At 38.2% G+C, this 71,453-nt stretch overlaps 5 protein-coding genes and 2 long non-coding RNA genes across 8 annotated transcripts; 2 read left to right on the forward strand and 5 right to left on the reverse strand.

The window, feature by feature from the left end:
• Positions 1-3,899: 3,899 nt before the first annotated feature.
• LOC106395599 lies at positions 3,900-7,142 on the forward strand. The gene is made up of 7 exons (XR_001279311.3): positions 3,900-4,962; positions 5,184-5,392; positions 5,478-5,591; positions 5,680-5,768; positions 5,847-5,932; positions 6,006-6,108; positions 6,238-7,142. It is a non-coding gene; the product is annotated as an uncharacterized LOC106395599 (long non-coding RNA).
• Positions 7,143-10,934: 3,792 nt separating this feature from the next.
• On the reverse strand, positions 10,935-13,341 carry LOC106396379 (probable acyl-activating enzyme 12, peroxisomal). Its single transcript, XM_013836750.3, has 3 exons — positions 13,014-13,341; positions 11,953-12,806; positions 10,935-11,762 (listed from the first exon to the last, which is right to left on the reverse strand). The coding sequence occupies exons 1-3, from the start codon at positions 13,209-13,211 to the stop codon at positions 11,060-11,062; spliced, it is 1,755 nt and encodes a 584-aa protein (XP_013692204.2). The 5' UTR covers positions 13,212-13,341; the 3' UTR covers positions 10,935-11,059.
• Positions 13,342-25,652: 12,311 nt separating this feature from the next.
• LOC106377813 (adenylate isopentenyltransferase 8, chloroplastic-like) lies at positions 25,653-27,716 on the reverse strand. Its single transcript, XM_013818052.3, has 2 exons — positions 26,683-27,716; positions 25,653-26,312 (listed from the first exon to the last, which is right to left on the reverse strand). The coding sequence occupies exons 1-2, from the start codon at positions 27,189-27,191 to the stop codon at positions 25,844-25,846; spliced, it is 978 nt and encodes a 325-aa protein (XP_013673506.2). The 5' UTR covers positions 27,192-27,716; the 3' UTR covers positions 25,653-25,843.
• Positions 27,717-29,519: 1,803 nt separating this feature from the next.
• LOC106396347 (presequence protease 1, chloroplastic/mitochondrial) lies at positions 29,520-34,702 on the reverse strand. 2 transcript variants are annotated; one of them, XM_013836716.3, is made up of 18 exons: positions 34,317-34,702; positions 33,963-34,137; positions 33,670-33,844; positions 33,445-33,577; positions 33,232-33,302; positions 33,061-33,144; positions 32,878-32,968; positions 32,110-32,795; positions 31,822-32,040; positions 31,625-31,752; positions 31,291-31,480; positions 31,077-31,160; positions 30,886-30,983; positions 30,547-30,811; positions 30,311-30,473; positions 30,051-30,231; positions 29,896-29,967; positions 29,520-29,814 (listed from the first exon to the last, which is right to left on the reverse strand). In XM_013836716.3, exons 1-18 carry the CDS (start codon positions 34,591-34,593, stop codon positions 29,673-29,675), a joined length of 3,234 nt encoding a protein of 1,077 aa, XP_013692170.1. In that variant the 5' UTR covers positions 34,594-34,702; the 3' UTR covers positions 29,520-29,672. The 2 variants fall into 2 exon arrangements, with proteins under 2 accessions (XP_013692170.1, XP_048609141.1); XM_048753184.1 differs by having other exon boundaries at positions 33,412-33,577; positions 34,317-34,687.
• Positions 34,703-42,560: 7,858 nt separating this feature from the next.
• Positions 42,561-44,046, forward strand: LOC106390263 (F-box/kelch-repeat protein SKIP30). The gene is made up of 2 exons (XM_013830682.3): positions 42,561-42,753; positions 42,826-44,046. Exon 2 carries the CDS (start codon positions 42,852-42,854, stop codon positions 43,890-43,892), a length of 1,041 nt encoding a protein of 346 aa, XP_013686136.2. The 5' UTR covers positions 42,561-42,753; positions 42,826-42,851; the 3' UTR covers positions 43,893-44,046.
• A 356-nt stretch (positions 44,047-44,402) lies between these two features.
• Positions 44,403-46,865, reverse strand: LOC106390312 (ceramide synthase LOH2). Its single transcript, XM_013830744.3, has 6 exons — positions 46,466-46,865; positions 45,901-46,112; positions 45,639-45,794; positions 45,175-45,360; positions 44,898-45,076; positions 44,403-44,718 (listed from the first exon to the last, which is right to left on the reverse strand). The coding sequence occupies exons 1-6, from the start codon at positions 46,598-46,600 to the stop codon at positions 44,699-44,701; spliced, it is 888 nt and encodes a 295-aa protein (XP_013686198.1). The 5' UTR covers positions 46,601-46,865; the 3' UTR covers positions 44,403-44,698.
• Positions 46,866-53,413: 6,548 nt separating this feature from the next.
• On the reverse strand, positions 53,414-56,545 carry LOC106394792. Its single transcript, XR_001279010.3, has 2 exons — positions 54,140-56,545; positions 53,414-53,989 (listed from the first exon to the last, which is right to left on the reverse strand). It is a non-coding gene; the product is annotated as an uncharacterized LOC106394792 (long non-coding RNA).
• Positions 56,546-71,453: the final 14,908 nt, after the last annotated feature.

A 71,453-nucleotide genomic window follows, 5' to 3' on the forward strand; every position in this document is an offset into this window, starting at 1 on the left:
GAAAACAAACAATCCATCATTGTTGTCTTCTTCTTTTCCCAGCATATTCCAGCTCCACTCCTTTTCTTCATCAAAAATTACATCTTGACTCACTATTATTTTCATACTTGTAGGATCAAGAAGGCGATATGCCTTAGAACCCGGCTCCGTACCCAAGTGCACCAATGTTCTCGATCGGTCTCAAGCTTATTCCTCCCTGCAGCTTTCGTTCTTCTATAACAGACGGAACCAAAGACCTTAATATGCCTAAGGTTCAGTTTTCTAGACCGTAATGCCTCATAAGGTGTCTTTTCTACCAAGGATCGAGTTGCTATCTTGTTAATCCAGTAGGTGGAATGTCTTACTGCTTCTCCCCACAAGAGATTAGGTACGATCATGTGTTTTAGTATACTTCTCGTCATCTCTAGTAGGGTACGGTTGTGACGCTCGACGACCCCGTTCTGCTGCGGTGAGTAACGAGTCGTTAAGTGCCGGTTGATTCCGTTCTTGACACAAAACAGCTTAAATTCGTGAGACATAAACTCTCCTCCCCTGTCTGTTCTCAAAGTTTTCACTAAAGTTCTCGTTTCTTGTCCTGCAAGGTTTTTGAAGGTTTTAAATTTTTCAAAGGCTTCACTCTTTTCCTTTAGTAGCACTGTCCACATGTACCAAGAATAATCATCAATCAGAACGAACAAATACCTCTTTTTCCCTGGTGTAGGAGGCATGACGGGAATACAAAGATCCCCGTGAACTAGTTCAAGAGGATACTTGGCCCGATACGAGGTTGAATAAGGGAATGATTGTCTTGTTTGTTTCCCAGCATACAAGATACACAAGCCTCCTTCCCGATCATGAGACTAGGTATGCCGTCGACTATTTCTTTATTAATCACCAGCTTCATTGTCTCGGTGTTAACATGTCCTAAGCGAGCGTGCCACTTCGACGATTCAGTGGATGTCTTTACTTGTAGACACTGAATAGTATCAGCTTGAAGAACAACTTTATAGAGCCTATTTCTTGATCTTGAGGTCTGAATCATTAGTTGGCCACTCTGATCGAGCAATCTCAGCACGTTATCCTTCATGCTGATCTCACAACCGACTTGAGTGGCCTGCCCTAGACTCATAATATTGCTTTTCAAAACTGGGATATAATAGACATCGTTTAGTATCTTCTTCTCGCCTCCTTCCATTCTGAACCAAATAGATCCTTTTCCTTTTATATCATTGCGTGAGTCGTATCCAAATCGAACCTTCCCTGTGATTCCTTCATCAAGATCTCTAAAGAAAATGTGATTGCCACTCATGTGATTACTTTCCCCGTTGTCAAGATACCACAAGTTGGTCATGTCTTGCTCTGTTTTAAACACCTTCGGATTAACCTTCTTCTCGTTAAGGTACATGACTTCATGTACCATAATATTATCAGCGTCCTCTGTATCTTCGTCTTTCTTCTCAACCGTCTCTTGGAGTTTTAACAGTCTATCAAGACAATCAACTGCGTAATGTCCAAGTTTATCGCATCTGAAACAGGTAATGTGAGCCGTTCCTCTCTCTTGACCTTGCCTATACGCTTCTCTTTGGCTCTGAAACGAGATGTATCAACCTCGTCCTCGTCCTCTCCAATCGGAACGACCACCTCGTCCTCTTCCTCTATCGCCTCCAGAAAAATTCTCTTGATTCTTCCCAGAATTGACATACATTAGCTTCGTAGGATCGTCGTTGCTATGCTCATCGTCATCTTCACATATTCTCTCCTCATACGCTTTTAACCTCCCAACGATACCATCGAAACTTGTGGTATTTAAGTCTAATACATGTTCAAGCGAAGCAACAATAAGGATGTATTTTCTCGTTGGCAGACTTTTCAAAAATTTCTTGACAATTTTTGGCTCTTCGATAATCTTCCCAAGAGAAGCAGATTTGGACGAAAGTTTGGATAACTTGCCGACGAAGGTATCGATGGTGTCTGATTCCTTCATCTTAAGTCTATCGAATTCTGCCATTAATGTTTGTAATCGTGCTTCTCTTACCCGCTCAGCCCCGACGTGTCGTGCTTGGATTGCTTCCCAAACCACCTTTGATGTATCGAGTTCGCCTACCTGAAGCGTTAGGGCCTCAGGGATGGATTGAAAGAGCAAGGCGATTGCCATATTGTTCTTCTCCTCGGGCTTACTTCCGGGATCAATGGTTTCCCATACTTTATTGACCTTGAGAGCGATCTTCATACGCATTACCCAGACAGTGTAGTTAGAAGAGCTTAGCATCGGGAATTTTATCGTGGATGGTCCAGTTTCTTTGGTGGGTGTATCGATTTCTTCTTTCACATCAGCCATCGTTAATTCGCTGATAATTGGTTGGCTCTGATACCAAATATAGAACTCAAGAATAAGAAACACTCTTTCTTATTAATCACTTCAATGCTTTAAAAAAATTAACTCAAACCTAAAGCTCAATCAAAACATTCATATCATTATGTCATTACTCGACAATGCTTATATAGAGACATTATATTTCCTATTCCTAATTGTAACACACACACATATATCTAATGATCCTTATCTGTTAAGATCATAATCCAACTAGGAATAGGTTGCTTGACTTTCAAGCTTTCTTCAAGCTTATCTCAACGCATATCACATAGTGTTTGATCCTCTGGAACACAAAAGTGTGGGATCTTCCTTATTCTATATAAACAGCAAAACAAATTGTATATACTTCACTTACCGAGACATAATTTCAAGGGAGAAAGATATTGATACCGGTTAAAGAGAAATACATAAACCATACTAAATACTTGCAGATCTTTTAATGTTATGACTGGATTTAAGAGACTCTTTGTAAGGGTTTTGGTCTATCGACCAATAGGATTGTGGAAGAGAAAAGGCTATCACTCTTTGTGTGAGGGTTATAATGATTGAGAAGAGAAAGTGATGAATTTCACATAATCGAACATCTTTTTTATTGGTCTGGATTCGTAACCGCCTAAGAAAGGCGAGGGTGTTAAAGAAAGCATTGATTTTATTGATTGAAGGAAACCGACCACTGTTACGCCGCCGCGTCTCCAAAGGAAGTCGATAGGACATAGATCGACACTATGGCGAAAACGTTGTGTGAAATAATGAAGCTGAGTTTGGCGATTTGTTCATTAAACCATCTTGAGCTTCTGAATATTTTCTGACCCAACAAAATATCTCGACTACAAACGTAACAAAACTTGATAAGAGAATGACATGTGTCACTTTATCAATGCACCCAATTGATGAGATGGCATCATAAGATGGGATAAATCTCTATTTTAGATAGATAGATAGATAGATAGATAGATAGATATAAGATGTCAAAAAAAAAAGATAGATAGATATAATATTGCATTTAAAAATTATTATTATTCTTATTTACAAGCCAATTTTATATATTAAAAAATTCTAATCGATCTTAATTTCATAAATATTTATATCAGATTTTAATAATTGTATACTACATTAAACAACTTCATTATAAAAAATGATAGATAATATTATGTTCTATAAAATAAAGTTTCATATTATTCCTATTTGCTCACACAAATCTTTACAAAAAAAAATATCTAATAAATTTAAACTAACTGGCCAATATTTTTACATATTTAATTGTATGATAATATTTTAATAATTGCTATATTTAAATCTTAAAAACAATATTTGATGTTTGAATTGTATATATTTTATTTTTACTTCAAAAACGTTTATAAATAAAAATGAATTTATTTACTTGCACAAAAAAAATTTACTTGATAAAAGTCAAATACTAAAATTTAACTAATGTTACAATATTTGAGAACATTATTGATCAAGTTACGATTGATGTTTTTACCATTATTTTTACGGGTTACTCTGTGAGATATACAAAATGATTATCAAATAAAAAATAAATTAAACAAAAATATATTATCATTTTTATTATGAAATATTAAAATAAGCATTAATTAATTTGAGACACCTATGATAATAATTGTATTTTATGTTAATTTTAATCTTTAAGGATAAATCTAAACCGGCTATACTATTTTAATTTTCATATAGTTATATTCATATGAATGTATATTATTTCATAAAATATAGATTTATCAATTAGCACAAAACATATTTACAATAATTTTATACAAGTGAAAATCGCAAAAAAAAATATTTTTCATTTATGATTTTGTGTTGTAATACAGGTCAACACCTATGATAAATTAAAATATATATTTTTAGTACGAATTAGATTGTTTTCATAAGATTAAAAATATATCTTACCTAAAATCATGAACAAAAGTTTAATAATAAAATTTGTAAAATACAAAAATTAGAAACATAATTAATATAAATGGTTATTAAATAAAAACTATCAACAAAAATAATTTCGCAATTTGAAAGCGCAGAGGAAAATCTATCAAAGAATTTTAAATGGAAAGAACATGTTGACAAGAGTTGAACAAAAAAAAAAAAAAAAAAGAACATGTTGACAAGATAATAAAACACAGAAGGATAAACATGTCATGCATGGCTAGAAGGAAAAAAAAATCTTAATTAATCAGCCACCAGCACTATAAAGGCTATCTTCTTTCTCCAAATTCACCTCGTTGATACCAAATCCTTTTCCTTGTTCGTTTCAGCTTCCTTCCTCTTCTACATGTTCCTTGTCATCTACAATAATTCCTATTAAAATAGAAAAAAATGCAGCGATCAAGAAACATCAAGATCTGTGGGAACGACAGAATTATCTCTTGTCGTCTTTCAATTTCCAATCTGAAAGTTTTATTCGTTTTTGAATCCTCGTTATTATATAATTCGATCACGTGTTCTTACGATAAGCTGGTCTTATAAGCTTTTGCTGCTCCTCCTTCTCCGACCTCTGCAGATTTTCCAATTTCCTCTTTAATCTCTCCTCTGTTTCTTTTCTTTTCTGCAATATTCAATGGATAATAACATTTCTGTTCCGCATGATCTTCCTGAAGGTAATTGCAACTGTTACTTGGCGTCTTTTAAGATTATGCATTACGATTTCAATAATGTCTGTATTCGACAAATCTATGTTGAACTAGATCAGATCTATTTGCTAGTGTTGTACGCGGTGAATATGTCTACGGTTTTACAATGGTTGATTTCATTGATGAATCGAATTTTTAATTTGATATATGTGTGATGAATTGGTCATTGTAACATGTGTGTTAATCAGGCACAATCTCTGCGCTTCTCCAGAAGCAGAACAATGTGGTGCAGCCTTCTATCATCATCGTAATTGGTAATTGTATATCAGGTCTAGCTGCTGCTAGGGACCTCTTTGGAGCATCTTTTAAGGTGACTGTTCTTGAATCACGTGATAGGATTGGTGGTCATCCACACTGATTACTCCTTTGCCTGTCACGTTGACATGGGAGCTTCATGGTGAGTTTTTGTTTTGGAGAAAGTAGTGATTATCAGCAGCCTCTATTGTTGTGCGACTTCTAATCCTTTCTGAAACGTTAATTAGGTTACATGGAGTCTCCAACGACAACCCATTAGCTCCAATTATACGCCGTCTAGGCCTCAGTTTATACCATACTAGTGGTGATGACTCCTTCTTGTATGATCATGATCTCCAAAGGTAATTGTTTCCTGCCTTTTAAGTTTCTCTATTAGTTGGTAGCACAAGTTAAAGCCTAGATGATCATGATGGCTTTCTTTTGTTTCAGTTATGTAACTTTATGACATGCATGGGAACAAAATTTCACCGCACTTGGTTACTCAAGTTGGAGATGCATTCAAGAGAATTCTAGATGAAGTATCTATTAAATATCCTAATTACCTTCCTTTGTCTCAAAGGGAGTTTGACACATGCTTACTTCCTTGTTGATTACAGACTGAAAAAATAAGGGATGAAACCGCCAGTGATATGTCAGTTCTTCAAGGAATATCCATCGTCTTGGAAAGAAATCCAGAACTAAGGTACCAATATGATTCTAACATTTTAAACTTCATATATCTATTATAACCTCTGTTATTTTCTTTTACTATCTAGGCAAGAAGGAATGGCGTACCAAGTTTTGCAGTGGTATATATGTCGGATGGAGGCGTGGTTTTCTGTAGATGCGAACCTGATATCACTCAAATGTTGGGATCAGGTAAATCATGAGTCTTGTAGAATCAGACAAGAATTGGCCTCCTCTTTCTTTATTGCACTAGTGATGGTTTGGTAGCATACCAATGAAACCAACCAGGGAAGCTCATCAAAGCTGTTAATTGTTGTGCAGGATGAAGTAAGAACAACATTTACATGTTTTTTCGCTGGTAAATTTCATTAAACCAAAGAAGATACATGGATGAAATAATTGAAAAAAAATTAAGCCGGCAAACAAATTTTCCCGGAGGGTACAAGTGAAACATAAATTAAATACAAACAACAAACCAAAGGTTGAAACCAAAACTTGGGCAAAAAACACCTAAATCCTTGAAGAAAGGAGTAAAATCCCAGGGAAACCAAGCATAGTTGCATTTTACTTGTTATGATATTGTTTTCGTTAATAAATTTGACTTCTCTTAAGTAAAATGTTAAAACCTTATATACAGTTATTGTTAGACAAACTAAGTTATTTTAAAAATGTTGATGTTTATTACTTTCACCGGATTTTTTGAGGGGTTGCAATTTCAGTTTATTAGAAGTAAGGTTTGTGTTTTTCACATCAAAAGCTCCATAACTTATTAAAGTTATCCAAGAAGTTGATCTCAGGAACCATCCAGTTGGAAATCCGAGTATTTACATGGAGCAAGGAAGAATTACGAGACCGAGCTCCTTTTTGCAATGCTATCAATTTGAATATTCAAAGAAAGACAAATAAAGGATATGAAGTAAGAATTAAAAGAACTGGTAAGGAGATGATAATCATCAGTTTCGGCTAATAAAGATGGACAGTCGGCTTCCTCTTCTTATAAGATTTTGACTAGTTTCATACAATCTTTTTCAAAGGTCACTGATAGTTGGTCTAGTTGAACTGAAGATTTCATGCCCCACGTTAGAGTATGCAAATGAATCAAAAGTCGTTGTACCATTCCACCCCCCCCCCCCCCCAAAAAAAAAAAAAATTAAGCGTCGTCTTTGTGCCTCGAAACATCTATTTGGAGTATCTTCCTCTTTTGGAGTCTCGTTCATCTCATGTGCCAATATCAAGCTTTCAGCCTCAAATGATGCAATTAGGACATTCTCCAATGGGGAGAAACATTTTCGTTAAAGTTTTTTTTTCATTTAGTCCCTTCCAGAAGTACAACAGTATCCATGACGCATTCAGAAAGATTGAAGGCGAAACAACTTCTAATAACTTCATATTCAGATTCATTTCTTCTAATAACGAAGCTTTAATTGGAGGCCTCCAAGCTCCAAGTTAGTTACCAGCCAGTTAAACAGATAATACAAAGCTCAGGAGGAATGCACGGAAAGCCTACCTTAAAGTAGTCCACAACCTCACAGTCCAATTCGTTAAAGTCATGCTCACTCCGAAACATCGTGGAGAAAAAAACCTTCGTTGATGCCTTAGATGACCTAACATCAAATTCAGATCCCTCAGTCCAAAGGATCATAACAGTCGAATGGATTAAAAATCCCAGAATCAAAATCCTTGATATACCAGGGGAACATCAAACTCTAGGTAACGTCATAGTTTCTAATGAACATCAAACTTCATGTAACATCATCCTCCTCATCACTGGGAAGCTCGCAGGCTCAAATCAAAGACTTCGCGTTATTGTATATTAATTGGAAGAAAAATTGTACAACACAGACTCGCAGAACCTTACCCCTCGCCTGCATACACAGCAAAGAAGTTCTCAAAATTATGGGCGAAATGCATGATGGCCAATTCGGATTTCACTAAGGAGAAAAAACAATGATACTTCTGCCCAACTATTGTTAAAGATTGCTAGATGTACTCCCTTTAGTGCAAAAATGCCATCTCCGCGCTCCAATAGGTTCATTCTCTATAAAATGTGTAATAACCAAACCTTGAGAATATTGCGGGTTTCCCCTTATCTAAACCAAATCATGTTTTGATTTTGATAGTTTCGAAATCAAAATACTGCAGGAATAAAAGATTCAGCATCAACCACTTTGGACTGTTCGATCAAAGATCAAGAATTTAAAAGTAATGGCGAGGAGCGGTCTCGAGAAAAGAGCTAATTTCGAGCAGCTGGATTATGAGTATTACCAATCTAATGGACGAGATAGAAGCGTCTAAAAGTCCCGCTTCAGAAGCACCCGCCCATTAAACATGACCCACATGTCATTTAATGAGTCTGGGCCAACCGTTAGAACAAGATTTAGCACATAAATCTGGCCCGGTAATGTCTCAATGGAAACACGTTAAACTGACAATGTTCATATATATTTCATCAGCGAATCCCAACTATTGCAACCCAAAGGGCTATCTTGTAGCTCGAGGTAGAGAGCTCCAAGTCTAACGAATAATTACTAAGACCCTGTCCCCTCGCCGTCAAACGGTTATACAACTTACCAATATTTTCGAAGTAAGGCACACATACGCCTTAAATACACAGAGTAGTTGGAGAAATCCGAGAGTATAGAAGACGAGCCAAAACCATCGTTTTAATGGAGCTTTTTGACTTACTCACTTGAGACCTAGAATACTTTATTCCAGCTGTATTTTCTTATGATTTATCATTGTCAATAATATTAGTATAGTTTGAGCAAACTATCTTAGAAATCGAATCAAATAGATCATTTCCCAATATTTTCTTAAACCTTACTTTATCACATTAAAATCTTGATTACGTGTTTTAGTTCCCACATTGTGCATGAATGAAGAAATGATAATGTGACAACTCATCCCGCTCACTTGAAATCCGGCTCACAGCCCTGCAGGGCACCGACCCCAACCCCTCCATTATGAGTTCTCTCTGACTTCATAATTAGGTTGTTGGTGAGTCGATAACTCATCCTGGAGGAGTGTTGTTAAAGGGTGAGGTCCTAGGTTCGAGACTCACCAACAACCTAATTATGGAGTCAGAAAGAACTCATAATGGAGGGGTTGGGGTCGGTGCCCTGCAGGGCTGTGAGCCGGATGGGTTGTCACATAAAAAGTTGACTTTTTATGTGACAACCCGTCCTGCGGACCCCAGATTTCACAGCGCTGCAGCGCACCGACCCTAACCCCTCACCGTGGGAGGAACTGCCTCCACATCCACCGGTAGGTTATTGATGCGCTTGGCGTTACTCGAACCCAAGACCTCATCCTTTAACAACTCTCCACAAGACAAGTTGTCACCAATTGATCTGCAAAATAACTCCAAAATAACTTAAGTAAATAAAAAGTCTGAAATCTCCATTTATTACTTCTCAAGAGTCAACTCCAAAGTCGTAAATCCAATAAATAGCCATAAGTCTAACTAACATAATAAATCCCGAAAATATCGATAAAAGCATAAAATCCGCAAGTCTGAAAAAGAAAGTAATAAAACTCCCAAAGCACCAGTCCGATAGCAATCACTCATGCTCGACAGTTTCACCTGAAAGGGGAAGGAAATGAGGGGGTGAGTAATAGTGGAGTTACTGCGTGAGGTATGGGATGCTAAACACGCAAACCACTGACTTGAGTAAATAGAACTCCCACTATGGAAGTTTAGCTCTAACATGAACAAACAAGACGCCTAAAGCATCACAGAAACACAACACAAACAATGCGATGATAGCATATAGCTAGTCCATACACCCCGCATCTCCTCATACGGATATATATATACATACACTGCGTCGCTAGTACAGTCTGTCTCTGTACCCCCGCCCTCCAAAGCTGCGTCGAATGCAAACGTCTCTGCACCCACGCCCCACACAATCTGTGTTGCTAGCCCAGACGTCTCTAAGCCCCCGCCCACCAAAGCTGCGTCGATAGTCCAGACATCTCTGGACCCCCGGCCTCTCACATAGTCCATACTCATAACTATGTATACATACATATATATATCGCATCTCTTAAAATCACACAATCAAATCAACGGTTGAATCCTCTAGACCTCTAGTTCTAGTTTACAATGAATGAACTAACTAACAATCAAGACTCAAACAGACTCAATTCAAACAGACGAATCATGATTCAAAATCTAAACTACGATAGAGATAATTCTACACTGGTACAGGATTTACGGAATAGACCCTAACCTTAGCCAATATTGGAAATGGATCACTAAACGCCCGGGAGGGAGTGGATTTGTCTCGACTAACAACACACTAAAAGGTGTCTTCCTATTATTAATGGTGTTGAATGCACGTGTTCCAATAATTTTTTCATACGCCATCCTTCTAAGTGATGCACGAACAACTCCAAGTCTAGGTTGGCACAAGATTAAACTACACACATGCAAGGACACATTATAGGTTTGTGGTATATACGTTACTTGTGGCACAAGTAACAAAGGAGGCAACACTTAGCTAATACGGTTTGGATAACGGTTGATGACGGTGGCTGGTACGATCTCCGGCTATCACGACTCTCTGGTGACATGACTGGCTCCTCCAATGGCTTGCGGCTAACAACAGTATGGATCCGATCGGTGCAGCGGTGGTGAGACGGTGGCTCCGTCTTTGTGCGCCTCCTCCTCACGACATATATACATCTCTCGAGTTCGATGCGAGACAACAACACGTGAGGTGTTTGACCAGTGATGGCGAGGCTCTCTCTCTATGACATGGCATGATGGCTCCAAGACGACGGGAAGAGCCGGTGGTGGCATCACGGTGCATCAGATTTTGGAGGTGAACAATGGGTGCGTCTCGTCTCGACTTCTGTGATAGACATGGAGAAGAAGTGAAACATGTGATGAGCGAGAGAGATGGGAAGGAGATCATAAGGCGTGAAGGTATGCGGCTAGGTTTAATGGAGATGGAGGTGTATACGGTTTATATAACGCTTTGGTTCTCCGACAAGTTTGGTTTAGCCCAATTAAATAATCAAAATAACTTCAATACTGGTTTATAGTAAACCGGGTCGTTAAAGATAAATTATAACTAATGAATATAGGGAAAACTAGAAACGATTTAGAGTTGTCAACCACAGATGTAGATGCATATACTTAAAGCCGAGAAGTGAGGCTATTAACACGACGTTTCTCTTTGCGCTGCTGAACAATCTTGGAACTAACAGTATTCTCATCACTAACAACCAAACCGTTAGCGATGTTTCTTAGAACTGGCTTAAGGAACTTCCCGTTGCCGTTCTTTGGTAGTTCTTCCAAGAACACGACCTTCCTCGGACACATATACCGAGGCATATTCTCACGGCAATACTCAATCAGATCTCTTTCACTTGTCACCAAACTATCTTCACGAACTCCTTGATTAGTCTCACCCTTTTCGAGAACAACAAAGGCACACGGGGTTTCTCCCCACACAGGATGAGGCATGGCCACGACCGCGGCCTCCTTCACTTTATGGTGTTTGTAAAGAACATTCTCAACTTCGACACTGCTGATGTTTTCCCCTCCGGAGATGATGATGTCTTTGGACCGATCTTTAATCTCTATGTGGCCATCAGGATGAATAACGCCTATGTCTCCCGTGTTGAGCCATCCGTATTTAAACGCTTCAAGTGTGGCTTTGGGATTCTTCAGATACCCTTTCATTACACTGCTTCCTTTAATGAAAATCTCTCCCATCGTCTTCCCATCTCGTGGGACACTCTCCTGTGTTTGCGTGTTCTTCACGTCAGTTTCAGCTAGAGTTAATATTCCCACCCCTTGCCTTGCCTTTAGTTTCAACTGCTGATTCTCTGGTAATCTGTTTAAATTGAGTAATAGAATTGTTAAATTGATCTTTAATTACTAATATTCAACATTGTTATAAGTAAAGAAAAAATATTATCAGTTGTATTCATGGTGAAAATTCACTTTTACGTTTTGGTAAATGTCAGCGAAATGAATAATTTGACACTGTAAATAAGAAATTAGAAACTAGTACCAGTGATTACCTGTTCCACTCGTCTTGCCACTCGCAAAACAGAGCCGGTCCGGTGGCCTCCGTAAGCCCATAGGCATGTATCACATGAAACCCCAGCCGCTGAACTTTCTTAACAAGGGCAGATGGAGGCGACGAACCCCCGGTTAGCATCTCAACAGGTCCAGACCTATTCGATAGGTCAAGCGGCTTTCCTTGCAGAAGAATGTTGAACACCGTGGGAACACAACACATATGCGTCACACCATGCATTTGTATGTTCTTAAAAATCTCAGACGCAGTGACGTGCCTGATACACACATTGGTTCCCCCACGTGCTGCAACTGACCACGTGAGAGTCCATCCATTGCAATGAAACATGGGCAGAGTCCAAAGGTAGACTGGGCAGGTCCCCATTTCCCAACCCATAATCGCGCCCAAAGAGCTCAAATACGCTCCTCGGTGGCTAATCACCACACCTTTTGGATCGGCCGTAGTACCCGATGTGTAGTTCAAGGAGATCGGATCGTGCTCGTTTTGAACACGAAACATATGAGCGACCATGGATGACGTAGGTTCTCCCCTACGGATGAGAGACTCATAGTTTAGCTCATTGGATGAAATAGTTTTAGGTAAATCCGTTTCATCAATAAATATGACCAGCATATTAAGTTTTGAGTCGTCAAATGATAGCAAATGGAGGATTTCTCGAGATAAGGTTTCAAAACTACGGTCTATGCAAAAGATCTTAGGCTGGGCGTGGCGGAGGATTGTGGTTATGGATTTTGCATCGAGACGGGTGTTGAGAGGATTAAGGACAGCTCCAGCCATGGGAACGGCGAAGTGCATCTCATACATGGCTGGTATGTTTGGGGCCAGGACGGATACCTAAACACACATTTATCACTTGTCTCAGAATATAAGAAAAAAAAAAAAAGAAGAGATTAAATAATGATGTCCAGTTGGTAACTAATCCATCAGTTTCGCAGTATGTTTAAAGTTTTGCACAACATATTTTAAAACTTTTATGGCACATAATATATACACTTGAAAAAAAATGCTAGTGAGGCGAGAGTAGGAGGGAGGGTGACATACTACATCGTTCTTCCGGATGTTAAGAGAGAGGAGAGAGGCGGTCAGACGACAGCAACGGTCATAGGTCTGAGGCCAAGTGAAGCGAGTTTGTCCGTAGATTATGGAAGTTCGATTTGGATAACATTCCGCAGCTCTCTTCAAGAATGTTATGGGCGTTAGAGGAAAGTTGTTTGCATCACATAGCGCCAGATTATCCATCGTCTTCTTCTTTGTTTGTGCGTTTGTTTAAGGGAAGAGGGATATGCAAATATACATATAGAAAAAAAGAGATTCCTAACAAGTGGTGCTAATCAGTATGAAAGTTGCAATCAGGTAGAAATACATGTGGCTAATATTAAAAATGCGCAATTCTGGCAATGATCTGATGCTTTTAAAAAAACAGGTCCATTATCTTCATTTATGTGGCCACGTTTCGGTAGATTTAGTAATAAGTGATATCCGCTTGTCACGTTTTCCCCGTGATACCTGCTGACATCGACATGGTTGCCAAACATTGACTTTTCGATTTGCAATCCATCTTCATTTTCTCAAGTCAAATATATCTTTTCTTTACCAATAACGTTCACATGTTAATAATTAGATGTTGGTTCTTTTTTTTTCAAACTGATATCACTCGGATTATCCTAAACAGTGAATTAGTTTCTTAAATAAAAAAATTAATTGTAGTATTTAGAGATTGAATCTACAACGAGTTAGGACACACAAATCTAATCAGTTTATGATTAAGCTAGGTAAATACTGTAAATAATAAATTACAAAGCAAACAAGGCAGTTGTTTAGTTGATTAGTTTATGGTTGTTGCATCTGTGTGTCTTAAATCTCTGTGGACCAGTAAAAACCCAGCACTCGTGGATACGAAGTCGTAGGTGCACGGAAGATAAACTCGCTATCAAAGTTGACATAGACCGAAGGTACGGTATGCTTTTTAGGTTTACGAAATTTACTTTTTCTAGATAAGTATGTATATATTCATAAAAGAAAAAGGAAATCGGGTTTTGAGGCTGCTATAAATATGAGTCTAAGAGTTTGTAAGATTATTCATTCACACAATAATAAGAAACCCTAAACGGGTATTTGCCTCAATACGTTTTGTTCTCTACTTTGTTCTTGCTTAATTCGTGGCTGTTCACAACAACTGGTATCAGAGCCAGGTTACGAAAACACTAAAGAATGACCAGAGGAAGTTCTCTGAAGTTCGATGTTCCGAGATTCGATGGGAAGGGGAACTTCGGTCTATGGCAACGGCGAGTTAAGGATTTGCTTACGCAGAAAGGGATGAAGAAGACTTTGTTGGAATCGAAACCGGAAGCGTTGGATCAGGATGATTGGGAAGAGATGCAGGATAAGGCTATCTCAACGATTCGACTTTGCTTGTCGGATGACATAACACATCAGGTGATGGACCTCACAACTTGTAAGGAGATGTGGGATAAGTTGGAAAAGATGTATATGTCGAAATCGTTATCTAGCAAATTATACCTCAAGCATAGGTTGTTTGGTTTGAAGATGTATGAGAACGGAGATCTGGTCGCACACGTCAACAACTTCAATCAATTCATCGGGGATCTGGTGCGTGTGGATGTGAAGATTGAGGACGAAGATCAAGCCATGATCTTGTTGTGTTCTCTGCTTCCTCAATATGAGACGTTGCTGACAGCTCTAACAGTCAACAAAACGACTATAAAGCTAGAGACAGTTTTTGCCGCATTGCTCTCTCATCATGAGAGAACGCAGAACACTGGGGTGGGTAACAACTCTCAAAGTGACGGATTGTATGTCGGTCACGATAGGAAGGCAGCGGGGAAATCAACATGATGGTACTAGCAGGAAAATATTAATGTCAAAGTTCGGGAAGAAGGTAGTCTGCTATAGGTGTGGCAAGCTTGGACACTATAGGAGAGTCTATCCCAAAAAAGGACAGAATTCGAAGGAGACAACGAACTCTGCAAACATAGTTCAGAAGAATGATAACTCAGAAGGATCAGCTGATTCGGATATGCTTGCTGTTACGTCAGGTGATCACTCGGATTCCTGGATATTTGATATAGGCTCTTCATTCCACATGACTCCTAACAAGGAGTTATTTGAAACGTACAAGGCTGGAAACATGGGCTCTGTTCGACTTGCGGATGACAAAGTGTGTGGTGTTGTGGGCATTGGAAAAGTCAATTTCGGATGTATGATGGGACTATCAGGACATTGACTGATGTTAGACATATAAGAAGAATCTAATATCTCTTGGGTTGCTACATAGAAACGGCTTCAAGTTCAAATCTGATGATGGTGAACTGTTGAAGGTTTTCAAAGGTTCTATGATGGTGATGAAGGGATAGATGACAGCTGGAACCGTATATCGGTTGATAGGGAACGTGGTTGTAGGTGGGTGCTGCAGCTGCAGTTTCTGAGTCAGAGTGTACAACTTTGTGGCATATGCGTTTGGGTCACATTGGGGAACACAGTTTGACAGAACTCCTGAGAAGGGGTCTTCTGGACGGGTTAAAGGACTGCAAGATGGAGTTTTGCATGTTCTGTGTGATAGGAACACAGTCCAAGGTATCTTTTAAGATGGGTCAACACACAACAAAAGGTCTTATTGACTATGTCCATTCTGATGTGTGGGGGCCAACTCAGGTGCAATCATTGGGAGGATCAAAATACTTCGTTTTATTCATCGATGACTTCTCTAAGAAGGTTTGGGTGTACTCCATGAAGCAGAAATCTGAGGTGTTCGAAAACTTCAAGATTTGGAAAGCTGAAGTTGAAAATCAAACGAAGAGAAAGGTGAAGTACTTGAGATCGGATAATGGCACAGAGTATACTGATGGGAAGTTCCAGAAGTTCTGTGAGGAGCATGGTATTCAGAGGCACTTTACAGTGCGTAAAACACCTCAGCAAAACGGTGTCAGTGAAAGAATAAACCGTTCGATTATAGAGAAAGCAAGGTGTTTGAGGTTGAATGCAGGGTTATCAAACAGTTCTGGGCGGAAGCAGTAAACATGGCAGTCTATCTCATCAATATATCGCCAAGGAGTTCCTTAGGAGGGAAGGTCGCAAAAGAGGTATGGACTGGGGTAGATATTGATTTATCAAACTTGAGGATATTTGGATGTCCAGCTTACATGCTAGTTTCGGGAGACGAAAGATCAAAGCTGGATTCGAAATCCAAGAAGTAAATCTTTCTAGGCTTTGAGAAAGGTGTTAAAGGGTTCAAGTTATGGGATCCTGAGGCTAGGAAGAGGATGTTTAGTCGAGATGTGGTCTTTGACGAGCAATATATGGTGCAGTAGGCGATATCAAACCGAGTGCCTGTGACCATTAAGACTATCACGGATTCTGAAGTTACTCAGGAGGAGTCTGGTGGGGATAAACCAAATGAAGTTAGTGATGAGCGGCCTGTGGAAGTAGTGCAGAAAGAGGCTCAACGTGGAACAGAGGAGAGTTTGGCTTCTAGGAGACCTAAACATGCAACAAAGGCTCCAGTGAGATTCGGGTTTTAAGACATGGTCAATTATGCTCTTATGGTTGAGATGGATGATCCTACCAGCTATCGAGAAGCTATTAATAGCGATGAGAGGGAGGAATGGATTGAATCTATGACGGAAGAGGTGGAAAGTCTGGATAAAAAAAGACTTGGGATCTTGTGGAGTTACCTGAAGGGAAGAGAGCAATTGGTTGCAAGTGGATCTATAAAAAGAAGGAAGGGATGTCTGTGAAAGAAACTAAGAAGTTCAAGTCTATAGTGGTGGCAAAAGGATACTCGCAAAAGAAAAGTATAGACTACGACGAGATATTCTTGCATGTAGTACAAAACACTTCCATACGAGCTGTGTTGGGTTTGGTAGCTGTTTGAGATTTGCATCTTGAGCAGATGGATGTGAAAACGGCTTTCCTTCATGGAGAGTTGGAGGAAAAAATATATATGGAGCAACCTGAAGGTTTGGTTTAGCCTGGAGAAGAGCATCTGGTGTGTAGATTAAAGAAGTCTCTCTACGGTTTGAAGCAGGCTCCAAGGCAGTGGTACAAACGATTTGATTCATATATGTTGAAGATTGGCTATCAAAGGTGCGAGTATGATTGCTGTGTTTATGTCAAGTCCCTTGACGACCATTCTCCCATATTCCTGCTGTTATATGTTGATGATATGCTCATTGCTGCAAACGATATGGAGGACATAAATCGTTTGAAGGGGTTACTGGGAGAAGAGTTTGAGATGAAGGATCTTGGTGCTGCAAAGAAGATTCTTGGAATGGAGATTCGCAGGGATAGAAGCTCTAAGAGATTATGGCTTTCTCAAAAGAGTTACATCGAGAAGGTGTTAGAACGTTTTGACATGTCGAAGTCAAAATCAGTCTCTACACCATTGGCGAAGCACTTCATACTTTCAGCAGAGCAAAGTCCAAAGTCTGCTGAAAGCTCAAGAATATGGCAGAGGTTCCTTATGCTAGCGCAGTTGGCTGTTTGATGTATGCAATGGTGTGTACAAGGCCGGATCTAGCACAAGCAGTTAGTCAAGTCAGTAAGTACATGTCGAATCCTGGAAGAAGACATTGGGATTCTGCGAAGTGGATCCTAAGGTACTTGCAAAGGACAAGTGACTATGGGCTTATGTTTGGAGGAGAAGTGCTGGATTCAGTTAATGGGTTCGTGGATTCAGATTATGGTGGAGACCTTGATAATAGTAGGTCAACTACAGGGTATGTATTTACCCTTGCAGGAGCACCTATATGCTGGAGGTCGGTACAACAACCTATTGTAGCGATGTCGACCACTGAAGCTAAATACATGGTACTTGGGGAAGCAGCTAAGGAAGCAGTATGTGTACAAGGTCTTGTATCCAAATTGGGTGTTGATCAAGAAGGTGTTCAGCTACACTGTGACAGTCAAAGTGCATTATGTTTGGCTAAAAATCAAGTGTATCATGGGAGGACGAAGCACATTCGTATAAGGTTTCACAAGATAAGGAAGTTGGCAGCTTCTGGAGAAGTCTTGTTGGAAAAGGTGTACGTCAGAGAATCCTGCTGACATGTTGACCAAGCCTGTTACAACGGAGAAGTTCAAGCATTGTTTGGATCTGCTCCATGTTTGCCAATGCTGAGAAGCAAAGGAGGTTCCTCTCAGAAGATAAACGGGATAAAGAGTTTTTTAGAGATTTTTCGTCAAGGTAGTGTTTGTTGCATCTATGTGTCTTAAATCTCTGTGCACCAGTAAAAGCCCAACACTCGTGAGTCGGACGAAGTCGTAGGTGCAAGGAAGATAAACTTGCTATCAAGGTTGACATCTGGGGGGTACGGTATGCCTTTTATGTTTAGGAAATTTACTTTTTCTAGATAAGTATGTATTCCTAAAGGAAAAAAGAAATATGGTTTTGAGGCTTCTATAAATATGGGTCTAAGGGTTTGTAAATTATTCATTCACACAATAATAAGAAACCTTAAACGGTATTTGCCTCAATACTTTTTGTTCTCTACTTTCTTCTTGCTTAATTTGTGGTTGTTCACAACAGAGGTTTTGTAAACACTTATTAGAAAGCATTAGATCTAGGGTTTCTATTCATGTAATTGGGATTATAGAGGTATAAAATACTTAGGTGTCAATCCTAGAACTCGACTTCTTAAGTAAAGATATCCATCTTTCGCATGCGAGTCTTATATTTTGACTAATTCCAATATCTCAGTTGTCGCTTGTTGATAAGGATCGAACGTCAATCGATGTTATGGTAAGAACGTCGATCAATGTTCTCTTAAACAGGCGTTAGCGAGTTGATCATTAGGTTCACTAGTATTGTCTAAATCAGCTTCTGCTTATTTCTAGCATTACTAGCTCAAAGGAATTAGTTATGGTGCATAACCTACCGTCGTAGTTGTCCACAGCCCTATGTTCAATGTTCTAGATAGCTACTCTAAAACACATGTATTAATCTCAATTCTTTAAAGGATATTTATCACTTTAGAAATTCTATATTTTTGGTTAATCCCTCTTAACCTATTTGAACCCTAAATCAAACAGGTGAATTACTCAGACATAGCAAAACAATTCATAAACATAAACTGAATAAAATGCATAAATACATTAAGGTTAGAAATAGTGGAGTTCCAATACAAATCTCTGAAGGATTATTGGATCTTCTCTCAAAATCTATTAAAAACCCTAAGTGTTGTTTGTTGTGAAAAGTATTGACAAAGAAAGTGTGTGTTGCCTAGAACAATGACAGAGCACATAAATATTAGGTTAAAAGCGGTCAAGGGTATTAGCTGGGTTTTGCGCGCTTCACTTTTGATAGACGGCACAAGGTGTGATTCGATCGATTTTTGTCTCTGATAGTCGACCTTCAGACAGGTTCGATGGTCAGCTACGAGATTCCTCTCATTTTATCTCTAAAATGCATCCAAATCATCACTTTTCTCCAAAACACTCCTGAAACTGTAAATGTGCTACAAGACTCCAAAACATAATAAATGGTTTCTAAAACACCTATATACAATGGCTAAAAAATGGTAAAATCCATGGTATATCAACTCCCCCAGACTTACCTTTTTGCCTGCCTCAAGCAAAACAAAAAGTAGTCTTTATGAAAGAAGTTTGAAAATAGCAGGGATTCACACAATTCAAGAACTCACTATCATCACTTCTACAATGTTGCAAGCCACATCAAATCAATTCTAACTTTAGAAGTATTTTATATACCATATCCTAGATTAGCAACCAAATCCATCTAACCATCAGCTAGCTAATACTGTCTGAGTCGCCCCTATACTGATCTCATTTAGTACATATATAAAAGTTGTTGGCTTTACCTTGGAAGTATCGATGAAAATACACATGAACTCTTACTCAAGCAAGTTTCTGAACACACAAGTAGTCTTATCTGATCCCTTTCTTCATTCTTTCTCTCTTCTCTGAATCTCAATTCGAATGAACAATGATGCTGATACAGTCAATCTTTATTCGTCTTCTTTTCGATTTTTCTCTTTTTTTTCTTGACAAAGTGTAGGCGAATAATGGGGTCACAGGAGACACTCCTACCCCTCGCTTCCACGATGTGTGTCATTCCATTAGAGTAGAATAACGGGGTCGCATGAGATACTCTTACCCTTCTAAACTTCATGAAATCATTTCAATCTTTTATACTATAAATGCCAAAGAGAGAGAGAGAAGGGAATCAAAAATACACAGACTTTTACCTTCTAGACTTGCGTGAGGATTACGATCTAATGTACACCAAGCCCCAAGATAAGCAGATTAAGCTCATTTAGGTTGGAGATCAGCTTTGGTTTCTTCAAACATTCTGATCAAGTGTGGATAATTGGCAGGTGATCAACTTTTGTATATTTAGTACACTATGCAGTCAATAAGTCTAAGAGTGGTGCTAGAGTGGTTAGATAATAAGTGAAATTGTAATGTTCATTATCCCCTTCTTGGCTCAATAAAAACTTTTTGAGAATATTTTATAAGACTAATAAATAAAATAAATATCAGTAAACCTCCCCCAGACTTAAATTACACTGTTCCCAGTGTATATCTACTCGGAGTTTGGTGATAACATAAATCAAAATTACATAATTAACAAGGTAGAACGATATACCTGCCCGCTGATGTTTGATGTCGATCGACACAACTAAATGTTCGTCGATCAGTGTTGGTGTAGTACTGTGGATCGATGTCGACTAGGTCTCATCGGTCGATAGGCTAAGCAATCGTCTCCTTTGATCTTTTTTTATGACCTACAATAAATTAAATGCGAAAATCAGTAATAATTTGAAGTAAAACTTACCTAATAGTGGGTTGCGTCCCACTCAGCGTTTTGTTATAGTCATTTAGCTTGACTTTGGAAGTAGGTTGGCTAGTAAGGAGGTGGATGACTACTTGTTGGGAAAAAAGTGTCTACATCTTCTTTGCTCATCTGAAACCATCTACCAACGAAGCTTCTTTTGGCTTCATCTCCTCTGGTCCACTGGGTTTTCAGTATCTCCTTATCAACCTCATTAATATGCACACCGTTTTGAAGGTTTTCAATACAGCCTTGCTGCATCCAAAGTCTGGCGTGAATTGTTTCCTCAACGTCCTCCAATCTCTGGGAAAAATCTTTTCTCATCAATTAGTTAGAAAAATTAATCTCATCAAGCTTGTCCTCTAATAACTTCACTGTTACCAGACTTCCTGGCAAAGATGCATGCCTATTGTCGATCGATGGTCGAGTATAACCGTCGATCGATGCTTCTGATCAGACTGCATTCTCTCTCCGAATCACGTCCATCTCCATTTCAGCTCATCCATGCGTAAAGTCAACCTTTCAATGATGTCATTGAGTGGGTAGTATACATCATCGACCCTCCTGTAAGATTCTACTAGTGACATCTCTTGGGTTTTGTATCATCCATATCTGCTATGCTGTTACTCCCTAACTTTGGCATGGTTCTGGTGAACTTCTCTGCATGTTCTGGCAAACAGATATGATCTTGTTCATGCATTATAGCTCATTCCAGAATTTCTCTCATGTCTTCCTTAGAAACATGAATGATTCTGTCATCTGGCGCTCGTACATATCCATGCTCGTATCTGTATATGTTGTATTCATCTTTTGTTTCCCACTTGAATATTCTGTTGCTGCTGGAATCATAAGCTCTCTTTCCAAACTCAAAGAAATCGTCGATCGATGGCTGACGTATCCTATCGATCGATGTTGAATCTTCTGCTCTTGCATCTGAATCTATTATGTGATCAGTATCGATCGATGTTTTGTTGTTGCGTCAATCGATGTTTCTCCTTTGGTCTCATGGGAAATCTTGAGAACTCTTGCTTCTTCCATGGTAAGGCCACAATACTCAATGATCTCTTCTTCTTTGTAGTCCTCATCATACCATCCTTCTTTGAAGGTGTAGCATTCTGAATCGCGATGTTAGGTTGGTAGTAATCATTCTCTTAACTGTTGATAGATCCTTCTGGAAAATTATCTATCTCATTCACAGGATCACTGTCGATCGGTGCTTCTAACTCTTAGTCGAACGCTGCTTCAGACTTTTGGTCGATCGATGCCTCAGGTTGAGTGTCGATCGATGTTTCAATCTCCGATTCCACTTCAGCTTCATGGTCACATCTGGCAAATTGCAATGAATCTTGGAACATCTCCAATCTCCATGTAGCCTGTCTGTTGCTTGACAACTCTCACTGGATCATAGTAGACAATAGGGTCTATGAGTGTTATGCACAACTTGTTGGTCTGTATGTCTATACTACTCCTACAGTAGCCATGAAGGCTCTCCCAAGTAATAGAGAAGAATTCAAGTTGAGCTTGATGTCTAGGACATAGAAGTTTATTGGAACTAGGGCATTACTAATCTGCACCTCAAGATTTTTGACGAATCCCTCTGAGTTCCTTTGAGAACAATCCACAAAAGTGAATGAATTCTCTGAAGGTTCTATCTTTAGACCTAGATGGTCTGCCATCACCTTAGGTAGAATGCTGACTGAAGATCCTGTGTCGCAGTGCGCACTAGGGTTGTCAATGCCTCCTATCAAGCATGGTATCATAAACTTTCCAGAATCACTGTTCTTCTTTAGTGTAATCCTCTGTCTCATCTTCTCTCTGACCTGGTGGAACATTCTCCTAATGTCTTCTTCAGTCTCCTTGGTCTCTCTTAAGAACATCCAAATCCTGTGGACAAAGTAAGCCTCCTCAAATCGCTTATCCATTTGGATCCTTAGAATCCTCTTTGTGAAACTATCCATGTCCTTATCATTAGCTCCTCTTTTCAGATGCTTAGCAATCTTTTCCTCAAGGTCCTTCCCAGAGTAGCCTGATCAACTTGCATATGCTCTGTGATATCACTCAAATTACCCTAAGGAGTGATTTACTCTCCCAAATAAGAGGTTCAATTGTAGTACTTGAGGATCAAATCCACAAGGAGCTAGGGCACACAATAGATCTAAGTAGTTTATGATTAAACTATGTAAATAATGTAAATAGTGAATTGCAAGGTAAACAAGGCAGTTGTTCGGTTGGTTGGTTTGAGGTTTTGTAAACAATATAAAAAAGTGTTAGACTTAGGGTTTATATTCAGGTAGTCCGGATTATAAAAGTATAGAAGCTAAGGTTGTATATTGGACATTCTAGAACTCAAACTAAGTAATAGTCTATCAACTTCCGTTTGTTTAGACTATCTACTGTCTAGATCTCAAATATCAAATATTGTTTGTTGATCTAGAGAAAGTGTCGATCGATACTATCAATGGATAGTCGATTGATACACCTTTCAGAATGTCGATTGATACACTGATAGGGTTGTCGATCAATGTTCCTTCCAGCAAGCTTTAGTGAGCGGGCTTGAATATGTTCATTAGGTTTCCTAGATCAACTTCCGTTTGTTTCTAGCAATCCTAGCACAATATGAATCAGTTCAGGCAAAAGAACAAGCTTCCGCTTGCGCCTAATTATTTTAATTTCAGGGTTCTAGTTAGCTACTATAGAACACAAGCAATAAGATCAACTCAATTGATGGATATCACTAACAACTCAGCAATTCTATATTTGGTGCTACTCCTTCATAATCCTATTTGAACCCTAAACCTAACAAGGTGAACTACTCAGACATAGCTAATCAATTCATAACAAAATATAAATAAAACTGCATATAATACAAAGATCTTAAGAAGTCTTGGATCTTCTCTCCAAATCTACTAAAACTCTCAGTGTTGTTTGATGTGAAAACTAGAAAGTAAGAAAGCGTGTGTTACCTAGAACAATAGCAAAACACATAAATATTAGGTTAAAAGCGACCATGGGTATTTGGTGCTAGTCCTTCATAATCCTATTTGAACCTTAAACCTAACAAGGTGAACTACTCAAACATAACAAATCAATTCATAACAAAATATAAATAAAACTACATATAATACAAAGCTCTGAAGGAGTCTTGGATCTTCTCTCTAAATCTACTAAAACTCTTAGTGTTGCTTGATGTGAAAAACTAGAAAGTAAGAAAGCATGTGTTATCTAAAACAATTGCAAAGCACATAAATATTAGGTTAAAAGCGACCATGGGTATTTCTGTAAATATGTCTTGACTTGGGATTTAAGCCGGCTGGAAACTTGATTGGGTTTTGCACGCTTTGCTGTCGATCGACGGCACATGATGTTTGTCTCTGATCTCCAACCTTCAAACAAATAATTAATATAAATACTATTGATTAATCATTTTTAATAAATTTAAAGTTGTATTAAAAATATTAAGATCTTTTGAAATACAATCAAATTTTTTACAAAACATCTTACATTATGAAACGGAAGAAATTTAATATAATTTAAAATTTTAAAATTAATATATTTTTATTAGATAAATTCTAATGATTTCGGTTTCTGACCTACTCATATGCTCTTGGCTTTTCTTGTAAATATTTTTTTCTGTATTTTTAGTTTTAAATTATTATTGTTTTTTTTCAGAAAGAACCACCGTGTACTCAGCAACTCATCTTTTTGGCTGTGAATTGTGATCATAAATTCACAAGTCGGGTTCATCTGAATCAATAATTAAAGGAACCACCTGATTGTTGTCGCCACTTGCAGTATCATATATATAATGATGATATTGTTAGTTATAGCCAAGTTCGAAACAAGGTCGATTTTTCTTTCTAAAAATTTGATAGTTATGATTAACTCTGGGAACAAAACGGGAACATAAATGTTTTATTTTTTGAATAATGAAGAAAGGTTTCTTTAATCTTTTGCTTCAGATTATTATTTTAAGGTGACTGAGTTTTCATTTGTACTTTACAACGACATGATATAACTATCAAAACTAATCTTCCTCTTAGACTAATTAGTATCAACTACCAAACTATAACTACTTGGATTATCATACCAACTTATGCACAAGAGAAAAAAAACAAGATGTAGACCGGGTAATGTTACATAACAAGTAAGGGATTTCTGTAGTAATAGTTAATTTATTAGTTTAACACAAAAAGTTAATTGAGTAGTTAATTTTTTTTATTAGTTGATCCAAACGGGACATAGTTAAATGGTTTACAAAAATTGATTGGATACAAGAAATTAGAACTAAAAAAAATAAACTAGATTTGATCAGGTTTCAGAATAAAGAAACCATAAGAAAAAACTGGAGAGACGACCATCCCGAGCCATCGCTGCCGCCTTACCTAAAGTCTAAGGATGATTTTTCTCAGAAACTTCCCGGTCAAAACAAAGTCACTTCAACGATAATCTCATAGGACGTTGGAGAGTCCGACTGGAAGAAGCCATCTAGCGAACCAATTTGTTATGATTTTTACTCGTAACCTACTCATGTATTACTTGTAAACGTATGTAGAAGCACACAGCCTCTCACGAGCTACTGTATAATTCCTAATACAGACTCTCACTCACAATTGACCAATTACATGATAAGCATCTTGTAAAATAATACATAGTATTTATACTTTATTATTTGAATGTAACTGCAAAGTCTCCTTTCAAACGGGAGTCTTTCCTTCTTCAGTCTTCCTTTCTCCTCTCTTCTTTCTATAGTATGCTCTCCATGGCATATCATTAACACAGTAAGAGGATGCCTGTGAACGTTAAAGAATGATATATATAGTGTAACACCCATATACAGTAGCCTCATGAATTACGTCAGTATAATATGTAAAACTGCAATGATATAGTTTTATTGATGGTGAAAAATATACCGTTAACTATCCGTACACTTAAAGCTTATTATGATACATATAGCCAAGGCCCAAGCCAACTTATAAAGACACTTAAAATCTAGCTGAACTATAATTTTTTTTTGAAACAGACTACACATAAGTTTTCTTTATTATATATGTATATAAATCCTCTAGTCTTTAAGCAAGAAGCGTTTAACATTCTTGACGCTTTCCCTCAAAACGTTCGTCTCCCAAACCTCTCTTGACGATGCCCTTAACGACGCCGTAGAGTCCAACCTGTGAATCTCCCAACCGCTGCTTCTCAGCATCATGATCCTCTCTATCTGCTTCTTGGCAAGCCGCCACGTGTTGTCTTTGATCTCATGCACTGCTTCCTCGTACGCCGCCTTTCTCGCTTGGTCCCACTCGAACACATTGTGTCTTTTCTCCGGCGGGTAGACTCCGAAGTACCGGTCGAACTCCGGTACTCCTATAGCCCGGTGAATCCCGGTTCGGATTGTGGACCGGGAGTTTCTAGGGTTATAGAAACTTGCGAGCTCCTCGAACATTCCCGACTCCATCATTTGGTCGACACGTTTTGAGAGGTAGTCGTACAGAACTGAGACCGAGACATCTACCCAGAGGAAGAAGCAATCGTACCTTTTGATCAAAGCAAAGATTTGGACAATGTTTTACATAAGATCATTGGTAAAATACATGTGGATATTAATCACAATTTGAAAAGACTAATTTTGTATGTTTTCATAAAATATGTTTGTAAAATGCTAACGTAAATTTACATTTAAACAGAAGATTCCTTCCATTTACGTTTGATATTTAATGTTAATAATTAATATATACACAATGGTTTAATAAGTTATAAGGCAAAAAAAAAAGTTATAAGGCTATATTTCTATTTCTGATATGTTTTATGTTGATTTTGTTTCACTGATTTAGCTTTTTAAATTGGTGTCTATTTTGAAATAGTATAGCTATTGTTGGAAAAATGTGATAATTCTATATATCATACCTCAGCTCAGAAGAAATGGACGGCTTAGAAGAGAATGGATTGGTTACGGGGTCAAAACGATCTACAAGGAGGGCATGTACGAAAGAGTTAGATCCTCCTGCTATTATCGGGAGCTTCCCACGAGAGGATATCTCAGAGATAGACCGTGACGCCACGGAGCGGAACTCGGAGGCAGTTAGTTCGCTGTCATCTACAGGAAGCTCGCCGAGTAGATGGTGAGGGACTCCGCACCGCTCAGGAATAGTGATTTGATTAGTGGCGATCTCCAGTCCGTTGTAGAATTGCATTTTGTCAGAGTTGATGATCTCTCCGGAGAAACGATCTGCTAGGGCGACTGAGAGACGTGACTTGCCTGTCCCCGTGGCTCCCATTATGACAACCACTTTCTCCTTGCGTGATTGGTCCATGCAAACGGTCATGGTAACTATTGACTTTGGTCGTAGTTGAGGTCGTGTGTAAGTGGTCGGGACGAGGGAACGAGAGACGAACGTAGAAGTAAGTTCTTGCATGTTTTCTGTAATCTATTAACCTCTATCTAGATCAGCTTATGACTCCATTAATTGTGGAAGGCTTTGAGTTTTATAAACTGAACAAAACAAAAAGGATAATTCAGAAGTTGTAAGTTTATGGTTAGATATAATACTGGTAGATTTGTCTGCCTTGAACTGGTAAACGTGGCTTTGGATCAACTTTGTTTTTGTAATCATTCATGCATCAAAATGATTTTGTTACCATTATTGCTTTTAACATTTTATTTACTGTTTTTTGGTTATCATTTGCCTTAATCGAACTAATGAGGTGGAGCTAATTACTGATACATCATCTTATCAAAAAGAGGGCAAAGATCTAGTACATTTTACTGTTTAAATATGGGAGATAGTAGGTATTTTCATGCACCATATGTATATATACAAATAAAAGTTTTAAAATTTAAATTATATTAAAAAATATATTTTCATTTGCTTACAATATTTAATTTTAATTTTTAATTTAATTATATGTATATATTTAAATTACAATCTTGAAAAGACTTTTTATCTATTTTTTTGGTTAAAAATATTAAATCAAATTCTATAAAAATAAGAAAAAAATTTGTTAGGTATATAATTATCAAAACGTAAAACGGGTAATATTTCTAAAATTTGTAGATATTAAAAAAAATTAATGGTATTGAGATTAGAAAATTATAATTTTATAACACTGCATAAAATTTTGAAGAATTATTTTAGTAATAAAAAATATATAATTAAATATTATTTCCAAAATTAAATATTATTATATTCATGTATCTACTATTATATTATTTATTATTATATTAATGATAATCTATGAGTTATTATCATATTTTAAAAATTTTACCAAAATTTTCATCTCAAAATTAACTTTAAGCCATGTCATCATTGTTAATATGCAATGTCATAATTTTCTTTCAAAATCAGTATGGTGATAACACATGGTAAATCACTTCTCAAATAATGTCAAGAGGGTTTGAAATTTTTTTTAATAATAAAAAATATATAATTATAAAATAGAATTAAATAATATTTTAAAAATTGTAAATATTATTATATGTCTATTTTTCTATTATATTATTGATTATTATATTAATGATGATATATGAATTATTATCATATTTTTTAAAGTTTATCAAAAATATCAATCAATATAAATGTAAATGTACATATTATAATTAGCTTCAAATCATGTTATTGTTAGTATGCCATGTCATTATTTTCTTTTTAAAATTAGTTTGGTGATAACATATGGCACATCATTTATCAAATAATATCTAGAAAATTATATTCAACTTCTCAAATAATTTTTTGGTGACTGAAAATATTAATAGGAATAAACATATACGATAATATAGGTATAGACCATACTAGTGGGCTGTGAAGATATAGAAGTGAAATATAAGAATACTTTTATTTGTAAATTAAACTATATAGACATGAGATGACAAAAAAAAAACTATATAGACATGCATGCACACTCGTAAAACAACACAATCATGTCCGAATGTTTCGTTTGATATTTGTGTGTAACGAGTTTGCACACACTGCGATTAGTCGGGTCAGGAGTACATTAAAATAATATAGCATATGAACTTTTTCATACGCACGAATTTCTTCCTTTCTTTCCAATATTTTTTAATTCTAGTTTCTATGTTACCGTAAATAGTAGTATATCATAAGATTACTTACATATAAGAATATTTTAAAATAACTAAATCATAATAGTTGGTTAGCAATTCATTTTCATCAGTTATAAACTACTAATTCATTTTCTAGTTTATATATATTCAAAGTATATAAATTATATATTTAAATAATTTCATATAGTTATTTTAATTAACAACAAAATATTAAGGGAGATTCTTTTACACTTAGCAACAAAAATCTATGCATCTCTAATCTGACTGTCACCTTACCATTTCTAGACACACCGAATAGTTAAGAAGAAGATATACTTTCAGTTGAGAACTTGAGAGGAAGTCATTGGTTGATACTTTAACTTGCATGATATGTAATGTATAACCACTAGGTCCACTATATCCACTCTAAATCTAAGCAAAGGCTTGAATATTCTGCTTACTTTTATGTTCTCTCTCAATCAACCACCGCGTAAACTAAACCTTTCAAGGTAATACGGCAAGTACCAGCGAGTTTGCTAGAGTATTTTGTCTGATTCAATTGAGGAAGCAACTCTTGGAAGACGACACATGAGAAGCAAGGAGTGAACAACAAAACTTACCCTGATCGAATCACTTTCATACTCTACTTAATGGAATCTTCCCTCTATCTCTCTCTCTACTATATACCACTTTAAATCAAATCTAGTTTGTAAAACCAAACGGCTCGTCGTTCTACTGTATCACTTTATCAAATGCTTACTGTAATAATTTTCACATAGCAAAGACACTCCAGTAGAGAAAGCAAGATCAAAATCTAATGAGATTTTAAATCATATCAAGTGTAAGAGTTCTCAGCTTAGAGAGCTTTCTTAACCTCGAAAAAGTTGGAGCGTGCATTGTTAGCCGCATCAATGTCTTCTGCGGATGCCACAGCCACCGCTACACCATTGTCTCTAACCACATCTATTGCCTCGGCGAAATCTTTGAAGTCCTTCAAACTGTTGAACACAAAAATATGATTAAAAACCAAATCAAAACTCTTAATTACACATAATGTGAGACAATGTCTGTTAATTAACCTTGTTGTTAGTATCTCTTCACGCTTTCTTAGCCGTTCTTCATCAGTTACTCCAAGTAAATGCCTCATCAAACTGGTTGAAAGAGATTTAACATTTTGATTCACAATCCGTAATGATTTATTCAAATAGCTGCCAAATAAATTAAACTCACTCACCTGCTATAACCTTTGGCATCAGGCAACTGGTACGAATCAACATCACCAATGGTTCCAATAATAGCTTTGGTAAGCGTCTCTTGATCCACATCAAGACCACGCAAGAAATCACCAGTTCCATCATATATGTCAAGTGTCTTCAACAAGTTCGGATCACGGTACGACAAGAACGAGAACACTCCTGAAACAAATACGTTGTGTTAGGACTTAAGATTCAACATTGTTGTCAGAACAAAAAGTAAAAAACAGTTCTTTTTAACCTGAATGCGAATCGAAATCACAGAAACCTCCATATGCACCACCACTAACACGAACACGATCCCATAACCAAGTGTTGCTAATATGCTTTGATATAACATATGCACTTCCATCTAGCTCATACCCTGTGCTGTATATGTTGCCAGCTTTGCCAACATAGTTTACCTGCAAAGAGAGAGTATGAAAGTAAGAACCCAAAACACATTTAATCTATAAGTAATCCTCCTTTTTTTTGTACCTGGGTTGGTATCACAATGGCTTCGTTTCTCAGAGGGAGTCTACCATCCCAAGTGACGAGCCCACCAGAGGGGCTTTCAGGGAGTAAATCTAGAAACTTCTCAAGAGATTTTTCGATGTTGGTGAGAGACTTGCCATCTGCAGTCATGTTAACAATGCAGCCATTCTTGGCGAGGAGAGATCTCCTTATCTCCTCAAGGGAAGATGATATCCCTTCCCAGTCATCACCCACCTTCTTCTCAAGTGTGCGTAAGAATTCAAGATAGCTAGAAAAGAGAGATGCTTAATCAAGTCTCAAAAGATTATAAGAGAAAAAAAAACATTGTTAACAAGTACCAACCTGAGACCACCCATCTGTTCAGACATCCATCCAGCAACGTTCAACATTGCATCCATCCTCGCCGCAGCAACTCCATGACCACTTCCTCTCAGTCGGTTCTGCATTGAATGAGAAATGATGTTTATTTACAGTACTACTTACAAGTTGCACTAATCATACAAAAGGGAGAAAGGAAAATTCTACTACTTTACCTCCATCCTCGCTATGCTTTGAGAGACAAACTGTTTAAACCGCTGCTGATCTGTGAATTGAACCTCTTGCAACAAGCAATTCATCTGCAGCAAGATAAAAAAAGAAATGAATCTAAGTGCCAACCAGTATCTCTACACATTCAATAACCCAACTTATAGAAATCTAGAGAAAAAGGGATAAAGTTTAAGTAAAGGATGTTAAAAGACAAAGTACCAGGTTAAAAAGGTCATCAGCACGTCCAGCCATCGATTTTCCACGAACAATAATTTTGGTGCACGGTTCATCCTTGCCCCTCACAGATGAGGTAAGGGGATACACTGATATTCCTCCCGTTTTCCTTCCAATCAACTGATTAAGTTGCACAAAACTCAAATCTTTTGTGCCCATCTCCATTAGTGATTGACTGTCAAAATAAAAATTTCTATCAGAGTTACAACCTCAATATAGTACAAAGCAACGCATTCACTATCACAGAAAGCACTTGAGAAAATATTCTATGCTTTAAAAAAAACTCAAAATAGTATCACAAGAAAGCTTAAATCATTACCAGAAAAGTGGTACAAGTGGAAGAAGCTCATGTTTCAGCGAACCCATATCAAAGACTACTTCAGCGTAGACAATATCATTTGTGAAAAGGTCATGCCTCAAAACCTTCACACCATTAATATCTCCAACCTATTATTCAAAACTTCACATCAGTAAAAATTCAACAAAAGCAAAGGCTAGCCAAAATGATTACATTACCTCAGTGGGAACATAAGTAGGTTCTTTTGGGATGTCACTCAAGTTCAAACTTGGGACACATCTAAGTGCTTCAGGAGGGTCAGGAGTCTCTTGTTTCAATCTCAGCTCCTCTGTAGCACGCGCTAGCTCCGCAAGATCTTCTTCCGTCATACCTGCTTTAACCTTTTCCAGGATACTTTTCTCTTCCGCTTCCTCTTGAGAAGCTTTTTCAGGATCAGGCTAAAACAGAACCACATGTTAGCACCAAAACTAAAGAGACATTGGATAGCAATGAGAAAAAAAAGATACCTGCATCTCAATGGTCACACGATGCGAGTTGTTCAAAATAAACTGCTCTATTAGAGGGGAGAAGACAGCCTTTGAACCTTCCTCAGCTATTCTAGCTTTCAGGGCTTTCAATGGTTCTGTATACTTCAATGGCTCAAAAGGATCCATATCGTATATCCACTTTGCAATAGACTGAAGCATAAGAGATAAACCACGAGGGAAAGATCCTGTATTGTTTTCCCTCAGAGAGAACTCAATAGTATTCATAGACGCCTCCACAGCATCACTCTCAAACCCTTCTTCTGCCAACTTCTTCAGCGTAGTCATTATCAACTCTTCAACCTTCTGAACATTATCTTCAGACACACCTTTCATACCAACGCTGAACTGTGGCTGCAGAAGCTCGTCCGACATCCCACTACTGACAAGAGCTTCTCCTAAACCGCTTTCCAACAAGATTTTTCTCAGCGGCGAAGCAGGAGTCCCCAGCATGAGATGATCCAAGAACCCAAGCGCGAGCTGAGTCTCCAAGTCCAAGGGCTTCTCAGACAACAGCCAGTTGACGCACACCATGTTCTTCTTCTTGAGGTCGCCATCTCGACCAGCAGGATATTTCTCAACTATCCTGATAGGCTCAGAGAATAGCTTCTGAGGCTCGATCTTTGAAGTGTCTCGAGATGGACTTGCTTCGAACATGTCCAAGTATTCTGCACATATAAGAAAAGGCAGAGAAGATTCATAAGAGTGACTTCTTCTAATAAAGATTTAAAGGAGGTATTAAATCTTTACCACTCAAGATACGAAGGCGTTGGAGTGGATCATCATCTCCATAGAACCAGATTCGGGCATTGCTTGGGTGATAATACTTACGGTGGAACTCCTAAAATTTTCCCATAAAGAAGAAATATAATATGCATCAGAAATTATACATATCATCACAACTAGTATAATAATCTGATTTTCTTAACAAACCTTGAATTCCTCGAATGTCAGGTTAGGGATATCTTTTGGATCACCTCCACTGTCGACACCGTATGTATTATCTGGAGATATGGCCTAATCAAAGTGAAAACAGTATTATTCATCAGAACCACTATACCGAGGAAATGTCAGTTATATAGTAAACAAAAACCCAAAACTTGCCTGTTGAGCAATTCTCCCTAAGATATTATCAGGCTGAGAATAGACACCTTTCATCTCATTAAAGACAACACCTGAAATCAAGCAACAATGGTGAGATATTATGAGTGTGTATATGAAGTAGTAGATAAACAAAGAGAGAACATTGATACTAAGACAAAGAATAGAGGAGAAAAAATGTACACGTGGCATCTTTTTTTTTTTGTAAAATAAAACCTTTGTAAGAGATGTCTTCAGAGGGATCATTAAGCTCATAGTGCCATCCCTCTTGCTGAAAAGTGTGAACGTCATCCACACACTTGGGGAAGAAGACAGCATCCAAATATACATCCACAAGATTGTAAAAATCCTACAATAGACATAAACAAAAAAAAAAAAAAAGATAAAGAAACTGAGCTCCTTGAAGACAACAAAAGTAGTTTTATATCTCGCTCACTGTACCTTTGTATTTGTGGAAGCAACAGGGTAACAGGTCCTATCAGGATATGTGAATGCGTTTAAAAAAGTATGCAAACTTCCCTTAAGCAGTTCAACAAATGGCTCTTTGAGAGGGTACTTTCTAGACCCACATAGAACGCTGTGTTCCAGTATGTGAGGAATGCCAGTTGAATCCTTCCTGCAATAACAACGAGAACTATGATCTACAATCCCAAACTTAAGAGCCCTTTGACAAGGAGGGTGTACTGTACTCAAGTCACCTATATATATAAAAAAGGCTTGTGTAGGAGACTTACGGAGGAGTCCTTAAAACAATGCCGAACACCTTGTTCTCATCCTCATTAGACACAGACATCACCTCACAACCAGTTTTCTTGTGTTTGAAAAGAGTCGCTTTTGATTTACACTCTGAGATAAACTCTTCAGAGACTTTTTCAAATCCGAGCTTCTCAGCCTCATCTTGGCCTACATCTGAATTCCAACAAACAAACAAAAAAATTTAAAACATACACAAATCTACGATTAGCTACCTATCACAAAGGAGAAACCTTTAATTTCACAAGTGAGACAAAACACACAAAACAGGCTAGTTCACCATCATCGACTAAACCATCCAACGATAAAACTGAGCACGAAGTGAGAATCTTTACCAGGATAAGATGGTGCGGGTTGTGTGGCGACGGCGCGAACATAGAGGCGAGAGAGTTGCCTATTGACACGGCGAACTGCGGCGGAGGGAACCCTCAACCCACGTCGGAGAAAGACACGTCTTCCGGGGGATGCAGGAGGGGCAACCCGGCGAAGGTTGCGGCCGGGGCCACGGAGAGCGCCTGTAGACGATGACAGGGACGAGTAAGAGAGAGGGAAGTGGCGAAAGAATGGAGAGGCGGAGGTGAGAGAAGCTGAGCAAGAGGCAGTTCGAAGCATGGCTACCGGAAAAAATATTACCCGGCGGAGACAGCTACTGTCGGAGACGAAATAAAAATGATATGCTAATAAGCCCAGCGGCAAGAGTTTTTATTATTTTATTTTAATAAGGTTATCATTTCTTGTATAACACACATAATATTTACTTATAAAATTAATATTCTTTATTTTCTTTAAATGTCATATTTTTGCTGAATCTTTTTAATTAACGACCAGAAAAAATATCTAAAGACACAAAAGAAGTTCTGATTTGCAAGAAACAAAACGTGGTTCTCGTATAGCCAAATGTGACTTGTTACCCTCAAACAATATAATGACCAAAAAATATCTTACTGTTATGAAATAACTTATAATTTATAGTATCGAGAAATTTAAATAAGAGTAGAATTTGATATCCGTATTTAATACCCGTAGGAAGCAAATAACACTAGTATAAGGGAGAGAGTTTATTATAAGGAAGAAGAAGAAGATGTAATGGTTCTTTGATTATAAACTCTTGTTCTTGTTTTTGGTGTACAAAATAGTGAGATGAGTGATGGTATTTATAGTGAACAACAATACATAAAATAACAAAGATGGTGCTTAATTTGGTAAATGAGTGGGTGATCATAGTGTTTGATGAGTAGATGATCATAGTGCTTGAGTTGGTAAAGGAGTGGATGATCATAGTGCTTGAGTTTGGTAAAGAAGTGGATGATCATTTCAATGCTTAATTTATAACACTCCCCCTTGATCATCCATCTTGTATTACGTGGTGCCTCGTTAAAAACCTAGTCATGGAAAACCCAATGGGAAAAACCGTAGTAAAAGTAAAAAGAGTACAACTACGTAAGCTCCCCCTCGAATGAGTAGTCATAGAACCTTTAGAACAATGATAGATTTTCATCTCTCAAATTGTAACATTCTCTTTGGTTGTCTATCTTTTGTATGTTCTTTGTTGCCTCGTTAAAACCTTGTCATGGAAAAACCCAATGGGATAAAAAAAAAACCATGATAAGGAAAAAGAGTACAACCACACTTACTATCATATTTCTTTCCCTGGAAACAATATCTTCAGGATATGCATTCCAATCAACTCTCTTCAGAGAATTAAGCTTAAGAGAATAAACTCTATTCATTTCTATTATGATATCTAGGCCTTTAGACTTCTTGTCCATAATTCTCTTTTGACTTAGACAATAGTTTATTGGTCTATTTGGATTTCAAACCAAATTTCTTACATATAATCGTATAGAAATTCGTCTCGTACATACGAATTATTCATTTGTAACTATAGAAGTTACTATTATGATTTTCTTTCTTTTCATATGAAATTACATCTTTCAGTAATGAAAAAGATTAATAATTTTCTTAAATAACACTCTTACGTATGGTATTTCAGGACCAAACATATACGAGCGTCTTAAATAAAATACTTTAAGGATCTTTATGATAACATCTCAGTTTTAGATCTCCAGTTTAGAATACATAAAACAATATAGTATTGTCAAGAGTTTTCTTCCAAAATATAATTTTTCTATAACTCTTCAGGAGTTTTGATTATATTCAAATCATGATTCTATTGATTTATAATCTCTTGATAAATACAAATGGATACATTTGTTAACCTTATAATATTTCATATATTCCATAAAATAGTTTGTTTCAATTCGATCGAATATGCAGAGTTCCCGGGAACATGATTTTGATATCATCAATCCTTCATGGATTATACTTTCAGGGATTAACATTTTTCAAGTGGATTGTTTCATTCAAGTTCTTCCTTTATTACCAGACTATAAGGAATTTGAAACTAGTTGCATCTACCACATGAAATTATGTCTCTTCACAATTAATTTCATATTGATCATTCTTTGTGTGCAACGGTTCATTTACATCTCACTTGTTTTACACCTTTTAGTGTATGGACTACTGGTCCAAATACTTCTCTATTTCACAAGAAGTTTATATCTTTGTCTATTGCATCTTTCTGATTTGGCCAATCATTTCTTTGTGTACACTTTTCAATAGACTTTCTTTCATGATCCTCTTTCTCATTTATTATATCAACTGCTACTTTGCATGTATAATATCATCGACGTCAATTTTCTTATCGGTTCCATTTTGTTTCATACATGACATAACTTATTGAGATCTCTTCATTTGTCTCAGGTACCTGAATTTTCGTCAGTCATGTTTAATTTCTCTTCTGGAGATCATACAAAACTATATTGCCTCGTTTTGACCATTATCAATATATGCTCCTTTTTCATTTACGAGGATTTATCTTTGGAACCAATCTGTCTACCACCCTGCAGGCGTGACTAGCAGTTTGATATTGTTCTTGTAGAACATTTATTCTTATTGGAGCATTTACAGCTGGTATATGTGACTTGATCACTATATTTATATGGGTCGTGTCTGGCAACTGCTTTAGTAAGTTTTGAAATGAATTATCTTTTGGACTTCTATTTCACATTGTGTTTAGCCCGAGGATCAATGATAATTCATTTCAACTTATTTTCTTTTCCAGCTGTTTATTTTCTCCCCCTTATGTTGGAAGTACTAACTCACTTTTAGAATTCATGTATAGCCTTACTTATAGTTTTCGGGGATGGCTCTGGATTCTTAAGTGTCAATAGAGATTTATATCCAACATATATTTCCAACCTCATTTGAAAACACATCTTCATTTGAAGCTCTGTGGCGGAGCAACATCCAACATTCTTAGATGAAAATGATTGGTTTCTGATTCTATACCAATGATGGGGAGAACTAGTGAAAATTTATTGGCTTGATGCGATCCAATGTTGCTCAAAATGTTTAGCACTTATCTCAGTGAATGTGCTATAGTCGTTAAAGACTTTAAGAAGTGAATTCACCAATATTATAAAAATGCATAGTGGGTGATCAGTCCACTAACATCTTCGTTATTTATGCCAATATCTTATTTTGGCTGGTGAAAACCATATTACCCTTTTATCTTATGGGTAAGCAACATATGTCAAATCATTCGGAAGAATCTTCTGGTTCTTATATGACTATGCATATGACCTTTAAGTATATATTCGCATTATTAATGAACCAAAATGGTCTAACTGATTCATGCCAAATGTAAACTTCTAGTTTACTATACATTTATCTTCATTATACTAATCTTTGTGTAGTACAATATATAAGAGGCTGTAGATATTTTCTCTAAAATACTTATACTGCTTTGAGAATTATTTCTGATTGAAATGTATATATCATTTCGTTTGCTTATTGTCTCAACATAAGTGTCTCAAAATCTTACGGATTTACTTTGAGAAAAATTCATTAATCTTAGTTTTAGTGTAAACATAATCTTCTGGATGTTTGACTTATCATAAAAAGTGAGATTCTTTAACTATTCCCCTCGAGATGATAATACTACATGTTTATCAATCTCGAATGTATCTCATTTTCTTAATCAACACTATATCCTACATGGGTTATGTATTTTTCGTAGATCCTTTTAACTTTTGATACTTATAAAAATACAATACCTTAAGAACTTTAAATTGCATTCTTAAGAACTTTAAATTAAATTTTTATGTGCAGTAATACTATGTATACTTCTGGAGCATCATATATATCCTCTTTTTAAGCATTCTATAAGTTTTACTACCTTGTATTGTACACACAATAAATTTTCTTTCATCTTCAGATGAATTCATAATTTCTTTTCTTTATTACCATGTTTATTTTCTCAACTTTAAGTGAGAGTATGAGTTCTATAAAGAAACTCTTTGGACCTTGACCTCATTTATGCTCACGTCTAAAACCACAATTTATGAGTTTTTAAATGTCATATTCTCTTCAGGAGAATGAATCATAATCAACTAGACGTGATTTATCAATAGATATTTTTTCAATATATATGCATCATAAAACAATTTCTTGAAGAAATTTTACTTTTAAACTTAACATCCAACATAGTTGGCTTTATTTACCGACTTCAGGTCTTGTAATCTTTAAATGCAAAATACAAAATGAGCTTTAGGTAATCACTTCAGGTGATAATACCTTTTTTATATATATTATCTTCCAAAACTTATGGATCTTTTAGAGTCAAGCTTTAAACTTAAAATCCTCAATATAAATGGTAATAAAATCAAAATATTTCAAATATATATAAATATGTATTAACAAAGGTGTCTTATTATATCAGAAAATAAATAAAACTTTCATAGTAATTATTATATAGACTATATTATTACTCTCATGCTTTTTAACAAAGTTTAACCTATCAATCAATTTAATGAACAAATTTATATCACTGCCAACTTCATGCAAATTGATTTATCTAATCAAGTTTGTTAAACTTGTATATAAAGCATAAAAATACTTATCTTATAAACAGAAGTATATCGGCGATGAAAGTTTCAGCTGTTCACGTTTCTGAATTGGCTGATAACTTGTACATATCTTTCCGAGAGAATACACAATCCTGAAAACTTTAAATTTTTGCTCATATAAACATGGCCATTACATTAGTAAATATCAACATATAATCCAAATTCTTTTATGATATTAGACCAAAGACTAATCGACCACAAAACTAACCGATTACAAATAATTTCTTTTATGATGTTAGACCATGAATCATAAAGTATGTTTCCTTAATACCATTAAACCATGAAGCATATTAAAGTATAATAAGCAAAATTTAATTCATCAAATAACTATTATTCTTACATATAGACAAGCGTTGATATATATATATATATCATGTCTAAAATGACTATATATATATATATATATATTTAGAATTTCGCAATTTTAAAATGAACCATTTATTATGAACTTCATAATTTAAAAACCGTTTACATTAATCATACAAGCAATTACAAGGAGAAGCGATGTAAAGAAAATTAAACCGATAATCATCTTAAATTCACTCGGAGTAAATTCTCCATCGAATAAACCATAAATAGAAACACAAATAAAAATGGCACATAAAAACAAAAGTGCGCGAATCATCTTTCTTGAAAAATCGGAGGAGAGCGATTTGAAATTTTTGAGAGAAGATGAAATGTTTTGGATGATGAAATGAAGTGAAAATGAGTTGTATTTATAGATGAAAATTACTGTTCATGACCGTTGGAGAAAGGGGAAATTTTTGAAAAAAATTCTTTGTGACCGTTGGGGTTAAATCGAGTGCACCAAAAATTAGTCCGAAAATATCGTATTAAACGGTCAATCAAATCTATAAAATTTCATAAAAGTGAAAAATTATGACAATGAAATATTTATGTTATATGACAATAAATCATGCGACGGCTCAGCCGATCAATGCAGAATAATAAATAAATTATACGGCGGCTCGGCCGACCAATAAATAATAAACAGGATATAAGGCAGCTCGGCCGACCAATAAATAATAAACAGGATATAAGGCGGCTCGGCCGACCAATAAATAAATTAAATTACTAGTAAATAATATAGGCGGTATTCCGGCCATTATAACATGATATAAATAATAGTAGAGGCGGTATACCGACCATTATAACAGGGTATAAATGATACAAATAAATTTTACCGAATCGCAGAGTGATCGTGCTGATAACGTGTTATGAAATAACTTATAATTTATAGTATCGAGAAATTTAAATAAGAGTAGAATTTGATACCCGTATTTAATACCCGTAGGAAGCAAATAACACTAGTATAAGGGAGAGAGTTTATTATAAGGAAGAAGAAGAAGATGTAATGGTTCTTTGATTATAAACTCTTGTTCTTGTTTTTGGTGTACAAAATAGTGAGATGAGTGATGGTATTTATAGTGAACAACAATACATAAAATAACAAAGATGGTGCTTAATTTGGTAAATGAGTGGGTGATCATAGTGTTTGATGAGTAGATGATCATAGTGCTTGAGTTGGTAAAGGAGTGGATGATCATAGTGCTTGAGTTTGGTAAAGAAGTGGATGATCATTTCAATGCTTAATTTATAACACTTACATTTTTTTCTTGGTGTTTTTTAATTTTGTCGGATGAGTTTACGGATTAAATGAGACATATAACACTCACAATCTTGTTTATCTTTTCATAAATAATTATTGATCGAATTTGAAACCAAATCACAATTTAATCAAAATAACAAAAATTAGAAGAAGAAAAAAGTTTACATGTTTTGCTTATAAATAAATCAAGTAGTTAGTGCCAAAAGTTAAGATTGTAAGAAGTCCAGAAGGCCCATGTTGAACCGAGAAATAGAGGTCCAAGAAGCAGCAGAATTAGTGGACGATTCTCACCCCAAGAAGGCCAAACATACATTGGGCACATTTATCCAAAACCGAAGAACCAAACCGAAAAACAATTTCGGTTCGGATTTGGATCCTTATCTCTAAAACTGAATAACCGAAATCAAACCGAGAATCGAATGGATATCCGAATTTCTATAATATAGTATGTGTATATATATATACATATAAACTACATTATGGATATTTTTCCGGTGCCGAGTATTTTCGCTAATATAGATTATCTTTTCTAGAGAAAAAATTAGACAGAAATTCTTATCCCTGGATAATCTGGTATATTTGGTAGGTCCGAAATGACAATCTCTTAAGGGGATAAACATGGATCCATTAATTAGTTCGTTATACAGAGAGTGAATGTCAAGCTTGGTTTAACGCAAACGAGATGGTGCCTCTAATTCTACAAGATCACGTTATTTAGGAACCACAAGTCTTAAACTTGGGTAATATGTACATGTTACATGGGTCATGGACATCTACAACACAGTTTAGCGGTTGTGGATGTGTTTGGATGGACAGCTTTAGGAAGATTCAATTTATGGTGACATGAAATTATATTAGACGAGAGTCTGTCTTGCATTCAGAGTAGAAGCACTGCAATGGGCAATGGAGAATATGCTTCAACATTTGACATGCCAGAGCTTTGGAACATATTGCAAGGAGCTGATTGCCATGATTAAGGAGTCTCATGCTTGGCCAAGGTTTGCAACATAACTGGAGAGGGTAGAGACTCTGCAGATATGCTTCCCGGAGTTCAAGATCACTCATATTCCACGAACGCAAAATCAGATTTCTGATCCTTTAGATAGGACTACGAGGTCTTTCCACAGAGAACTTTGTTTTACTGGTTGTTCTCTTCCGGTCTGGTTATCCAGACCACCTCAAGTTTGAGTAATAGAATAGCCGTTCGTTGTCAAAACAAAAAAAACTACATTTAGTTTTAAATTAATCATATAATCTGAAAATATTATTTATAAGACCGAAGGCCCAAAAATCAATTAACTAGAATATTTTTTATCCAAAATATTTAAAATTATCTGAATTATCCGGATTTTATGCCAAACCTTAATCCAAAAACTCGATTTTTTTACTTTTTAACCCGAGTTAACTGAAATCTGAAACCGAACCGAACCGATTGGGATCCAAAATTATCTTGGATATAAGCCGGTTCCGATTTTGTTATCTGAACCGAACCAAGAACTGAAATAACCGAACTGAAACCAAACCGAACATTTTAAATACCCGAACAGATCCTACACCTCTAGAACCGAAGAAGCGAAGAAACGAACCGAGAACAGAATGCCCAAGACTAGGTAAAACATTTTGTATATCTTCTAATAGCACTTACAAGATCCTCTATACTCTGAGGAAGCAAGAAGATGGTTCGTTTTTCATTAGGTTGAACTTTTGTACAATCTATTTTTTGACTAATATGAAATTTACGGTTTAGCAAAAAAAAGAACAATGTCTCTTCCATCCTCTGATTTCGGATGACATTTGGAAGCAACAAGTTCACATACATCTGTAAGTCAATGACTGTTTCTGCACGTCAGATGACCACCACATTGGATTAAATTGGATTCTTGTGAATGCATTAAGTATTAACGTAGCACCTCAGATCAACCAAAGACAAAGAAGGCTTAAGCGTAAAGAAAGTAGTCACGACCTGGCCCATAAAGGCCCATTAGTTTAGGTCCAGTCCAAAGATTCCTTACGCGAGATACCGATTCCATTTGTCGACGACTCAAACATATCCGCCGAAGAAACCTCTTTCACTAAGAAATCATCCAAACCTGAAGAAAAATCAATCTTCCCGGAGAACAAACAACGCCACCGCCGGAAAACCGCCGTATCGACCGTAATCGGAGAAATCGATCCGCAAATCGTACTTTACAGGTCAAATCTCTTCTCTCGATTCCTTCAATTTCACCATTCGGATTCCATCAACTCCAATTTCGTGTTCTTCAGATTCGCAGCAGGATCATCCACCAACAATGTCAGGCCTCCTCGAAGGAATCCCAGACGCAGTCGCTCTACGCTGCCTCGCGCACGTCCCTTTACACCACCACCCAAACCTAGAGCTCGTCTCCCGCTCCTGGCGATCCGCGATACGCAGCGACGAGCTCTTCAAAGTCCGCAGCGAAGAGAAATCGTCAGAGAATCTCCTCTGCGTCTGCGCCTTCGATCCCGAGAACATCTGGCAAGTCTACAGCCCAAACTGCAACCGCTGGCTCACTCTCCCTCTCCTCCCTTCGAGAATCCGCCACCTCGCTCATTTCGGAGCCGTCACCGCCGCCGGAAAGCTCTTCGTCTTGGGCGGAGGCAGCGACGCCGTTGATCCGTTGACCGGCGATCACGACGGCACGTTCGCGACTGACGAGGTCTGGTGCTACGACTTTGTGAAGAGGCGTTGGACGCAGAGGGCGTCGATGCTTGTGCCTCGTTCTATGTTCGCTTGCTGTGTTCTCGATGGGAAGATCATCGTCGCTGGAGGATTCACCACGTGTCGTAAATCGATATCTGGAGCTGAGATGTATGATCCCGAGAGCGATGTGTGGGATTCGATTCCTGATCTCCACAGGACTCATAACTCGGCGTGTTCGGGTTTGGTTGTGAAAGGGAAAGTTCACGTTTTGCATAAAGGGTTATCGTCAGTGCAGGTTCTTGAGAGTGTTAAGCTAGGATGGGCTGTGAAAGAGTATGGTTGGCCTCAGGGTCCAATGGCTGTTGTTGAGGATGTTCCTTACGTTATGAGCCATGGAGTGGTGTACAAGCAAGAAGAGGATGATACGTGGAAGATGGTTGCGTCGGCGTCTGAGTTTAAGCCGAGGATTGGAATGGCGATGACGAGTTTGAGCGATGAGGTTTTGCTTGTAGGGGGAGTGATTGGACCTGATAGGCATAATTGGGATATTAAGCCGTTGTCTGATGTGGATGTTTTGTCGGTTGGGAGTGATCGTCCGGCGTGGAGGAAGGTAGCTCCGATGACTAAGTGTCGTGGAACGGTGCTTGGATGTACGCAGCTGACAATCTGATGGGAATGTGATGTTAAGACTACGTATTTACTGTTTTTCTTTGTTTTGTAACCCACTTTTCTTTTTGATCATAGTATGTCTTTGTTATAATGTTTGGATTATTGTTTCAAAAAACTCTTCACGGAAAAGAAACAACATAGCTAAGTTTTAAGAAGGTACCTTCAAAACATAGTTTAGTATGTTCATCAGAATTTTGTGTCTGAGCTTAGATTATCCCAAACAAGGATGCTGGTGCTTACGGCTAAACAAGGGAAACCGCAGTTCAAGTGGTGTTAACCAGCTTGATATAGAGACAGAAGAGAGTGTTACGAAAGGACCGCAGCAGCTAGATTCATCAGAATCTACATTTTTGGGGGATTGGATGACAATAGGCAGCGTCAATGGTACAAAGCCACATCAGAGGTTATATAGAGCAGAACATCAAGGCACAAGCATCAGTTTTCTAGAGGTTCAAAATTGCATTTGGTATAGTTTATGAGCTCCACAATAAGGATATGGTATAGAAAACAATACAAAAGATAAATTGCATTTACAAAGTGACTTCCACATTGTTGTATACAGCATAGAACAACACAAGAAACCTGAGCTTCTGTTTTTTTCCTTATATTTGTCAAAGAGAATATGCAGTCTTATAACGTCCATATGGACTCGACCAATACAAAACTGAACAAAAAAACTATAACCTTTCTTTTTTAACCTCCAACTCTTGTCAGTAAGGTAATCACGCTTAGAACAAATTCATCAGCAAGTAATGGTTTGGTTGGGGAAGTGGAAACATGTTTCCGTATCTGTCATGCTCGCAAAGCCTAATCATCATCCTCTGAATCTGCCATTCACAAGAACAAAAGAACAAAGAAAAGTTATAACGGATCCCCAACACTACACAGCCAACATAACATACAACACCGAAGAGCCTAATAGTTTGCGGCTTTGCAAGTAAGTGAATAAGTCATATGAAAGATCTATTTCAAAATCGAATTTAAACAAAAATACAAAAAGGCTTACCGGATCTTATGTCTTCTCCAACTTTTCCTCTGTTTTTAAGTAGTCTTACGATCATGGCGCAGATGAGATACCACCAGTATATGTGGAAAACAAGAAGCATCAGTAACATTGTGTTGAAAGAATAGTACATGACGGTGCCTTCAGTTGATGTCATGTCCAAATAATCCAGGAGTTCAATGCTTTAACGAAAAAGGTGTACGAATGTCAGATAAAGCAGTGACAATAAATAAAAGTTACATCTACTAAGAAGTAAGAATAAAGAATAAAGTGTGGATACCTTGTGGCCCTTATGATCCAAAATGGAAAGTATATCAGCCGTAGCAAAAGCCAGGAGACAGCAAAAAGTGCAAAACACACACTTGCTCCAAATTCCTTTTCAGAGTACTTGAAAATTTTAGCAGTTTCCATAAAAACGTCACTTGCGTCATGAAGGGCTAGGATGATAGCTCCAATCCGGAAAAAACTGCAGAAGAAACAAAAATCAGTTTCCCTTCCTATTAGGAGCTTACTGGTCGCTTTCTCTATAAAATCACTATACATTTTAATCTCCCAGTTAAAAAGTCGAACTTTGTCACACACAATAGTTTTGAGTTAAGAATTTGGAACTTTGTCACACCAAAGAGAGCTGTTTTATTTAATGGACTTGTAGCTTAGCAAATGATTTCACTAAAGCAATATTGTGCGTTACTTAAGGCAAGGATCCAAATGCAAAGAGATTTTAACTGGGGTAGTAATTATCACCCCGTTAGGTATGAGTAGCCAATGAGGATGATAGTAATCACATGGTGAGACATCATAACAGCAAAGTCCTTTCTTCTGGTCTCCCATGCAAGCAAGGCAGCAACACCATACACATAGAAACCGCACTGGCACATATAGTAAAGCTTTATTGGAAGCCTACAAAAAACACGAATAAACAAGGTTATTCCAGGGAACTCTGCCATGAAACTACAACTATTTTCTACACCAAGAAAACTCAATGTGGAGTTAAATGATGACTCACTTGAGCTCTTGATTAGGCCAACCGTGAAAGAAGAGCTTTATATCTCTGGCCCAAGGCTCGTGATAAAGGGCATTGAGAACGAAGACCTCACAAGCACCATAGTAGAGCAATTTCCAGAGGGACTCCTTGCATTTGATGAGCTTTGCACGAGTAGCAGCATCTTTCATTTTAATTGGCTTAGAACCAGTACTCAAAAGCCACACAGCTATCCTCTGTTTAAAAAAAATTGGTGATCAATTCTCCAATTTCTTTGCAAGATTCATGAACCAACCAACAAACAATACTTCTCCATTAAAACTCTGCATATATATTTCTATAAATCAAGAATTTCAACTGTCAAGGCATCATCATCATCATCAGAGATGCATGAATCTTCTCCTTAAAACTGTATATATTTCTATAAATCAACAAACGCATACATACATACATGCATCATCATCAGCATAATCTACGATCATCATCACATATAGGAAAGCAATTAAAACGCGAATTCGTTACTACTCTGATCCTAGCTTCCGTAATCAATTTCACAAAGAAGAAGGAGAGATTGTTCGTAATTACTTACTTGAAAGACGAATCTATCGAGGAAGAGCCTCAGGAAGAAGAATCCGAAGGCGAAATAGACTGCAATCTGGAAATGCCATGTCGCGATCGACGGTTCGAGATTCCCTACGCCGGCGCTAGAATATTCCGATTCCATGTCGATAGAAAAAAAAAAAGAATCCGCCGCGAGAGACCTCTTTGTGTCACCTAGAAATCATCAATCGTTATCTTTCCGAAGAACAAAAGAACAGAGCTCTACGCCGGGAAGTCGTCGGAACCTGCTTGCGCAATGGCGGAATCGATCAGAAAATTTTCTTTATTGGAAGAGAGAAAGAGAGAGAGAGATTCGGTGCACGTTTGTTTAATCCTCGCGACCTTCTTTATTTTCTTTGCCTAGCTTGGGAATTGAGATCTCGCCACCTTCTTTCTTTTATTACTCCCCCTCCTATATTTAAAAGAAAATAATTATTTCAGAAAAAAAATATCTTTGAAGTTTTATATTTTTTATCAATTAATTTTAAATTAAAAATGAATTTCAATTTTTTTGACTAAAGGCACTAAAATGAATTTTAACTTACCAAACAAATTAAGTCAGAAAATAGTATTTTTCATCAAATTTTATTTTTTAGTATATAAGAAAATTTGAAAACTATTAATTTAAATAGATTACTTTAATATCTTTTTTGCTTAACTGATTTTGTTATTATTACAAGAGCAAATCATACTATCATTACTTTTTACTCTTCAAAGATATATATGATTATGAACGTTCAAGCCTTTGCTTTTTTTTTTTTTTTTTGCAATACGTGAGATTAAGACGATTTCCATTTTTTACTAACACTTACATATATACAGACTTCAGTAAATGTTCATAGCTTGCTTAATGACGGATAATATACAAAACAGGATATGAACGAGTTTATTATCATTATTGAAATTTCACTTTTTAGGCAAAGATTAAGACAGCTTAATTTTTTTTTGTAACACTGACAGCTTAATTATAATCATTTATAACATTTGGAGTTTACGATAAGAGCATCTTTATCAGTGAACTTCATGAAAGAGTTTACACAGTTTTCGAAAAAAAAAATATATTAAAATAAACAAAAGAAGTGAACCTATCTCCTAAAGAGTCATTGCACTGAACTCGGATCATCACTGTAACGCGGACCCCACGGCACGTGGTGGCCCGCGATTGATCCGATTAATTAATTTTTTTTTTTTAAAACAAAAATCAAATAGAAAACAAAATAATAAAAAATACTTTGTGAACCCTTTTTACGGGGTTCACTGATGCAGATGCTCTAAGCATCCTTTAGAATAAGATTGGATCAACTTTAAACTTAAAGCAGCAGTGTGCATGATGATCAAGTCGGGCATTAGTAATCATGTCCCCATTACCATCTACCCTTCCACTTTTGATTTTATATCGACCATAGCCATTTATAATTTATAGCTCTGTTTTTCTTTGTCTTTTATAAACATAATTCTTTTTATTTCTCTATATCATCATTTTAAAAAATACCAACTGGCAACTGCTAGCCGGTATTGTTCTAGTTTGACTTGTTGTTACAACACAAAAGGACTAGGATAAGAAGAAAAAGACTTGTTTATTAGACTCATTATTTCTAACCATTATATATATTCGTGTTTTTTCAACCATAGATTTTTCTTTCTCCCAATTCGTCCATACACGAATAGCCTTTTGACTTTTATATATGAGTTCATTATTCATATAGCCATCTTTAATCAACGTTTGACCCAAAAACGAGAAAAAATTGTCATCATCCACAACCATAACTATCTTCTTCTCCTACAAATTCAATGATTAAATATAAAGTGGGTTTATTTAATTATCCTAAAGCCCAATAAATAATATGTAAACTTCCGCCCATTATAGAGCGATTATTTAAATATGTAACCCACGTGGAAGCCCAACCAATCTGTAAACAATCAACTTCTAAGTTTCTTGTTGAGATTTGAAAGCACCAAGTTTAGGTTTAAACTTCGTTTAATCATTAACATATTTACATTAAGAAACATCATAAAATTAGTTCTTGTTATAAATGCAACTAGATCTCGACTCGTACAACCGCGCGGATGTTTGTTTTCATTTTTATATAACGTAGATATTTATTTTAGATCATTAGTAGTATACATTTTTAAAAATTTAATCATATATTTAAATGTTTATATAACTATTTGAGATAAAATAATTTAATAATTTTATAGTTATATTTGTATTTAATCAATTGTTTAAAACTGTCATATGTATTTGTTGTTTCTTATTGTATATTTATCTTATTGTATTTGCATTTAGTTATTAAACAAATTAATATATGTATAAAACAAAAATTTTGAAAATTATATTGTATTTAATTTATGCTAAATTTTGACGCACCTTTCAAAACTGGATTTCCTTTTATCAATATTTTTTTACTTTTATTTATTTCAGATAATATATTATTGCATAAAGAAATATCTTAATTTATACATATATTACATAGTTTTCTAATGTTAAGTCATTATGTCATCGTATTATATTTTTAACATGAATATTTTATATTTCTGAAAGTGAAATTTATAAATTTATCAATAATTTATCAGTTTTTGTCAATATAATAATTTTATTTTAACATGATTGATTATGATTATAAAATAGATAAAAATAGGATAGAATTCTTCATTTTATAAATCATAATTGAATATATATTAATGCATAATAATAGTTCATTGCTAATTACAAAATTAGTCAAAATATTTACATAAACCTTTTCAAAATTAAAATATTGTTAAAATATTTATCAACAGATTTGTTAGAATATTTTTTAAAAATATACATATATATATATATATAAGAAAAAATAGCATGATTAAAGTAGTTACAAATATTTTATATTATTAGTTTTAATGTAACACATGTTAATTTCTATACATGTATTATATAGTTTGATAATGATGACCCGTCTTACCAATGTATTATATTTTTGAACATAAATATTTATAATTATGAAAATAAATTATATATAAAATTATTAATTTGATATAAGTTTACCATATTTAGTTCAATATAATAATTTTCTTTTAATATGATTGATTATAATTATATAATAGATAAAAAATATGATATAATTTTTATTTTTTCATTTTATAAACGATAACTGAATATATTAATGTATAATAATATTTCAAAACTAAATACGAAATTAGTGGAAAAATTTATATATAATTTTTGAAAATTAAAATCTTGTTAAAATCTTTCAAACAGATTTTTTTAGATTTTTTAAAATATATATTTTTATATTTAAAATGAAAAGACGTCAAAAAATATTATGGTTAAAGTAGTTCAAAAATTATATGTGTTATTAGTTTTAATAAATTACATTTAATAAAATTTCTAAAAAATGGTCCAAATTAAAAAATCACAAATGAAAAAAGTCATAACATTTATTTTTTTCATATATCATTTGCTTTTATTTATACTCTTATATCTTCTCGTTTTTATTGGAATTCATGTCATAATTACATTTATTTTTATACAATATCTTTATCTCTTATTATATCTTGAAAAATAATTTACATGTATGCTCTTATGTTTAACTAGGGCCGGTCCGCCCTACGGGCGGGATATACGTTACTTGTAATCAAGATTATTATTTTTTATATGATTTGTGGTTTGTGTTTTATGTTTACATTTGCAAGAGATGTATATGAGATATAATATTTTATTAATTTAAAATTAACCAAAACCTAATAATAAACTAATTTTTACTATTAGCATAATTTTTTTTTCTCTCTCTCTCTATTCACGCTACGGACGTGTTAGTAACTAAAAATACATAAATATATCAGTTAAAGAGTATTTCAAAATGTTTAGCTTACTTAAAATTTAAGGTGATATTAACTTTTATTGTGTATGTTTTGTTATTCTTTTTATAGATCATGATCATCTTAATATTAAAATGTTCATGAATACATAATAGTTTTACATATTTTCTTTGTTTATTCTACTGTAATTATGATAATTTTGATAATAAGTAAAATAATTTAATATAAAAATCTTATATTATATTTTTTCTTATGAATATTTTAAAATTTATGTCTTTGATATTATATTATTAATTATGTGCTAAATTATTATTTTAGGTTGATGTCAAATGAAACATTATTTTCTTATATATATATATATATTTGAAACTATTGTTTTTCATATCGTATTAGTTCTAGTTGTTTTTTCCGAAATAGGAGGTGCAGTTGGACGAATTTTCTTTCAAATGTGTCAACGCTGTGATTGTTTTTTTTATTAGGTTAGAAGGTGTCGTTTGTCGAGAAGAGAATATATATGTTATGGGAAGTGAGTGTTCTAAATAAGGCATAAGTTAGTGTTTGGACAAAACTACAACGCTTCAATTTCATGTAAGAACATGTTTGGTATTCCACACTCAGCTCATTCGTCCACCGTTCTCATTTTGTGATATATGCAGACTCAAACTTATAAGTATAATAGGAAAAATGCATTTTATGTATATATCAAAACTCAGCTAATTTTGGAGACACAGAAGCAGCCAAGTTAAATAGAATTCATAGTCCAGTAGTCGGTATGGAAAAGATGTAATTGAAATATACTAACAAATCACAATCATGCATACTCACACATGATTCTATATCCATAAGTGTCTGCACCAACTGTTGTATCCTTGAGATGAGGGCCAACAACCTTTTAAGGAGCCACAGTAATGAAAAATCAACACCAAGATGTTGGAAATTATTATGAGCTAAAGATAAATAGATCTTTTAAAGAAAATGTTCACTAAAAAAAGTCATCTCTCATCTTCTATCGTCTTCTTCTTTTCTCTTCTTCTCTGTTTATTCTGTTTCTCATCTCATTTTTTCTGTTTCTTATCACTTTTCTGTCACAATCCGTTAAGTACAACCATGGGCTTAACAAATATTTTTTCATCACCTTTTTGTGTTGTTTATTAAGAAAAATGAACTGATGATTTTGTTGGAAGTATTTATAATGGAGGATTAACACAAATGAATGAATGAAGAGATTCATTGAATGTGAGATTGTGTGAGAAGTAGAGAGTAGGTATTAATGTGAATGTTAATGAAGATGCATGAATCAAGTTAATTTCTGTAACGGCGCCAGATTAAAGAAGTCTATTCAGCTTCCAACTGACATTGATCAGAATCGTTTGTCACCGGTTGGATTTCTATTGACAGTTGGCTGAACGAGAATTGTTGCTCAATAACCACTTTCCCTAAGTTTCGTATACAGTTTTTTAGAGAAGATGTATTTGGACCGTAGTAAACACATAAAATCCATTAAACTCAAGAATTATAGAAACATTGACTTTTGATTGACCGTGACACGTGTCGTCACCACAGACTCCGAATTAGTGAGATGGAATCTGATGTGGATGACCTAGGAGTGAAGGAAACCATTCTTTATATATATATATAGATAGATATCTCTAAATATGTTACTTTTTTTTTGTGTATCTTTGATATTTTGTTAGTTTCTTGTAACTTGAGATTAATGATCAAAATATGCAAACAATTATTTGATTTATTATTTTAGAATTTTTGTTCACCTTTCTGTAATGAAACGTGAAAGAAAGATAGTTAATGGATTCTCCTAATTTATATTTTTATGAATTTTTCTTATATAATTTGACACTGTGTATTTTTTGTCCTATTATGTACTTTTGGTTATATTATGTGGTTCATTAAGTTCTAGATGGTTATTTGTTTATATTTTTTTCTATTTATATTTTTAAACAAATTTATGTTTTGATTATTTTTAAAGTTTTCGTGTTAATTGTTAGCGTCAGCAATTATTTTATATGAAGAACATATATATCATTTCCTCATAAAAATTCAAACAATGTTAACTTGATCTCTAGAATGTTTTGGCGTAAGTGAAATAATACAATCGAACGTTAAAGAAGCTATATTGTCAAACTTTCTAAATCCCTGAGAAGGTGTTGTCTTTTATATTCAAATTGTATCTTATTTGTATACTTCCGTTATCTGATTGTTATTGTGGCGTCATTCTTGGTACTTTTAAATTTCACAAACTCCAAGTGTCAGCGGTTTTAGCTTCTAAATCACCAAAGAGGCTTTTGGAAGAGAAGCTCATCTGTTTCTCAGAATCAGAGTAAGACCCATAACAAACTTTAACTCATGGTTTTGAACACGATGATTATGTCAGTCCGAGAATCGTCACCACTTGTTGTTCGAACATGGTAATTGATTACGCACACAAATTGGTTGACAGAATCTCTTAACCAAGTGTTTCGGTTTTGGAATGGTATTTTTAATGGGTTCACGCCATACGACTTATCTAACAAAGTTTTGTTCTTGTTCAAGAGGATAAGAAGCATGGACGTGATGCCAATTGCCTTACTCTCCCAGTGATCTTAAAAGCTTGTGTGATGGTTAATGATCTAAGACAGTGGACAGCTTTCTTGAGTGTTGAATTCCTTAAAAAAGCTTTAAAAACATAACCATTTCTTTCGTTTTCCACTAATATCAGATCGCAAAACATTGTTCCCTTCCCACTCTTCTTATTATCTTCTGACCTTCTTAAATTTTTTTCTATACGTAACAATTTAAATTTCAAATATTGGCGTCTCTCTTGAACCATTTCAAATCTCTTCTATCAAAAACTCAGTTTACTTGCAAGTTATTATTCTTTATCAGCCATAAAACTCAAACACGTTATTGGCCGCTCTTTTGTACGCCAAGAAAACTTGCCAGAGGGGATGTGAGTTGTGACGCATAATGACATCGTAATAGCTACAGCTAATTTTCTTAGACACATTGCCTAAATTACCAAACCACCCTTCATTGCTACCGAATTTATTTACATATGCCACTTGAAAACTCATTTTTTCCCTCTCGGAAAGTTTTCTTTGCTGATCGAGAAGATCACATCCGAAGCAAATTCATGAATCTGTAAAGCTAAAATAATAAAAATCATTCACTAATATAAGCAGAAAGGGACAAATCAATTTGGTTTCAGATTTAATCGAGCAGAAAATCTCTCTAATCTTCAAGAAAACAAAAAAAATATCTATGATATTTCATAACAAAACAGAGAGAATCAAAGCAATGTCTCAGAGCATCTATATTTCCGATATTTATAGATCGGAGCTTGAACCACAATTGAAGATTGTTTTTTTTTCTTAAACTTTGATCATCTTCGCCGGCATAACGGCTGGGTTTTCTCTAGTGACAGTGTCACGACCAGCCGGCGGTTTTATAATCATAGATGCAATCATGGCGATCTGAGTAACGGTGCTCAGCGCAAAAAAAGTCGCCTCATCGGTACCTGAATCCGGACAACACAACTTTCTTCCGGAAACCGGAAATTTGGTTCACTATTTGTTGATCTCTTTTAACCAAGTCGATCTTTCTGGAAATAATCACAACTATGGCTGGTGTAGATCAAAGATTGTTGGATCTAGACATTCTTTACAACATCGAACCAGAATCTACACCAAAATATGAGGAGGACAGAGGAGCTTGCCATTTTAATCTGCAAAACATTTTGTATTAATATGAATGTGGAATATGGAATATGAATTTTACAGATCCAAATTCATCTATTTATAGCTACAGATCCAGAGAATTGAAGAAAGCAAAGAATCTATTGATTGAGAATTGAATTAAAATCGAGAACTATTACATCATGCTTATCTAATAGAAAATATCTGTAGAAAATATTATCAAGAACCCAAGAATATAATCATTTTCTCTCTCGTCGTTATTTTTCCAACAAACAAATAAAGAAGTCAACTCCTATCTATCTCTCTCGTTGAATACAACAGCACACACAAAGAATAGTAATACATATATATAATTAATACATTTACATCCATCTCATTCTCACCTTATATTATACAGCAAGAAATGTTTTCTTAATAAATATATATTAATTGCTCTTGAAAAGCAGATCTGAAACTGTACAATACTACCGTGTGTCCGAAAAACTTCGGGTCTAAGTTACAAGAAATCAACAGAACAACACAAAACATTGATCTAAAGAAACAGAGAAGTGAGGGAGGGAAAAAAAGCTTGGGAATGGTGAGTTCCAATTCCTCATGAACACCGGTGGTAAGTTCTTCAGGTGGATCACGACTTCTAATACACTAAAACTGAATCTTTCTTACTATCAAGTTAACGACGATAACTGTAGTAATTTAGATTCATTCCAGAGAACCACTCTACACTTTATTCTTATGAACTTTCAACTTAGCTAAAACTAAAAATAGAATTTTGAATTAAGTAGTGACTTGCAAGTAAAGTAAAAGATTTTAAAAAGTTTAGATTCAATATTAAAGATAAGCCAATCTAGGGTTTCTCATCTGGTGTTAAAACTTAGCCAAACATTTATTCAAGCTCGTTGAGACATGATCTAGAACACATATCACTCTTAGTAGAACAACCCACTGTCGTGGCGTTGTTCCCTTTGCGGTTCGACCTTGACGCCTAAACTGTCGTTTGGATCAATGGTCGATCGCAAGCTATAAAGATCAAGTCCGATGGGTTCACTGAACACTCTAGTATCTACTTTCGCTGACTAGAGATGCTCAGCTCATTCATTCGATATCAGGTAAACTACTACACGGTTAGTGAGTGGTTGAGCCTAAGATCTAGCAGTAAGTGATCAGGTTAGGACTAGCATTAAGAACTAGAATGAACGAAAAAGCAAAAGAGTTGCTTATTTATGTTTAGCCTCGCGATTAACACCCTAGAACCCCAGACAAGCTAGCCGACTACTCAGCGATAACACAAGATGAACAAGACATGATAACTGAATAATACTGCATGTAAATCAAAGGTAAAACAATGGGGTTCATGATGATCTTCTCTGTCAAGAAGAGGAGCCATCTCCCTTACAATAGCAATATCCAAGAATAAGGTCTAGGTCTCTTGCAAAAACTAGCGTCCTCAAATAAAATATATAGGGGCCGGTTTTATATGGAGGCGCCCCTAGATTTCAAAGTCGAGAATCGGCAACTAGGGAAAATCTTTGGAGGATATGGAAACTTCCATAATTATCGAGAACAATCGTCTAACCTGTTCCTGGTAGGATCGACCGTCATACTGCTCCGCAGATTGTTCTTCGGGAGAAATCTCCAATTCTTGCTCCTTTTTTCGTGCCTCTTCCTTTAGCTCTTCAATCTTCTCCAGACCTGAAATGACTCTAAAAAGACTAGATTAACTCGATAAAACAATGAAAACAAGTTAGAAAGCATATACACAATGATGTCAAAAACACCATATATCAATTCCCCCAGACTTAGATCCTTGTTTGTCCTCGAACAAGGCAAGTATCAAGAACAGGGAAAAGGTTTGAAAGTGTGGGAACTCTCCTAATCCTCAATAACCATACCTTAACCTCAAATCTCTGAACCATATAAGCAACCGACTAGGACCACACACTTTTACTAGAACTTTCGCTGATCACTGTTCAAAGATCGGCTCCATACTCTATATCTCAATCCTGAAAAGGCACACTTTCTAGACAGAACTCACATACATCATTCAGGGTAGACGGGCTAAGTATGAACATGCTAATTTATAGTGAGTCAAAAAAGTGTTTAGGGTTTACCAAATTTTTTGTAGTGAATGCAGGATATCGCGCAAAATAGCAAGAGAGGATGGATCCATTGACGTCCACAACCCCTCACTCGTTTTGCTGACTTCTGGAGCTATCGCTTTGACTGTTCTTCTGCTCCCTATTATTGGTACCAACTCTCCTTTTTCTAGTTCTGACCGAGTCAACTCAAAAGGGCATCTGACCGACTTAATCCTCCTTCTCTATCGATGATGTCATATAAAATGGTTAATATACATATATCTCTTTTTTTTTTTTAACTGGATAACTAATGAGATCATAGATGATGAAGTGACAGAGAAGGAGATAATACACAGAATGATCGGTGCCCTATGGTCGTTGTGGGAACCGAAATTCGCACTGTCGATTTCCGTTTAAATAAGGAAACTAGGAAAACCCTAATTTTCCAGAGGTCCCGGATATCTGCTAATACCACACGCCAAGCAATCATAACACGAAACGAGAACAGTAATGAAATAAGAAATAAAAAAAGAGAGCAAGATAGTTCTTATTCCGAATCTGCGTTTGAGCTTTTACAACAAGGTAAGTGTCTGGGCTACGAGAGCTGTCGGCGAGATTCCTAGTTCTAAAACCCTAAGACGGCAAAAACCTAATTGAGTCGCAGCTCGAATAACAAAAATGGAAAATTGCGTAAGATTGCTCTAAGTGCTAAGTTTGCTGTGAAAAGTCCTCTCCCATGCCTCTCGCCTAGGACTCCTTATATACTGGCTCCAAGTTCGGTTTACGCTTTTCCCCTTCTGCCCTTAAGCCACCATAGCATAAAAATGGAGATATTCCATTTTTTACGATCTTCGTAATTATCTTCAAAATTTTGTATTTATCCGCGGAAACTTGACATTTATCTTTCTTTGCGAACCAAGCGAAAACCGTCATGCGGCTTACGGGGTGTTGGTTAAGAAATCGTAAGTTGGGCTTCGAGTCATGTCTTAGGTCCCTTTGGGCCGTCTTCCGACTCGAAGCGTTTATTACGGCTTCTTTCGATAAAGAACGAACTTTCTGTGGTTTTTACGGTAAAGTTTGATCGATAACTTAGAATGGCGGGGAATCGTGAAATGGGTTCGCTACGGTCTTCGGAAGATAGCATCGAAGGGTAGACGAGAACGCATGGACTAATGTCGTATCGATGTTTCGGAAGAGCTCGGTCGCTACGTAGCGATCAAGTGGAATGGACGTTCGGTCGCTACGTATCGACTGAGCCTTGCCTCGAACTCAGACGCTACGTAGCGACCGAGTGGAGCACGTGTTCGGTCGCTGCGTAACGATCCTTTTCGGGCTTTTGTCCGATGACTCGCGTTTCCTCCGTAAAACTTTTCGTAAAGAAGAATCTATTTCGAAAAAGTATTTGTCGAAGAAGTTTTCTACGTTTTTCTTCTTCGGGGATATGGACGTTAACTTCGTCGTAACCATTTTTGACCCCAACAGTTAGCCCCCCAGCTCGTTGGGAGCGTGGATTTCTAGCGAGGTCCCAATGCACGGTATGTCAAGTTTGGACGAGTTTGGTGTATTTGGGCGAAGTTCGTGTCCAAAAATCCGCAAGTAAATAGTAATTCCTCATGCCTATAAGAAGGGAGGTAACTTCTTTACAATCTTCACACTTACTCATTCTCGTAGAGAGGTTTTCTTGAAAAGTTCTTTCTCTTTCTCTCTATCATTTACTTCTTGATTTAGAAAATAAAAACACGAGATGTTGAGGAAGAAGAGGAGTTCGAAGAAAGGGTCCTTGCCCGCGAACGTTTCTGAAGAGCTTCGAGTGCCGATGATGGAATTCGTTCCTCATTCGGTAGACCCAGCCGAGAATGAGGCATGGTGAGTGGCGTGTTACGGTTCGATCACGCCTCCCGAAGAAAAATCATTCCCGGTCATGAACCATCGCCCAGTGGAGGCAGGTGCGCCGAGTAGGAGTACTATTGAATTCCTCGAGGTCATGCGGTCGTTCTACCATATTTCGGACGCGGTGGAATTCAAGGTTCCTCGTCAAGGAGAATGCGCTAGTAGTCCCCCGGAGGGCTTCTTTACTTATTATGAGGCATTCGTAGTGCGTTGCCGTTTATGGTTCCCGATCCCCGAGATCATCGTCCATGTGTTGGGTCGTTTCGGGGTGGCGATAAGCCAACTGAATCCTCTTGGCATCTAGCACCTCATAGGGATCCTGGTCCTGAGCTACGAGCATGGTCTTTCTCTCACCGTTGATCACTTCGAAGCGCTTCTTCGATTACAGATCATCAGGGACACGGACACGTACAAGCTGGTTCCTCGGAACTTCATGTCAGTGGTAAAGGGGTTCACTTCTAACTTCAACTCGTGGAGAAAGTTTTTCTTCTTCGTTCGTGTAGACGCAGCGTCCGTTGAGGAGAGTTGTATCCCACTGTTTCGGAGGTTGCCGAACGATCGTCCCTTTATCAACCCTCTTGCTCCGTTTCCTGAGGAAATTATTGCGATGAGGGATCTGCTCAGGAATAGTCTTTTTTCTGGACTTCCTTTACGCCGAAGAGAGTTCGAAAGGCGCTGAGGTTTGTGCATCCTGGTCCTGCTTTGGGCGGAGAAACAAAGAGTGATTCCGAACCTGAAGACCAAGGTCCCAACGCCGCTCCCACGATTATGACGGGGCCGAACTCTTTGAAGGAGAAAGATATTGATCTCGGCGGCCTGGAGTTTTCGGTGGACGATTGCATGCTTCCAGGATGGGATCCGAACCTTGCTTTCGGCGATGGAAGTGGTACGAGCGAGGTCCCTATTCCAGACTTCGATGATTTCTTCGCTGGTCTTCCGTCAGGCTTTGACGCTCCTCAGGCCACGAGCGAGTTTGGGAGGCCGAAAGTTGTTGCGGAAGGATCTCGTATCATTAACGGGGTATAAACTTTAAGAATTCTGACGATCGTTATTATTATTTTTTGCTTATAACGTGTCAATCGGTTTTATAGGGTATGAACTTGCTTGGATCGACCATTGAGGCGAGCCATAGAGAGGCCATGATCTATCACTTTAAAGCGGAGAAGGCGGAAAAGGATCTTGCTCGCATGCGAGACGAGATGCTGGCGCGAGACGCTCAACTCGCTCGTGATCATGCCAGGGCTGTTCATAGGGCGGAACGGAAGGGCAAGAGAGAAATCGTCGAGGTGACGAAGACTCGCGCTTCTCAATTCCAGGTTGATTACAGGAATCTTAAGGGCGCTTTCAACTCGCTGGGCGACTTCCGTGAGTGTCGCGGCTCCGTCGGGAGCCTTTGGAAGACGCAGGAAGATGACTACGTTTTCGAGAGGGAGATGGAGTTAATGAAGGGTGGCATGAAGGATCATGCTCACGCTGGGATCCCATCCCGGTTTCCCCTGATGCCGTAGAAACTACGACCGATTTTTCCGGTGACGATGAGGAAGTGAACTTTCCTGCTGATGCATTCAGAGCTTCCTTGTCCGGGAGTTTTAACTTTGATATGTGAGCGTTTTGACGGGAAGGAGTTTTTCCCTTTATCTAGTATTTAGCGGCCGAGTGTGGCCTTTGTTCATATATGTCTGGCCGAGTGTGGCCTTCGAACTTTGTATGGGCCTTTTTTTGCCGTTTTTGTCGGAACTGGCCGTTGGTGACTTTGAACCCCTACCGCTATGCGGTTTATATAATGGATGTTTGTCTGAGTTACTTTGTTTTAGACTGGGTTTTGAAGTAAACATGAGTTGTCGTCTCATATTTATCTTCGTTGAGGCGTTCAATCTGTTAGTTTATTCGAGACGTGAGTTTTCGTAAAAATTATTTACGATCTTTTGGGAACGTTGAGATATGAACGAAGAGACATGTTTTAGGATCTCGTATCGTTTAGATATCATGTCTTTGAGATGTCTGAGACCAATGCGATGGGTTTAGGGCAAGACCTAGGTTTACTCTCGGTTTTAAGGTTTGTGCGGTGACTAGCCGACTATCGGTTTTCCTGTTGCGATTTCTACCTGATTCGTATCAATTTAAAGTCCGCGATAGTTTCTCGGCTTATACGACTTGTATGGTACGAATCGAGCATCTTTCCAGAGATAATTTTAAGCCAACTGGAAGTGCTAGACCAAAATTTCGGATTTTTTTTGTAGCGCGCTTTCGTCCTTGTGTTGGACGTTTGAAGATCAAAAGAGTGATCAAGTTGTGTTTGTTTAAGACGGCTGATGTGTTCGTCGGGGCCAATCGACGAACGGAATGTAAGATTTGTAGTGGTCGCGTTCGGACAATTTGTTCGTATCATCTCGATTTTTAACTTGGCGACGTCGCGCAGTTATTTCGAAGACTATACGTATATTTTTGGTCCTGAAGTGAGATTGTTTTGCGATTTTGTCTTAAAAAGAGCGACGCATATTTCGTAAAAAAATTCGAGATCTCTATAGAATTCGATTACAATAACGCATCTTTTTCTATGTGGGAGTATACGAGTATACGCACCCACTCCCCCCCCCCTTTAGAGAGGGGGATAGCTGAACTCGTCCTTCGATGAGCTGCCTACGTACCCCTTTCAAGGATCAAGCCATCTCGTAGTTCTGTTTTATGCCGCGAGTGTTTTCACTCGGCGGTTGTTGCCGTGCTGACCGCCTTGATCGTGATGATCGTGGCTGGGTCAGTGTTCTCTTCCGGATGTTCCAGTTGAGTTGTAGTGTCGGCTTCGGATTCATGCTGAGTTTCGACACCCGAAGCGCCTGCGTCAGCAGACGATTTTAAATCGTCTTTTCTTGGAACGTTGTTGGTCGAAGATTTATCAATCTTCGTGCGTTTACGATTTGCCGTTGCAGAGACCGTCATCTATCTTAACTTGCGTTCCGCGAGGAAGCACAGTCGCGACTGTTTTTGACATCCCCAGATAATTGCGACTCCGTTTGGGGTCGGGATTTTGACGCCCAGGTGGTACGTCGACGGAACGGCTTGCATAGCGTTGAGCCATGGGGTTTCCATGATCACGTTGTAGATGGCAGGATGATCGACTACCGCGAACTCGACGATTTTTGTGATCTTCTTGGCCATGACTGGTAGTTGAATCGATCCGAGGGTCATCGATACTTCGCCCGAAAAGCCTGTGAGCGGTTTCGGAGTTGGAGTTACTTCTCCGAGTTCGATGCTCATCCGATTGAGAGTGTAGCGGAAGATTACATTGACCATGCTTCCCGTGTCAATGAGTACTCTTCCGACTTCCAGATCTCGTATGACGAGGTCTATGACGAGCGGATCGCAGTGAGGCTGATCAATCCCGCCGGCTTCCTCCTTTGTGAAGGTGATTGAGTAGTTCTGATCATCTTGGGTAGGAGACCATGTAGGCCAGTTTGCGCTTGACTCCACCTTCCGCTGGTAAGCCTTGATGGTTGAAACAGTATCATTGCAGAATTGCAATCCTCCGATGATCATGTTGACTCTACGATGATTGTTATCGTTCCCTTTGTCTTCTGGCCTCCTGCCGCGTTTATCCCCAGATTGGTTTCTTTGGGGAGATCTCTCCGCGGGAATATTTCTGTCCGGCTTCGGGGGGCGATCGGTCTCGAGGATGAGATCTTTCATGCTGGTCACTTCCGAGAGTTCTCCGGCTAGTAGCTTCGCGGCCAGCCTTGCTCCCAAGACCTGGCAGTTAGTCGTGGAGTGTTCTCGGGACTGGTGGAACTCGCAGAAGGTGCTTTCGTCATATCCTTGATTGCAAGTCCATGTATTACCCGTGGTTCGGCCCTGATCTGAGCTGATCGCGTAATTCTGCCCTCCTTGGAGTTCTTCCCCCTCGTGATGGATATACTTGTCGTTACGAGGGTTCTTCTTCCTCATTTTTGGGTCTACATCTTTTGAGGATGATCTCGCCGACTTATGTTTTTGCGATAATATTTTTGTTTCTTCCTCGATCATGATGTAGTCCGTCGCCTTGTGGAGGGCGTCTTGGATCGTCCGCGGTTTTTCGAGGGATATCCATTTTCTGAATTTCGACTTGTACCAGAGCGCCTTTCTGAGCGCATTGATGGCAACCTTGTCGCTTATCCCGCTGACCCTGGACATTACCAACTTAAATCGGCTGATGAACTCGCAGAGGGTTTCCTCTTCCCTTTGGAACAGACTCCAGAGATCGACATCGGAAGTTTCTCTATCTATGAACATAGAGTATTTCTTGAGAAATTCCGATGCGAGCTGTCGGAAACTCCCGATAGAGTTTTGCTTAAGGCGCGCGAACCATTCGAGGGCTGCTCGTTCTAGATTCTCGATGAACAGGCGGCAGTAGCTGGCGTCTCTCTCGCCGTCCTTCAGCCTCGCTCTTCCCATCGTGATGTGGAAAGCCTGAAGGTGCGCTCTAGGATCGATCGTACCATCATACTTCGGTACTTTGATTTTTCCTGGATCGGATACCCTCGTATCTTAGATGCGAGCAGTGAAAGGGGTCTTCCGAGCCCCTTCCAGCAGCGTGTCGATCTTGGGTGCCGAGCTAGTAGCGTGATGGATTTGGGATTTTACGGCTCTTACTTCTGCTGCAGTCTTGGTGATATAGTCGCGAGGATCGCGTATATCCGACGTCTCGTCAGCAGATTTCTGCACTTATCGGCATTTACTGCGAGTGAGCTCGGTTTGTTTTTCAGCCAGCACTTCTTGTTCGTTCCAATAGAGAATTTTCTCCTCTTCTGTCATTGGTTTATCGAACATAGAGCTTTCCTGAGTGAATCGGCTTCTGGTCCTCCTTGGATGTCTGTCGACTTGCTCGACTCCGTTGTCCTCCGAAACCTTCGCGGGAGGCGGAGGGCTTTCGGAGTTTCCATTTTCGACGGGAGATTTCTCTCTAGGGTTTCGCCCCGAAGGTCGTTCCTGCGTGGCTCCAGGCCTGTTGAGTGGGGTTGCAAAGTCGAGTCTTTTCCCGCGGACTTTAGTGGTTCCGCGGGGGCGGATTGCTCGAGTCCTTGCCTTTAAAGTTTCAACTTGTTTGTACAAGGTGCTAACGAGCTTATCCTGTTCTTCCGACTTTTTTCGTAGGTGGCGAACATCTTTTTAAACTCCTCGAGCGCCGCAGCGTTGGCTGGTGCGTTGGCCGCGGATACGTCCGCTGCGGGAGTGTGGAGATCAGTGCCGCTGCCTCCGTTAAAAGGAGTCTGCACGTTATCCGTGTCGTCAGTTGACATGTCTGGTTGAGCGTGATGTGGTTGAGAGTTAGATTGATTCGCACCCCCCCTCCTTCTAGTGCCAAACTGTGGGAACCGAAATTCGCACTGTCGATTTCCGTTTAAATAAGGAAACTAGGAAAACCCTAATTTCCCAGAGGTCCCGGATATCTGCTAATACCACACGCCAAGCAATCAGAACACGAAACGAGAACAATAATGAAATAAGAAATCGAAAAAGAGAGCAAGATAGTTCTTATTCCGAATCTGCGTTTGAGCGTTTACAACAAGGTAAGTGCCTGGGCTACGAGAGCTGTCGGCGAGATTCCTAGTTCTAAAACCCTAAGACGGCAAAAACCTAATTGAGTCGCAGCTCGAATAACAAAAACGGAAAATTGCCTAAGATTGCTCTAAGTGCTAAGGTTGCTGTGAAAAGTCCTCTCCCATGCCTCTCGCCTAGGACTCCTTATATACTGGCTCCAAGGTCGGTTTACTCTTTTTCCCTTCTGCCCTTAAGCCGCCATAGCATAAAAATGGAGATATTTCATTTTTTCCGATCTTCGTAATTATCTTCAAAATTTCGTATTTATCCGCGGAAACTTGACATTTATCTTTCTTTGCGAACCAAGCATAAACCGTCATGCGGCTTACGGGGTGTTGGTTAAGAAATCGTAAGTTGGGCTTCGAGTCATGTCTTAGGTCCCTTTGGGCCGTCTTCCGACTCGAAGCGTTTATTACGGCTTCTTTCGATAAAGAACGAACTTTCCACTGTTTTAACGGTAAAGTTTGATCGATAACTTAGAATGGCGGAGAATCATGAAATGGGTTCGCTACGGTCTTCGGGAGATAGCATCGAAGGGTAGACGAGAACGCATGGACTAATGTCGTATCGATGTTTCGGAAGAGCTTGGTCGCTACGTAGCGACCGAGCTCCTGCTCGAGTCATCAGACAAAAGCTGGAAAATGATCATTATGCAGCGACCGAACACGTGGTCCACTCGGTCGCTACGTAGCGTCCGAGTTCGAGCCAAGGCTCAGTCACTACGTAGCGACCAAACGTCTATTCCGCTATGTAGCGACCGAACTTTGGTTCGAGCTCGGTCGCCACGTAGCGACTGAGCCTTGGCTCAAACTCGGTCGCTACGTAGCGACTGAGCCTTGGCTCGAACTCGGACCCTACGTAGCGACCGAACTTTGGTTCGAGCTCGGTCGCTACGTAGCGGCCGAGCTCGTGCTCGAGTCATCGGACAAAAGCCCGAAAAGGATCGCTACGTAGCGACCGAGCGGAATGGACGTTCGGTCGCTACGTAGCAACTGAGCTTTGGCTCGAACTCGGACGCTACGTAGCGTCCGAGTGGAGCACGTGTTCGGTCGCTGCGTAACGATCCTTTTCGGGCTTTTGGCCGATGACTCGCATTTCCTCCGTAAAGCTTTTCGTAAAGAAGAATCTATTTCGAAAAAGTATTTGTCGAAGAAGTTTTCTACGTTTTTCTTCTTCAGGGATTTGGACGTTAACTTCGTCGTAACCGTTTTTGACCCCAACAATCGTTCTCCTTTGTTCTCGACTGACTGCTCTTTTGATTGTTCTGGAGCTGGTTGTTCCTGATTGTTCTGATTGTTCTTGCAGCGATTACAAGTAAGAGACTTCGTCGATCCTTTCCTCTCCAACCTTTTTGCACATATCTGCACATATGAAACTGAAGAATAGAATGCATGAAGGCGGAATAAAGGCTTAGGTACAAGGTGGGTACTAGCTAAAAATGAACTAGTCACTCAAGATCAGCAAGATTGGTAAAAAGAGTAAGAAGTCATGAGTGTAAGTCTCGTTTCCTTGATCTAGTTCCAATAACAAGAGTAATTTACAGTCAAAATTAGGTTTAAGTTAGATGGAGTTAAGTCGGCCCAGTGTAACCTGATCGGTTGAAAACTTTTGGAGAGTCAGGTGAGATAAGTCAGGGCTGTTCCAGTTCCAAGTGTGGGTCTTTCGTTGCTGCTAAGGTCACTGAATAAGAATGTTCGAGCACGAGGTGGTTAAAAGATCATCACAAAATAGGGTCCTAATTCCCACAAGAGTTTGGACTGACTCAATGAAACACAAAGACTGACTCAAACAAAAAAAATGAAAGAGATTAGTTTCACACAATCACCTCCCCAGACTTAGTTCACACCATCTCTGGTTGTGAAAATAAATTTGAGGTAGGCTAAAAACAAACCAAACAAGCAAATAAAAAGCAAGATAATAAATTGTTCAGATGGATAAGACAACGAGATAGGGTGAAAAGGCGGGATCAGTCTGACTCCCCGCTCTCGGAGCGACCAGCCGTCCTCCGATTCCTCGGAAGACGCTTTGCTCCAGCGGAAGATCCGGCCGGTTCCTTGCCTGCGCGATGGGACTGCTGTGGAGTCTGCTCAGCTACGGATGGTCGCGGCTCTTGACAGCCGAAACATCCACTCCGGTGATCGCCTTGAGGATCCTCTTCATAAGGATGTTGTTCTTCCGCTGCAAATCAACCATCCAGCGACGGTATGCTGCCTCGTCCGCGTCATCGTCAAGTGAGCCTAAGTCATAGGTCGTTTCCTCATTCGGTGTGATGTCCTCTAGCTCACCCATATCTCTATCGAACTGAAGTTCGTGAGGTGCGGTTGGGGCAGCTTGATGAACAACACGTTTCCCTCCTTATCTGTGAATCTGTATGTGGTCTCGTCACGGAGGATGTGGCACGAGATCAGATAGGGAATGTCCACATACTCAATGTTGTAGTTGACCGCGTAGGATTGGAGGTTGATCCTGAAGTGTTTGAACAACGGAGTGAGCAAACTGCCACATCGATCCTTTTTGTTGTCGGTCCTGAGCAGGAAGTCTTTCCATGTGTAGAACATCAAGATGAGATGGAAGCCAGGGTTGGTCTGCACATGCTGAAATGGGTCGCGACCTGCGGATCTCATCCTCAAGACCCGAGTACAACATTTGCAGTTCTCCTTTGGTGACCTTTGAGGTCTGATCCTTTGCAAAAAGGAGGTTGGAGACCATCTTCGTGATTACCCTCAACGTTGGGTTTCTGATCTGGGACTGATACGCCTTCCTAGAGGCGAATGATCCGCTTCTGGTTGCTATGAGGTCCCAAAACCGCTCTGTTGGAGTGAACTTGTTCTCCACTGCCACATCCTTTCGCTCGTCCGAGATTTCGTATATCTCATTGAGCTGGTCAAGCGAAAGGAAGCAGAACTTGCCATCGGCCAGGAATGAGAAAGAACAGTTCTCATATGTGGGTGCCTGAGGGTTGTCGTAGCCGATATGAGATGTAGCGAGCGCTTGCCTCACTAGGTCTGGGTAGAGTTCGTGCGTCTGGTAATAGAGGGGAGCAATCCCCCATTGCATTGAGTGTCTTGAACACGTCTGTGTCAAGCCCAAGAGCAGCGAGGGTCTCGGTGTGACCGAATCGAGTTGGCAAGATCTCGGTGTTGAGAAGCATGTTGTATTTTTACGCAGACTCCTTGTCCCATCCTTCACAGTTGAAGGTGAGGAGCATTGGATCGTCGAGATCTATCGGCTGACCCTCCTTTCCAACGCACGACCATGGGTAAGAGGCCGAAGCGTTGTGGCCCGCAGGCGGGACGTAGTTCTTCATCGTCTTTTGGGTTTTCGGGGTTTTCATCGTCTTTTGCTTTGTTCTCGGAGCCATCTGCAAAACAGAACAATGAATTATGCATTAGTAATGTTCGTGGGTCGTGTAGAAAACGATGGATCTTCACCATTTCTCAGTTAATTCCAAGTTTATTCAATTTTCGAACAACCCAAATCACAACATGAAGAACAACGACCCTTATATAGCCTAAATTCTACCCGCATCAACCAACAATCAACATCATGAACAGTCGCAATTCTCAATTCAATTTCAAAACAAGGCGGTTCTCATTATTTTACAATGAATCTTCTATCTTCCTAGCAATCTTGAGATGAACTTATCAAAGTATAATGCCATGAAAAACGGATATGAGAGAACCCCGATTTGCGATTGGAGAGAGTTCTAGTTTTACCTTGTTCGGTTGAGAGAGTGATGGAAAAACAGATTAAATTCAAAATCCCAAGGGGTTAGAACAAAAATTGATTGAGAAAAGGTTGAGAGTTTAAGGTTCTCGACTTTAGGGTTGTAAACTTATGGGGAGGAGGTTTGCGGCGATGTGGGGCTAAGTGAGGAAGTGGGGTAGTTACCTTAAATAGGCAAACCCTAACCGCTTACTTTTCTCTTTTTTTATATTTTTTTATGTGTCGAAAACTTACCTGGAGGAGCAGCTGTTCTCCAGCGAGAGCAGTCCATGGACTGTTCCTCCGGGAGTCTTCGATTTTATTTTTCCTATAACATAAATAAAAACAAAATCGAACAAAATATGAAAAGAAAAACATATTTACACTTACCAGTGGATTGCCTCCCACCAAGCGCTCGATTTAAGTCACTAGCTTGACTTTGATCAGCCTATTAAGCTGTGGATGGATCGCCTAAGGGAATTTCTTCCCCTGCTGCGATTGTCGTATCAGCTAGGTATGGCTTAAGACGCTGAACATTTACGACGAACTTCCCTCCATTCGGATCCAGTAGGACCCCGGCTCCATATGGTCAGACCTCCTTGACAGTAAACGGTCCGGACCACATAGATTTCAGCTTCCCAGGGAAGAGCTTCAGCCTGGAGTTGAAAAGCAAGACTCGATCATTTGTTTCGAAGCTTCTGCAGATGATCCGCTTATCATGATAGGCTTTGGTATTTTCCTTGTAGATCTTCGTGCTCTCATAAGCCAGGTGCCTGATCTCTTCAAGTTCGTGAATCTGAATGGAACGCCTCTCCTTGGCTGATTTGATATCGAAGTTGAGTAGTTTGACAGCCCATGCCGCCTTGTACTCGAGTTCCACAGGGAGGTGACAGGCTTTGCCATAGACCAGATGATATGGAGTGGTTCCTAATGGCGTTTTGTAGGCTGTTCTGTAGGCCCATAGCACATCATCTAACTTTAAATACCAGTCCTTGCGTGTAGTTTCGACCGTTTTCTGCTGGATGCTCTTGATCCCCCTATTAGACACTTCCACTTGGCCACTTGTTTGGGGGTGGTATGCCCTAGCAACTTTGTGCTTGATACAGTTCTTCTTCAAGAGCCCTTGGAAGACCTTGTTGATGAAGTGTGTGCCTCCGCTGCTTATAACCACTCGAGGTACTCCAAACCGAGGAAAAATGGTGGTTTTAAACATTTTGGTTACAACCCGCGCGTCATTAGTGGGACTAGCGATTGCGTGTACCCACTTGGAAACGTAATCCACTGCCACTAGAATGTATTCGTTCTTGCACGATGGTGGGAATGGTCCCATGAAGTCGATCCCCCAACAGCCGAACACTTCGATCTCGAGTATGAAGTTCTGGGGCATCTCGTCCCGCTTGCTAAGGTTCCCTTGTCTTTGGCATGAACTGCACTTGGAGATGAAAGCTTGGGCATCTCGGAACATTGTTGGCCACCAGAAACCAGCTTGCAAGATCTTTGAGATGGCCTTGAATGCTGCAAAGTGACTGGCATAAGAAGAACCATGGCAATGAAGCAAGATTTCCAGAATTTCAGCTTCCGGAACACAGCATCGGAACACTCCATCTTTGCAGTGTCAATACAATAACGGTTCATCCCAAAAGTAGAGTTTTTCATCCCTTAGAAATTTTCGCTTCTCATTCCCAGTAAACTCAACCGGTTCTTTCTCTGCTGCTAAGAAATTAACTATCTCAGCAAACCACAGTAGGTGGGAGTACCTCTTTTTTATAGCCGCAACAAAGTGTTCCTGGACGGCGGAACAATCCGCATAACAATCAAAGAAGCTTACCCGCGGAACAATCAGCAGAACAGTCTGTGGCGTGAGTATCTGGGATGTTCTCGGCATACAGACCAATCGAGTAGAATTGTTCTTCAGGGAGACTATCATCAAGAACAGTCCCGTCGTCGATCTTCATTTTAGACAAATGGTCGGCGACTCCATTCTCAATCCCTTTTTTTGTCTTTGATCTCAAGGTCGAATTCCTGGAGTAGGAGGATCCATCGGAGCAGGCGCGGTTTGGCATCTTTCTTCATCAGTAAGTACTTCAGAGCTACATGATCTGTGTGCACTATCACTTTAGATCCTACTAGGTAGGACCTAAATTTCCCGAAGGCGTAGACTATTGCCAGAAGCTCCTTCTCCGTTGTCGCATATCGGCATTGGGCTTCATCCATCGTCCTGCTCGCGTAGTAGATCACATGCAGTTTCTCATCCTTTCTCTGTCCCAGCAGTGCTCCTACCGCAAAATCACAAGCATCTGTCATGATCTCGAAGGGTAAGTCCCAGTCCGGAGGCTGAACGACTGGTGCACTTATCAAAGCTCCTTTGATTGTGTGGAATGCCGTTAAACATTCGCTGTCAAACTCGAATCTGGTATCCTTGCAGAGCAGTCTCGTGAGTGGTCTTGCGATCATTGAGAAATCCTTGATGAATCTCCTGTAAAAACCCGTGTGCCCCAGGAAGCTCCTTATTCCCTTGACTGAAGTTGGTGGCTGCAAACTCATCATGACTTCAATCTTTGCCTTGTCGACCTCGATCTCCTTCTCAGAGATCTTGTGCCCAAGAACAATCCCATCCTTAACCATGAAGTGGCGCTTCTCCCAGTTCAGCACTAGATCCTTCTCCTCGCAGCGCTGCAGTACCCTGCACAAGTTTTTTAAACAAACAGTAAAAGAGCTTCCATAAACACTGAAATCAACCATGAAAACCTCCATTATATCCTCAATCATCAGGTCAGTGAAAATAGACATCATGCAACGTTGAAATATTGCAGGAGCATTGCACAAAACGAATGGCATTCTTCTGTATGCAAACGTGCCGTATGGGCACGTGAACGTCGTCTTCTCCTGATCATCCGGGCGGATAGGGATCTGGAAGAAACCTGAATAACCATCTAAAAAGCAATAGTATGGGTGGTTAGCTAATCGTTCAAGCATCTGATCAATGAAAGGTAATGGAAAGTGATCCTTGCGAGTCGCATCATTCAATTTACGAAAATCTATGCACATGTGATGTCCAGTTACTCTTCGAGTAGGGATCAGTTCATTCTTCTCATTTGTTATGACAGTTATTCAACCCTTCTTAGGAACTACATGAACATGGCTAACTCAGTTACTAGCAGAGATGACATAAATCACACCAGCCTCTAGAAGTTTCATTATCTGTTTTTTTACAACATCTTTAAGATTTGGATTTAACCTCCTCTGATGCTCTATAGAAGTCATCGATTCATCTTCTAGGTGTATTCTATGCATGCAAAGATCAGGTGAAATGCCATGAATGTCAGCTAGTATCTACTTTCGCTGACTAGAGATGCTCAGCTCATTCATTCGATATCAGGTAAACTACTACACGGTTAGTGTGTGATTGAGCCTAAGATCTAGCAGTAAGTGATCAAGTTAGGACTAGCATTAAGAACTGGAATGAACGAAGAAACAAAAGAGTTGCTTATTTATGTTTAGCCTCGCGATTAACACCCTAGAACCCTAGACAAGCTAGCCGACTACTCAGCCATAACACAAGGCGAACAAGACATGATAACTGAATAATACTGCATGTAAATCAAAGGTAAAACAATGGGGTTCAGGATGATCTTCTCTGTCAAGAAGAGGAGCCATCTCCCTTACAATAGCAATATCCAAGAATAAGGTCTAGGTCTCTTGCAAAAACTAGTGTCCTCAAATAAAATATATAGGGGCCGGTTTTATATGGAGGCGCCCCTAGATTTCAAAGTCGAGAATCGGCAACTAGGGAAAATCTTTGGAGGATATGGAAACTTCCATAATTATCGAGAACAATCGTCTAACCTGTTCCTGGTAGGATCGACCGTCATACTGCTCCGCAGATTGTTCTTCGGGAGAAATCTCCAATTCTTGCTCCTTTTTTCGTGCCTCTTCCTTTAGCTCTTCAATCTTCTCCAGACCTGAAATGACTCTAAAAAGACTAGATTAACTCGATAAAACAATGAAAACAAGTTAGAAAGCATATACACAATGATGTCAAAAACACCATATATCAACTTCTCAATGGCGAGGGTGTCCAAGCCTGCACACCAATCCGTCGACAGTTCACCGTCAAAGCTATGTCCACCTTCGGAGCAGCCATGCGGCCCCAACGCCGGATTCGAAAAGAACCCAACACTTAGAACCCTAATCTCTTACTAACCACAGCAGCGTTGTCGTCTCACAGGTCCGAGAACACCGCACACCACTC

The sequence above is a fragment of the Brassica napus genome, chromosome C3, assembly GCF_020379485.1.
Source record: "Brassica napus cultivar Da-Ae chromosome C3, Da-Ae, whole genome shotgun sequence".
NCBI lineage: Eukaryota > Viridiplantae > Streptophyta > Magnoliopsida > Brassicales > Brassicaceae > Brassica > Brassica napus.

Excerpts from the sequence above, each read along its gene's own strand:
- LOC106396379 (XM_013836750.3), bottom strand. The coding sequence starts at position 13,211 with ATGGATAATCTGGCGCTATGTGATGCAAACAACTTTCCTCTAACGCCC. Across the intron at positions 12,807-13,013 it reads ACATCCGGAAGAACGATGTA|GTATCCGTCCTGGCCCCAAA; the intron begins GTATGTCACCCT and ends ATGTGTGTTTAG. Across the intron at positions 11,763-11,952 it reads TGGCAAGACGAGTGGAACAG|ATTACCAGAGAATCAGCAGT; the intron begins GTAATCACTGGT and ends CAATTTAAACAG.
- LOC106377813 (XM_013818052.3), bottom strand. The coding sequence starts at position 27,191 with ATGCAAGAACTTACTTCTACGTTCGTCTCTCGTTCCCTCGTCCCGACC. Across the intron at positions 26,313-26,682 it reads TCCATTTCTTCTGAGCTGAG|GTACGATTGCTTCTTCCTCT; the intron begins GTATGATATATA and ends TTTGATCAAAAG.
- LOC106396347 (XM_048753184.1), bottom strand. The coding sequence starts at position 34,593 with ATGCTTCGAACTGCCTCTTGCTCAGCTTCTCTCACCTCCGCCTCTCCA. Across the intron at positions 31,753-31,821 it reads CTACTTATGTTCCCACTGAG|GTTGGAGATATTAATGGTGT; the intron begins GTAATGTAATCA and ends TTTGAATAATAG. Across the intron at positions 29,815-29,895 it reads GAAGAGATACTAACAACAAG|TTTGAAGGACTTCAAAGATT; the intron begins GTTAATTAACAG and ends TGTGTTCAACAG.
- LOC106390263 (XM_013830682.3), top strand. The coding sequence starts at position 42,852 with ATGTCAGGCCTCCTCGAAGGAATCCCAGACGCAGTCGCTCTACGCTGC.
- LOC106390312 (XM_013830744.3), bottom strand. The coding sequence starts at position 46,600 with ATGGAATCGGAATATTCTAGCGCCGGCGTAGGGAATCTCGAACCGTCG. Across the intron at positions 45,795-45,900 it reads TGGCCTAATCAAGAGCTCAA|GCTTCCAATAAAGCTTTACT; the intron begins GTGAGTCATCAT and ends TGTTTTTTGTAG. Across the intron at positions 45,361-45,638 it reads GGCTACTCATACCTAACGGG|TTTTTTCCGGATTGGAGCTA; the intron begins GTGATAATTACT and ends TTTCTTCTGCAG.